We start from the raw sequence: 72089 nt of genomic DNA on the forward strand, positions 1-72089 counted from the left end.
TAAACTGTAGACAACGACGAGCACAGGACACTGCGCGAGCGCACATTAAATAGACAGACCACATAATCCCCACGTGATTATGAGACGAGCCACAGGTGAGATGGATTATCGCAAGACACAACCGCAGCCACGGAGTTCCACAGACGCAGACGATGCACGTGGACAACGTAAACACACGCCCAAAAGGGAGGGGCCGGGGTCCTCAACGTGACAGTTTGATTCCCTGTGGCAGCTATTTTGTAAAATAGATTTGTTATGACAGTTGTCACTGGTGTTAGAATCCTGATGGGTAACGGTACATGAAATGTTCAAATAAATGTACAAAAAAGGCAAAAAGCCATTTAGGTGTACTCCTAAAAAAAGAAATCTATGTAGGAAAAATTTCCACCTGTCAAAAGTGGACATTTTTGTAGAATGGATGCCTATCAGATGCCTGATAGAATGGTCTTAAAACAGTCAGGCACTGGTTGACTGCTTCATCCTCATCAGTAGGGAAAGGCACTATGTCAGTACTAAGTGATGCCAGGGCTGCCCCTAAAGGTTCTCTCTGCTCATAAAGCCTATTGAGCAAGTGTTGTTCCATCTGGTTTTCATCTCTTGAACCAGTTTTTTTGGGGGAGGCATACCCATATTAGCTTGAATGGAGCACAACTTTTCCTTTGCTTTTGAACTGAACTTGAAGTGTGCCACTATTCTGCAGGCCTTACCGCACGTTTTCCAGCTCAGAAGTCTGACAGAGTGATTTTTGACAATCTGATTGAGCATGTGAGCAAAGCAATAAATGTGTGTAATGTTTAAATGAGAAACACTTGCCACAATATTGTGAGCTCCACCAGTAACCATCTCACAGACATTTTGAGCGATCCCCCACTTCATCATCAAATTTGTAATTGTGTCTGAAATATTAGCTGCTGTGTGGTTCTCTGGAAAATACTGCACACCTACTGCATACCTAAAAGCACAGTAGCCAGATCTAGGCTCTCTGACACATAATGGCAAGTGACACCAATGTATGCATCCATGTTGACTGAAGTCCACGTCGGCAGTCATATTAACAGCTGAAGTCTGCTTCATTTCTGCCAAGCCTTTCTCTTTGGTTTAATTCAAACGCTGTGAGCCAATGAAAGGTGAAGCACAAAGCGAAACAGCGAACACGTTCGAAGCTTCGAATGTCATCGGTCATGTGCAGTGGTGGACGAAGTACACCAATTATGTACTTGAGTAAAAGTACAGTTACCTTGCATTGAATATTACTCAAGTAAAAGTAAAAGTATTCACCTCAGTTTTTTACTTGAGTAGAAGTACAAAACACTGTAAAACATTACAGCCACATTATGTTATGTGAACTCACTTCTTCTTTTCAGTTCAAATTGCCATGGTAAGTTTAGGATATTCAACTCAAATTCCTTCGTCTTAAATAAAAATAACTTAAAATACCACGTTGTCTTAACTTCTGGTGAGTTTTTCAGAATTGCCCAAGTTTATTGAACTTATGTTTGTAAGTTATTGGTTAAAAAAAGAAAAGTGGGAAGATTTGAATATGCAGAGATGTAGGCACCATTTTAGAATTTAGAAAATGTTGGCATACTTTTTACAACTTTAAAACCATGGGAGCATTGGGCTAACCACTTTTTTACAGTGGCATAGCAATTAATATTAACAAGGAGCAACAAAAAATCAACTATAGGGAAGTACTTTCAGCGGCGGAGGGACTCAGGACGACACACATTATGATGGACTCAGGACGATACACTCGATGATGGACTCAGGGCGACACACTCGATGATGGACTCAGGGCGACACACTCGATGATGGACTCAGGGCGACACACTCGATGATGGACTCAGGACGACACACATTATGATGGACTCAGGACGACACACATTATGATGGACTCAAGAAGATGCTTTTCAAAACCTGTCTGCTTATCTTAGTACTGTCTATATAAGTAATACAGATATATGAAAATGAATGTATATATATCCCTACATTCCTATGCACTGTGGAGCAGGTCGTTCTTGCTAGTTAGCTAGGACAGCTAGCTAGATAAGCTAACTACAAATTTGGCTTAACATCAGCATTGCATTGAAATACCTGTATTTAATGTAGTGTTTCCTCGTTTATCGCGTGTGTTACGTTCCAGAACCACCCGCGATAAACGAAAATCCGCGAAGTAGGGACGCACCACTATATTTATTTAACCATTTATGCACCATTCACTGTAAATCGTAATATTTTATGTATTATAATATTCCTTTATTGTTCAAATTAATATTCTAAATATATTTTATACATTTTTGTAGTGTAAAAATTGTAAATGTAAATGCAAGAGATTAATATAATTGTGCTTACCTGAGGCTTTGGCAGAAGTCAGTTACCTTAGTTCATTTGAATTTCTTCAGAAAATTAAACGGGCTCATTTTGATGATGTCATAGACATTAAGTGCTTTTGATTGGCTGGTGTGTATGTTGGCCCTGGGACATCATCAAAATTGTTGCCCTCAGGACACTTTTGACTTGGCAAAATCAGGAGGTGCGCGGAGGCACACGCCTGACTCCGGACGGCAATCTGAATGCAGCGTGATTAACCAAGTGGAGTTTGGCTAGCTGGAGTAGCATTTACAACGTAACCACAGCAGCGACAGCGGGTTTTCATTGTTCAAAACATAACATATGTCGTGCATTGTAACACCATATTTATCTGTTGGTGTTGAAGAATTTGTCTTTACTCTTTAGACTCTTTTAAATAATTAAACTATCACTTGTGTATAGGGGTGGAGCATGGAGTACGCTACCTCCCATGAGCACTTGCGGCACGAAGCGGTATGCTAAAAGAGTAAATGTTTGGTTAAATGTGATAGATTATGTTATTATGTGGTTTGTTTTGGTCATACGTGTTTGTTCCGTACAGTCACTTGTATTTATTTTAGCACTGTTAGGCTCACCGTGTTCATGTCATGTTGGAAGAGTAATGACCTGGTTTGAACTTAAAAACATAAGCATGGTTAACTTAAAATAATAAGTTATGTGAATATTGCTGAAGTTTTATTAACTTGAAAGTATGTGTTAAACCAGTCAGGAATTGCAAGTTTATTTAACTAAATAGATAATTTTTAAAATGGATAAATTAAACACAGTAAGTTGTTTTAATTCAGTGCATCAAGTTGAAACAATGAATAATCAGTATTTGAACAACTTGTTTAACTTAACATCTTGAGTTGTAACAAAGGTTTCCTTCAAGTTGAGTTTACTCAGCTTTTTAAGGCTAAAAAAAGTAAAAAACCTTTTTTTTCTTAGCGTCACATCAAAACCACTAGGCCTACTCGATCAACAGTTGAACAACGAAACAGTGCCTTACATTTGCCTAGCAAACACAAAATACTCAAAACTATATTATATTTAAGTAAGACCAAGTGCTTTTGAAGCAACAACACAAAAAGCACTAATTCAAGTTTCAATATTTTATTTTTCATTTATTTCAGTTGTCAAAAAACGAATAACAAATAACAAACACCATCACAACTGATGAAAATCAATAAAAACACAACTGATAAATTATTCACTATAAACATTACATTTGATTTTTCATTTCATTTCATTTGATGAATCATTACCCAAGTTTTGAAGAGGCGATACACTATATGAAGAGGTTATACGTTGTCCACCTAGCTCTAGCACCTAGGACTAGAACTGTGTGCAGCCCAACCAACTGAACTCATAATATTAAACTTGGCCAAATAATTAATATTATACCACAGTTAGTTCCGACCCTACAATGTGATTGGCTGAGAGGCGATCTAGGCGTGTTGTAGCACTGTAACCGAAGCTCTCCATGTATTACTCCGCCACATACAGGTAACCTAGCAACGAAGCAGCGTTTACAAGCCAAACAGCGCAACTACAAACAAGCAGCAACATTATCAAAATGAATTACAGGGAGTTCGTTAAATCTATTGGCTTCGAAAGCATTTGTTTCTGAAACTGGATGATTAAGCTATAAATGACCAGCCTGATTCCTCCAATGAGCCAAGGTTTATCACGCTTACAATGATTTGGATGAGCTGGAAATGCAGAGAAACGTAAAACAAACGTCCTGGGCTCTTCATGTATTTACATCCTGGTTAAAGAGCACCGACATTGCAGTCGATTTTAGTAATCATCAACAAAAATGAAATGAATCAGCTTTTACGACGTTTTTATGGATCCGTCAGAAACGTGAAGGGAGAGTTATAAAGCATCAGCAGCTATATTATATATATAACTGTTGTACTTTATTTTTAATAAATACAATTTTATCAACAGTTGTGTGTATATTTACCGCTATAGGCTAATATTTATTGGGTAAGGCTGTCCCAGTGTTGTGTAAGTTTAGCAGCGAGCCATTGAATGAAACTATTTTAACTGGCGGAGTATTTTTAACCAAACAGGTCGTATTTTCTCGTCCTCTTTAACTCAAAATCTTTCAATAAACAGCGATAATTGAACTGTGGTATAATCGCAATAATACACTCGAGGTTCGTGCTATAACGTGTAATATTGGCACTGCTGTGCTGATCTACGGGACTCGGCCTGCGGCCTCGTGCCTACGACCGCAGCACAGCAATGCCAATATTACACGTTATAGCACGAACCTCGAGTGTATTATTGCGTAAATAATTAATATAATAATCATTTTTAATAATTTAGCTTCGCTTCGCTCATGTTTGTTTGCCTTTGCCTCCCTCATAGGAATGAATTGCGAAGTTCGCTTCGCTTGGCCAAATTCGCGTGTATGTGTCCCCGGCTTTAACGTTTGATGTGGGAGTCTCCTGTGTTAAACTGGCGTTTAGCATCTCCACAGATTGCAATTTGGGTACTAGCACACTGCTTTGGATAAAAGCATGTTAAATGTAGTGTATTTCAATGTTATATAAATAACCGGGGTATATAAACCACCCTGTTGGTAGTTCTCATCTAATGGCGAACTTACCTCGATGTTTTCAAGTTTGACGGCGAGTTCATAAATGATGACAGCGATGTGTTCTTCGGAATGCAGAGGAGACACTTTAAGCAATACGAATCATTTTTCTTTTCGAGGAATTCAAACAATTGTGCTAAATAAGGCCAGGGGTGTTGGGGGAAGACATCTGTTGCAGCCATGTCAGATCCTCAGCCATTTAGCGTACAAATCTTAATCTCTTACTGAGCGCTGATTGGTTATAGTCTGTGACACGGTACACTTTAACATTTCGGTATTTTATTAAGCGTTGATTTAAAAATAAAAAAACGAATAAAATTTACTTCGTTACTGTCCACCACTGGTCACGTGACACTGGTGTTTCAATACAAACTCCAACACAGCGTTTCTAATCACTGCGCAAACCTCATCAGCAACTACAAAAAAAAACGTCTGGTCTGACTGCTGTGCTTGCCAACAAAGGTTTTGCCACCTTGCTAGAGGGATCAAATACTTATTTCTCTCTGCAAAATGCAAATAAATGTATATATTTTATACAATGCAATTTTATGGATTTCCATTTAGATATTGTCTCACTGTTAAAATAAACATAGCCTTAAAATTATAGACTGTTCATGTTTGTCAGTGGGTAAACTTACAAAATCAGCAAGGGATCAAATAATTATTTCCTCCACTGTATATTATAAGTCACAAGGTCCGTAGTGCACTACACTTCCCAAAGAAAACATTTTTATAAAAGTCAAAATGGCTATAATGTTATTGTAAAATGTCAATGTTGAAAAATAAGGGATGCACTAGGCTACCTGTTTCAGCTGCATATATGCCCATTGAAAAGGAAAACATTTCAGTACAATGCAAATTTATTTAAACCATATTGTCACAGTGGCAAGGTGGGGCCAGTGAAGGAGTGGTGCACGACACATTTATTAACATGACAAGAAATACACAGATGACAAGACAAATAACAATTCAAAAACCTACCACGGGTGACTTTTGATATACAGTGCAGGGTCTTCCTGGCAACCAACTTCCTCACTGGTACTTAATTGAGACATTTTGTTTAATATCTCAAGTCTCTGCCATGAACATCTTCATACAAAGCTACATACATGTCTGCTATGTCATTGCTGGAGTGTGATTGGACATGTGTGATAGATCACGCACAAACGCAACAGGGTGTTGGAATGGTACATGTTAATACTTCTCATCCCAACAGTCAGATCACAATCTATCTGGATGGCACAATCTATCTGGATAGTTTTTCTTTTAAATGTGTCCTGCCAGATTGAACATCAAGCCAAAATAAAATAGGATTAACAAGGTAGAAAGTACAGATAAATGGGTAAAAATGTAAGATGTAGAAGTAAAAGGTTGGCTTTTTACTCCAGAAAAATGTCGATAGCCATAATTTCTACTTAAATAAGGGAGCAACGTACTTGTACTTTGTTACTTGACACCTCTGGCTGTGTGAATGCGCTGGTGCTGCTTAAGATTACAAAGATTAGAAAAACTTTTCCCACACTCTGAATGGTTATGGCTTCTCTCCTGTGTGAATGCGCTGGTGTCGCAGGAGATTACTGTGTTGAGTAAAACTCTTCTCACACTCTGAGCAGTGATATGGCTTCTCTCCTGTGTGAATTCGCTGGTGTCGCTGGAGATGACTGTGCTGAGTAAAAGTCTTCTCACACTCTGAGCAGTGATATGGCTTCTCTCCTGTGTGAATGCGCTGGTGCAGTTGAAGACTTCTCTGTTGACTAAAACGCTTCCCACACTCTGAACATTTATATGGCTTATCTCCTGTGTGAATGTGTTGGTGTTGCTTAAGATTAGTATGCCGAGAAAAATTCTTCCCACATTCTGAGCAGTAATATGGCTTTTCTCCAGTGTGAATTTGCTGGTGTCGCTGAAGAGTACACTGATGAGTAAAATTCTTCCCACACTCTGAGCAGTGATATGGCTTCTCTCCTGTGTGAATGCGCTGGTGTTGGTTGAGATTACCCTGTTGAGTAAAACTCTTCCCACACTCTAAGCAGTGATATGGTTTCTGTCCTGTGTGAATGCGCTGGTGTCCATAAAGACTACTCTTATGATTAAAACTCTTCCCACACACTGAGCAGTGATACGGCTTCTCTCCTGTGTGAATGAGCTGATGTTCATGGAAACTACTCTTATGAGCAAAACTCTTCCCACACTCTGAGCAGTGGTACGGCTTCTCTACTGTATGAATGAGCTGGTGTTCGTGGAGACTACTCTTACGAGCAAAACTCTTCCCACACTCTGAGCAGTGATACGGCTTCTCTCCTGTGTGAATGTGCTGGTGTTTGTGGAGACTACTCCTATTATTAAAACTCTTCCCACACTCTGAGCAGTGATATGGCTTCTCTCCTGTGTGAATGTGCTGGTGTTGCTTGAGAGAACTGTGCTGATAAAATTTTTTCCCACACTCTGAGCAGTGATACAGCTTCTCTCCTGTGTGAATGTGCTGGTGTTGCTTGAGATGACTGTGCTGAGTAAAACTCTTCCCACACTCTGAGCAGTGATAATGCTTCTCTCCTGTGTGAATGCGCTGGTGTTTGTGGAGACTACTCTTAATATTAAAACTCTTCCCACACTCTGAGCAGTGATACGGCTTCTCTCCTGTGTGAATGCGCTGGTGTTTGTGGAGACTACTCTTATTATTAAAACTCTTCCCACACTCTGAGCAGTCATACGGCTTCTCTCCTGTGTGAATGCATTGGTGTTGCTTAAGAGAACTGTGCTGAGTAAAATTCTTCCCACACTCTGAGCAGTGATATGGCTTCTCTCCTGTGTGAATGCGTTGGTGTCGCTGGAGATGACTGTATTTAGTAAAACTCTTCCCACACTCTGAGCAGTGATACGGCTTCTCTCCTGTGTGAATGCGCTGGTGTTGCTTGAGATTACTCTGATGAGTAAAACTCTTCCCACACTCTGAGCAGTAATAATGCTTCTCTCCTGTGTGAATGCGCTGGTGTTGCTTGAGATTACTCTGATGAGTAAAACTCTTCCCACACTCTGAGCAGTGGTAGCTTTTCTCTTTTTCCATGCTTCCTGATTTCAACTGTCTGACATACTCCTCAGATAAATGTTTTTATGTGGGTAAATTTGACGTACTTAGGAAAGAGGACACAGCAGTAGATGATGTGGCAATGGACACTATTGATTTCTAAAGGGAAAAAATATGAAACAATTATGAGAAATGTTTGGGCTCTGCACAATACTAAAGACATTCATACTAAAAACCATCAGGAGAAGAGCTAGGCTTCATTCCTTCACTAAAATGAAAACACTTGTCCAATTTGTGATACATGTCGCTCTCTGTTTGATCCAGTGCCATTGTTTACAGTCTATAGGGACTTTTATTTTGTAGGGCTCATCAACTTTATATTCAAAGTTGTTTTCCCTCCTCTCTCTCTCATGGTGCTACAGAGCTGCGTTGGTCTGTTGAAGCTCCTTATGAGTTCCAGCAGTGTGATTTGATCTTTTAAATTATTGTGCCTCTTTGTATCAGATAATTAATCTATGGGCAGCACCAAGATATCACAGAAAATGTCATATTTAATGGGGAAAATGTTCTTTTCATGGTTCGTGATGTGATTTTCACTGCTGTGAATTTGGCAGGGTCCTATTCCTGTTTGAGGATGAACCAAAAAGTTTAGCAGTCATAAAAATGTAATCTTTTCATGGTACTTTAAAATGGTTTTACAGATAACTGTATAATACGATGATTACTGTGCATAAGGAGTGTCACCATACCTTTATCATTTCACTCAACAGCTATATAACAAATGCATTACTAGCTAGTTCAGGGAAGTTAGAAAACCTGTGTGTGTATAATGAGATTCAGAGATACTGTGCTAGTACTGTGTAAAATGATGTATACCTCAGCCTTTGTGTGTAATGAGACTGGAAGACTGTTCAATGACCCCAAAACACCCAAAACTACCAAAGCCGCATTATGCGGTAAAACTGGGCCTGTTGGTTGTGTGTGTTTTAAATGGTTGCTGATTTATCTGGATACTGAGGAAATTGTCACAGTTTAAAAAAATAATTTACCTCTTCCGAAGTTCTCATCAACTGTCTCACTGTTAAGCCAACTTCTTCAACATTCACGTAGGACTGCAAGTGATTAGAATAAAATATTAAAATTTTCACATATCCATATTAAAAAAAAAAAAAAAAAAGATATAAAAACTAAAAAATGCAGGTAAAACATGCACATGTGATGTTTATCCAACACATCCACTTTATTCCAACTGTTCCTCAACCAGGGGTGGAGAGTAACGAATTACATTTACTCACGTTACTGTAATTGAGTATTTTTTATGAGTAATTTGTAATTTTCTGAGTAGTCAGGGCATCTGCACATTTTTAAATCTCAAATTCAATGACTTTTAAGACCTTTTTAATACCTCTCACAAGAAAAAATAATACCAGGGTTGCCAACTTTTTAAGATCACTTGGAGTGAGATTTGAACCTGGAGGGGGTGGCGAGTGTAAATTGTTGAGGGGGGGTGGGGGGGTGGCGACCGCAAGTTGTTAATGGGGGGGGGGGGGGGGGGGCCCACGACCTCACTTCACGGGGATTACGTCATTGTCGGCACGCGGAACCTCGCATCGGTCGCGACGCATCAAGTATGAACCAAGTTTGACGCGGCTCAGGGATTACGGTACATGCAGCGCCGTGCCTGTACATTTAAATTGTAATGGTCCAATGAACGTAATTTAAAAACCAGGACATTTCCTCACTTAAAAAAAAAACCCGGGACAGGACGTGAAATACGTCCTGGGAAATACGGACGTTTGGTCGCACTACACAGTAGACAAATCATTTTTGGCACTTACAGTTAAACTGCAGTTAGCAGCGAATGACTCGATATGCATATTACTATTACGAGTGCTATCATATCGCTTGTGTTTTTCAGATTTCATATGAGAATCCAGCGCTTTACAGCCCATTGTACCAAGTTTGAATGTTTTTCGGCAAGTTCACATTGCGCCTAATACGAATCACTGGAAGGTTTCAGCCAGCCACAATATTTTTCATCCTCCAGCCACTTCGCTGAATGGACATTTACCCATGTCTGCATCGGAGCCTTGTGTTGTTGTTGTTCCCGCCGCAGCCCTCAAATAAGAAAAGGAGCTTGTTGGGCAGCTAAAGCATCGTCTGCTGTTTCCACCTTTTAGGTGACGTACTACTGGAGCATACGGCCATTGCGAAAATGATCATTATTGTGGGATATACATCAGTAAAATAAAACAGACAAACTGAGCAACACAATTATTTAATGCCTCCCCTCCTAAAATTCCAGACATTTTAAGACAATTTTAGACCTTGAATATGTAAAACTAAATTTAAGATATTTAAAGACTTTTTAAGGACCCGCGGGTACCCTGGTAGTATTTGAAATATGTCATTTTTACTTTTACTCGAGTAAAAATAGAGTATGTAGTAAGTAGTTTTACTTCGCTACATTTGAATCCCCTCATGTTACTAAGTAAAAAAATATTGATGTTCAAAATTTTTATGCGGGCGGAAATTTAAACTCTTGAGTCCCAAAACTGAAAGTCAATTGCGTGGCTCTGCCTTGCGTGCACCCTTTCCATTGTCTCAATCAGGTCGTAATCTGGTGGATCTAATAAGCTACTAGGGGTGGGCGATATGGGGAAAAAAATTTAGCACAATTTTTTTTGCATAAAATCACGATTTTGATTTTTTATCACGATATTCCATCCAAAAAAAAATGGGGGGCTACAACGCTTTCTTTCTAAGCAGATTTTAATGAGTGACACTGATAAAGTGCACTATTGCACTAAATATACAATATTTCCCAGCACGTTAAATTTAATTAAGTTAAATATTTATACATATAGTAGAAATGATTTGAAATAATTAGCTTTTTTTATTACATTATTTAATGGTTGTTTATTTTCAAAACGCCCAATCTTAACGTCTTCACGTTCTCTCATGTTTCGTCCTGGAATTACAAGAGAACTGTTCAGTCAGACAGATATTTGTTGTGAAACAAAGTAGTTACAATTTCAAGCATGTTCAAGTACTTTAGCCTAAATTCCAGCACTTTTCAAACCTGGAACACAATGCAACATTAAAATTCATCAGGTAATTGTTCATTCCCTTGTTTTTGAGGGGTGTTTCTTTATACTACCACATTGTTTCGGAGACCACTGCAAAGAACGTGACGCGCCAAGTAGCCTCCACGTTCGCGCAGGTTTGCGCGAGGTGTGCGGAGTCGCGCACTACGGTCATTAGCGAAAGTATAAGATCCAGCCAGACAGGAGGGAGGTAACTTATCTACATAATGTCCGAAAATCTGAAGGTGGGATGACCCGCAAGTCAATCAAATGACACCGCCGTCATCCATCCAGCGCTGATGAGCGCCAGTGAGAGGATCATATTTCGGCCACAAAACGGATAGCACGCGCATGTGTGTGGTTTATTATGATTAGACGGATTCGACTGGATATTCGTCGTAGTGACGGAGAACTTGAACCCATGATCTGACGCATCACCTTGACCAGATGGCCAAGGCTGAGGTGGAACAGGGTGCGCTCAGACAGAATTCGTCAGACGAAGAGCGTGCTCGCTCTCTGCGCGTGGAGGGCAATACTGAAAGTGGTTTTGGATTTTAACTTCAACAGTAAACAGCTCTCACTATGATTCCCTCTACTGATGCGAAGCGGAATGGGTGGATTACAGCCTATTTGAAAGAAATAAACACAAACACAAATACATTTAAACGGCTCCCAGAGTGCGACTTGGTTCATTTAGTTCATTTTAAAGATCCGTTCAATAGAATCAGATCGTTGGCGAATTACCCATCACTACAGTGTATTGATACTGTGGGCAACAGTGCTGGCGGGCCTCATATTGTCCCCGGCCTGGACCACAGACACAAACATAGACCAAGAGATTAGAGAGAGCATAGAAGAGAGAGCCAAAGGAGAAAGTGTAGAAACACAAGAGCAGTGGTATAAACACTGACCGGCATAAAAAGGGAAACTAATCAGACTATGAGACCAGAGACAGCTGGAAACAATAAACGGAGCGAACAAACCGAAAAAAAATGGCAGCAACGACAAAGGTGGGGCGGGGTAGGGGTGGAGCCAGACAGGACATCTACCTAACAAGCTTCAGTTTAATTTCCTTCATATTTTAGGCAGGACCATAGATATAACCTCAACCTTTTAGAATAGTTTGATATAAAGAGAATTATCAAGCTACATAAATGACCAAATAGATTATCGCTAGATTGAAGACTTAACTGACTTGTGCTCATGGTGATATAAGGACTCGTTTTCCCACCCTAAATTTAAACAATAAGGGTAAAGCCAAAAGTATGTTGGACAGACTTGACTCACTAAACTCACTTGCTCTCTTCACTGGCTTCCAGTAGCGGCACGCATCAGATATAAAACCTTGATCCTTGCTTACAAAGCCAAAAATGGACTGGCCCCTCACTACATGATGTCCATGGTCAAAAGCCGATCTGTACAGCGAACACTCAGAACCTCAAGCTTGGCTCGAATCGAAACTCCATGCTTAAAGTTTCACGGAAGACAAAGCTCCAGACTATTCTCCGTCCTGGCTCCAAGATTGTGCAACGACCTTCCATTAGCTACTAGGACTGCAGAGTCTATTGCCATCTTCAAGCGTAGACTGAAGACCCACCTGTTTTTTGAGTTCTTACCAGAACATTAACTCAGCAGATAGCTGTTGTTCTTAAATTGTATGTCTGTCTATGGATATTTGTGCTTCTTGGTAAACGTTTAATTTGCAAAACACTAGGTAATGACATTGACTCCTGTAGTTTAGTAGTAGTCTGACTCAATTGTATCTTGAATTCTAGCCTATCCGTACTATTACCTAAGATGAATTCTGTGATCAGATGCAAAGCACTTTGTAAGTCGCTCTGGATAAGAGCGTCTGCTAAATGCAGTAAATGTAAACGTTTTAGTAAAATTCATATTTGATTTTATTTTCGCTGTCACTGATAAAAAACAAACAATTGGACAAAACAGATGGGTCTAAGACTCAAAATGCTGATCCCACAGATATCTATGACCAAGACTACATGCACTCAGGGTGACAACATTAACATGCAAACGTGAAATAACACGCGTTTGTCATTTATTTTGTATTTATTTTATTTTTGCACCGAAACAGGAATGGATGGTAAGAATACATTAGATGACTCTGAAAGACTAAAGTCTGAAAGTTACAAGGTTGCTGGTGTAGGTCCACCATGTTATATCAAGTCAGAGGGGTCGTCTACCTGGACATTTTAGAGCACTTCATGCTTCCCTCTGTCGACAAGCAGGACTTGGCACCAGTCCACACTGCCAAAAGAACCAATACCTGGTTCAATACCTGGATTTTTCCATGAAACATATCTGCCTACAAATGGGGAAAGTTTGAAGGGATTCTGAGATGGTCTATCAAAATTTTGGTTGATTTGACATGGAATGACCCCTGGTTTAATAACCATAGTAGAGGTGTATTCAACTAAGGATTTTCATAGTCGAATCTGATTCGTCAGATTTTCCCTTTAGTCGACTAATAGTTGAATCAGGGTATTTATTTTATCTAGAGCACCTTAAACAGTATCCCGTTCTCATTCATTTTTTCCACTTCAAAGTAAAAACCTAAAACACTCAGATAAATGAATAAACATGGTAGGTCGGCTTTATTCAGCTTTTATTTATTTATTTATTTTTTATGAAACGCTAGAGAACATTAACCGTCAGTGTGCAAATCGAACAGGCACTGTGCAAAATGTCACAAATATTTTAAATAAAATGTGCCTGCCTGAAAATATAAACTGCCACACAACAGAAAAAAATTATAAGTAAAGGTTCAAGTAACGGGGTTTAAAAAGCAAACAACAACAAAAAATGTTTATAGGCCTACTTGCCGAGACGCACCGCAACGACACGACCGAAACGACAAACGGCTGAACTGTTTTTTTTCGACTTACGTGTTTTAAATGGTATGCCATGTTGGTTGTTGTCGTGTGAAATGAAAGACGTTGATGACAAATTGCACTTTATTTTGTTTGATTCATCTTTATCAAGATACTTTTGAAGTTTTTTGTAGCCATTATAATCTTGGAAGATGCAAATACTGTACCGTGTTCAGCTCCGCTAATTTGGATTGTGCAACTGCAGGGTGTGATTTATTAATGTGTAGTAAGGAAGATGCCTATTGTTAATGCGCACACATTTTAAAATATTTATTAACAGAAATTAGAATTATTTTATTTGACAAAGGGCTATATATAACGAAAACAAAGACATTTCATGTAACAACTAATTCTTAGCAGCATCCTTGGGCACCCCCATGCAGTTAGAATGGTACATTCGAATATGACGTTCATAGTCGACTAGGGGGTTTAGTCGACTATAGTCGAATCAGCGACTATTGCAGGTCACCCCTAAACCATAGTGCTTGATTGGTCAGCAACCTCACCTGACCTATGGGATATTGTCAAGAGCAAGATGAGAGTCACCAGACCCAACAATGCAGACAAGCTGAAGGCTGCTATCAAAGCAACCTGGACTTCCACAACACCTCAGAAGTGATACAGGCTGATGCAGTAATTTAAGTAAAGAGCCCCGACCAAGTATTGAGTGCATTTACTCTACATACTTTTCAGTAGACCAACATTTCTGAATTAAAAATATTTTATTTCAGTTGGTCTTATATAATATTCATATTTTCTGGGATAATAAATTTGGGTTTCATTGGTTGTAAGCCATAATCATCAACATTAACAGAAATAAACACTTGAAATAGATTGCTCTTTTTGTTATGAATCTATATATGGGTTTCACTTTTCATATTGAATTTCTGAAGTAAATTAACTTATTGATGATATTCAATTTTTTTTTGATGCACCTGTATATGTAGTCTACAGGATTTAATATGTTCAGCCAGTAATATCAAGAATGGCCTGTAGATGGGCACTATATATATGGGTGTACTTGTCCTAAGAACAAGGAGAATGGCGTGATCTCACCTAAAAATAATCTTAACATGAAGACGATTTCAGTATGAATTACTGTAGTCATTAAAATGGGATTGTCACAGTCCCCTCGGCAACCCCTCGTTTTGGTTTGTTTCCTGCTTTCTTCTTGGAGCTTTTATTTTGAAATGCCCTTTTGTGTCCCCACCCTGTGAATTGGTCTCACCTGAGTCCTCGTTTTGTCTATTTTAACCCTGTGTCTTACCAGTTCATGTTGCTGGTTATCGCTTGTGTCTCTTGTGTGTAACTTTCCCAGTCAGTGGTTCTGTCCGTGTTCACCGAGATGTTTGTTACTGTAGTATCACCTGGTTGTTTTCAGTAGCCTTGTTTGATTTGTCTGTGTGTGGTTTGTCAGTAGTGTTGTTTGGTTTGTCTGTGTTTCATGTCTTCTTTGTTGTAGTCTTCCTTGCATGTTTGTTAATAAATTATTGTAAATATAAGATCTCCTGCATTTGCGTCAAGCCTGCTTCACCGAGTCGTTACAAGGATATTAATCTCAGAATCTTCTGCGTAAGCCTTTAAAGAAAATATTTATATTTATGAGTTTTATGTAGTTAAAGCTAATGTACTGTATAATAAAGCTATATAAACTGTTTAACCAGTTATGTCCGTGTTCAGTGAGTTATTCCTTTTCGCTGGTGTATTATCAGAAGCGCACGTCAATAACTATAATAAAACTACTAGCATACTTCCAACTAGCTTTTTTCTTAGTCACTGAGCTACAAAACAAAAGTAATATATTAATGTTTGTATATTAACAAATAAGATATCTGGCGGTAGAACATCTATTATAAAAACAGTTTAAAACATTGAATTTTCGACCAACTTAAGCTGGGCGTACGCTGTACGATATTTTAAATCGTGTACTCCGCTCCAGCTCAAACTGTACGACTAAATCGCAGGGAGAGTCGGCTCGTGGAGCTGCTTCAACAGTGCGATACTCTCACGAGGAGCGATTTCAATTTCAAACATGTTTGATATTCTTGCGACGCTGCGATTTCTGATCGGGAGTTGGTCGTGAGGTGTGAATCGCTCCTCGTTTACCTGTGTAAACTATACGATGCACGACACGCGATTGAGCCGAAACTCGGCCCGATCGCAAAAACAGTTGCACGAGTGAAAAATCGGCTGAAAATGGACCAAAAATCGCACAGTGTAGCCTACGCCCCATGACACGAGATTCAATCGTGAGGTACCGGAACGAACAAAATAATCTGGTTAAAAATGTTACGTGTTCGTGTTACGTACTACTAAGTTAAGTACTTACATAAGGTCAACCAGTAGTCCAACACGTCCAGACACAAACACAGTAGACTAATAGATGCAACACAACTAAACGACGGATGCTGATATTAAGGTTAAGAAACCTGTGATCTGAAATGCTCGATGGTGACGGTACGACAGTGGACCAAACCACTGTGTGGTTTATAAAGGGGGGTCACGTAATCCTTCAAAACTTAAAAACAAATATTAAGCGTCTATAATCAGTATAAATTCGTTCAGTGCATATTACTATATATCATTTAAAATAAAAAGTACATAAACTAATTTAAAAAAGAAATGTAATATGTCCCCAGTGCATTCAGCACTACCCACTCAGTCCGTAGAGCTCTGGAATCCACAAGTTCTCCTTTTGAAACTATAAAGATAACAGCAAACCTGTCCCAAAAAAGCCCACACCATAGGCATGTCCTACATTTGAGACCTAAAAAAACGTCCGGGGGGAATTTCAAAATCGTCCGGGATTTTGCGAAGGAAGTGTGGGTAGATCGCATGACATTAAAAAGTAGTGGATGAATGACAGGCTATCGTCAATCTGCACTGACGGTTGTATTTTGATTGACATACATGGTAGCCAATCTGACGTCTAGGGTTCTGTCTTATCTGCTTCTATGTATGAATACAAGGTAAACTTTTCATCAATTTTTGTCTGTTGTCCAGTCCCTTTTACATTCAGCTGCTATAAAAACATGCACCTCTACTTTACTGTTCCTCTAGCCTAGACGAAGACGTAACACATACCAAATATTGATTATATTGTCTTTACAATAAAATATGCAGATGCTCTCTCCCATATCTAACACATTCCAGATTAACCCATTGAATAAATTATACTAAAGGTTAAATGTTGGTTAAGAGTTTATATATAGCTTTGAACTTTATTTTTAAATTATACAGGATTACAGATCCTTCCTACTTTGCAAAAGGCCGTGGTGATTGAATTTCAAAACACTTTTTTGTGTATGTGAAATGTTTTTACGGAAAACCTTTATAAAAGATATTGGTTTGTAATTTGGGGTCTTGTATGTCTGATTTGGATACTTTATAATACTATATTATTAATATATACTTTATAATAATATATTATTAAAATATACTTTTTTCTACAGTAACTTCAGTCAGCTCCTCTTCTGGCTGATCAGCTCCCCAACTTTGGAAAATATCCTTTCGAAAGGAACAGATGATGCTGGGATGCAGATGTGCATGTGCAGTGGTGCTTCGGCACCTCTACGCGTGCTGCAGTCACACTGCGTCGTTGTTGACGTCATCACACTGTTTTGTCGTCCCACGTTGGTGATGGGCTTTAAATTCAGTGCGCCCAGTCACGGTATATATAATTACGCAATAATACACGAGAGGGAGTGCTATAACGTGTAATATTGGCACTGCTGTGCTGCGGTCGTAGGCACGAGGCCGCAGGCCGAGTGTATTATTGCGGGCCACAGGCCGAGGCCGTTACAATTTCAAGCATTTTCAAGTATTTAGCCTAAATTCCAGCACTTTTCAAACCTGAAACACAAAGCAACATTAAAATTCATCAGGTAGGCCTAAATGTTCCTTCCCCTGTTTTTGATGGGTGTTTCGTCGGTCGCGGAGGTTCGCGCAAGGTGTGCAGAGTCGCGCGCTACGGTCAGTCTCGAAAGTATAAACAAATAAATACTTTTAATGTCTTTTTTTAGGTTGTACAGACAAACAGCATTTTACAGATTATACCTAACTTTTAGAAAAAAACTTCAAATTTTTGTGCTTTTATGTTGGCTATGTTGCTTCTGTGATGTTGAGGTCTAGCTATAATAAGTTTGTGCTATTATCAGAAAAGAGCTTTTGTTTGTATTTTTTTCATCTATTTTTAACCTTATTTTTCTATTATTTACTTATGTATTTATTCATTTGTTTTATTATATTTTTTATTATTGCTAAATGTTGAGAGAACACAGCCTTGCACCGCACAAAATGTTTGCACTATTATTACTTGTACACGTGTTATCTTTCTGTATGGCATCATCAGCCTTTCCAGAATTATCTATCCCCCCCAACAAGTGATGCCCTCCACCAGCACTGCAAAAGGGCTAAAATAATGAGGTCATGTCTAAAGCAAAAGATTGGCACTCCATCTCCCACTGGACATGGTTGGCATCTGGAAGATGGAAATCTTCAAGTGACATGGATGACAAGAAATCCAGCCCTGATTCTGTTCTACATGTCATACACTGTGGTTGCAGAGTGAGTGTGTGTGTGTGTGGTTGCAGAGGGAGTGCCTGTGAGACAAACAGATGCTCCTGTTTCTCTGCAGGACTCTGTTGTACAGACTTGTGCAGGTGTTCCAGCTGTGCAAACACAAAGGAAACAGAGGATAAAGAAGATGATAGCTGCCCTGACACTGACAGTGAGGAATAGCATGTGTGTGTGTGTGAGAGAGAGAGAGAGATATTTTACCTCTATTCTATTTGTATCATTGTCATTCCTTTTATTATGGTTATGTATATAAGTTTATGCCGGTTGATGTAAATGCCAGTTGATGTGTATGCCCTCATTGTTTTGATAGCTGTTTTTATGTGTTGTTAGTGAATAAATGAATACCTGAAGGGTCCTTATTGATAATTACAATCATTTCCATTTATTTATAAAAATGACAACATGAAAAGGTAACCTTATCATCCACTTGCACAATAGTTGTTTGTTCTATAAATAAAGCACTGCTTGGAATTCATTTAGACCCTGTTACAAACACATGGATGGCTATCAATAATTATTGGAATTTTCCATTAATTGATCAAACTGACAACATGAAATGTCACTTGCATAATTGTGATTTGTGCTGTAAATAAAGAACTTAGTATTAATTTATTTAGTATTAATTTGGCCCAATTCAGAAATGCATGAATGAGCATTATGATAATGCTCATTCATGTATTTCTGAGTGCCAAATAAATACTAAATAGTGCATTATTGTATATAAAGTGGGCATAAAATAATATTAATCAATGATATTGTTTAATTATTATTTTATGCCCACTATAAAATTATATTTTGGGAGATTCCTTTCTGTAGGTTATATTTGACAGCACAAGGCAGGTTGTCAGTTTGTTGTCGTAAATCGGCTACGTGATTGGTTTAGCAGTCACGCGGTGTCTCGTGATGTCAAAATCGTCATTCTGCCTGAGGAAATATTTCTTCAGAAAACGTCTCGGTTTAAACAAAATACAGGATTCTGTAACTTTTTTGTTAAGTGCAATATAACTTGATCATTTTATCAGCTAACGGGCATGTAGTACAGAGAGCGCAGAGCGTATCAGAATGAAAACGGGGTTCACCTTACGGCCTATACGTAGTATAATAATGATTTTCAGCTGCAACATAATTACAGGAGTTTTTCTTTCAACAGTAATTTAGGTTTATAGCATACTATCATCAAAATATAGAAACTCAAACGAATCGCAGTCCGTGTCCATTATTGCTGTCGAATCTGGTTGATCTTTGTCGCATCCTTCCGCTGCACTGGTCACCATCTGGAACTCTTTGAACCTGCACAGAGAATTTACAGCTCGCGCTGCCTCAGCTCTGAAAAGGGCTAGGAAGCAGGGCACACAACAGTATCAAGTTCAGCTCTACACGAATAGAGATAGATGTCCTGCTTCCCTGCAGCTACATCTCTAGGAGCTGTGCGATTTCTAAGTTGTTGGCCATAAGCAAGTAGATTCCACATGTCTGTCAGCGGTATATGTGCACTTGTGACATTTAGTGGAACTGTGCTCCATCTTCAAGAGAGAGCTTGACAGATCCAACAAGATCCTTCAACCTCTAAAGTCTGTTTCTGAAACAAAAGGCCACATTGCCTTGACACTGTGTATTTGCTTTGTGAACGTCTGTAGGGGTAGCCACACTAAAATCATTAGTTGCTCTTCGTTTCAAAGGTCCTCTTTATCGTCTGTGTCCTTCAAAGTATCTGTTGCTGTCCTGGGAACTTGTACCGTTATCATCACTGATGAACAATGGTCCCTGCCTGACTGTTCTACACCACCAAATTTCTCAGAACCTTTTCGTGTACCCCGTAGCCATGAGACGCTTAAACTTAATGACTCCCCGATTCCTATAACTTGTATCTCGTTGTATCCATAACCTACGCTTCCTCCAAGGTTTCCCATAACCCATCCCCATGTGGTACAAGAATCCTTGCAAATGTAGAAGTTGTACCCTCTGAACTTATGTTTTCTGTACTGTGCATACGAGGAGTATACATCGGGCCCCTGTTCAAATACTGGGCATTCAAACTTGTTATCTGCACCTTCTTCTAGAGTTATTATCCCCATTCTCCTTGACTCATTCCTTTCTGGTGGGAGGATTAGTGCTCCCCACAAAATAAGTGGAAGTGCCATCTTCATCCTTACCTCCTTTATGCCTAGGTGGAATTATGATTCTGGGGGTGACCGTTGACCCTTCTTGACAGTTATTGTGCTTGGAGTGCGGGCAGGCCCAATCTGCACTCCTCCCACTTAACTGAGGCGCTCAGACACCCTCCTTTTACTCTATAATAAGCTGGACTGTGCCTAGTATGCTCTATTGGAACCAATCTCCAATCAATCATTGGGACGGTTCGTGTGAGTGTGTTTGGTTCGGTTCTGGAACCGTGACAGTGACTGGCATGTACCCAAGTTGCTGTTGTCATTTGAAAATCATTGCAGTCTACTTTATCGCACGTTAGGGTCTTTGTTTTACCTTTTGCTGTTTGCATGCCTCAGTCAGGGCGACTAGTTCAGCAGCCTGTGCTAAATAGTATTCTGGCAATGGCCCAGATTTGATTGTGTTGTTCAGTGAAACAACCAGTCCCACCAGGATTTCGCGGGCCTTTTTTGTGATTGTTGCGGGCTAAAATGTTTGATGTTGCAGGTGTTTTTCAAAAAAATTGCAATGGAAGTTGCGGTGTGTTTTTGCTTTTTTGTGAGTACATTACAATAGGGAGTAAATGTTGTATGGTTTCCTCTATTTAGTAGTCCATTTTAATTATCTATTTACCTATTTATTCAGGGTTGGCAACTTTTCAAGATCGCTTGAAGTGAGATTTGAACCTGGAGGGGGTGGCGAACATTAATTGTTGAGGGGGGGGGGGGTTAGCGAACGTAAGTTGTTACCGGGCGGCCTGTAAAATGGACACAAATTAAGTATTATATCGTGATCGATCGCCAGTGGTTGGCGCCAGAGCGAACTAGTAACTCATAGATATGGATCAGAGATAAATAAACTTTATCTCTGACTTTAAACTTTATCTCAGTTTAAAGTTTAAACTTATAAACTTTATCTCAGACCCTCGCCGCTTGCGTGCGCTGCAGTGACTTGCATTGTGGGGAATGTAGTGTTTGTGCGTGCAAAACACCATCGGGCGGCTGTGGCCTGCGGGCCGGTTCTAATAGTAATTAAATATCATCCAGGGGGCCATAGATAATCAATTCGCGGGTCGGATCTGGACAGTTTATCCCCGCTTTCATGTAGTGTACCGGGATACTGCTTTTCCCGATCTTTTTGCCGTTATTTTCATCGCTCATGTTGCTTTCAGTCTGCTCCTCTTGAACGTATATACGGAAGGCGGGAGTTTGTCGACGTCACATCAAGACGACATCAGTGATTGGTCAAATTTGCGGGAAAGTTGCGGTGATTGGCTGAAGTTGCAACACCGCCCTGAATTCGCGGGGTTTGCTTGAAGTTGCGTTGAAGTTGCAAATCGCAACATTGCGACTTTCTGGAGGGTCTGAACAACTGCACACCTCATGCAATTTTTCCCTGTTGCTGTGTCTCGCGATGCCGATCTGTCCACAAATAGCTCCAGGTCAGGGTTATCTAAAGGAGTTTCCTTCAGATCTGGTCTGGGTGAACAAATTTCGGTTACAGCAGCCACACAACAATGAGGATCACCATCCTGCTCTGTTGGCAGAAGAGTAGCAGGGTTAAGAACTGTACATCTCTTGACTGTGACATTTGGCATTCCTAATAAAACGGTGTGATATCCCATCCATCGGGCTGCTGTCATGTGTGCAGTTTTTTGTTCTAGTAGTAATTGTGCAATTGCGTGAGGGACCAGTAGTGTAAGATTATTGTAACCCACATCATCACGTGAAACATTTACTGCCTTTTCAGCTGCTGCTACTGCCCGGGTGCAGAGGGGGAGGCAAGTTGCCACAGGATCTAATTTAGCAGAGTTGGAGCACGTGACATCAATTGTTTCTTTGTTTTGGGTTTAGGAATATTTTGAATAGCAGCAACTCTGCTCAGTCTTTTCTACTTAAGTAAGGGAGCATGTATTTGTACTTTGTTACTTGACACCTCTGCCTGTGTGAATGCACTGATGTCGCAGGAGACTACTGTGCCGAGTAAAACTCTTCCCACACTCTGAGCAGTGATACGGCTTCTCTCCTGTGTGAATGCGCTGGTGATGCTTGAGATTACTCTGATAAGTAAAACTCTTCCCACACTCTGAGCAGTGATACGGCTTCTCTCCTGTGTGAATGCGCTGATGATGGTTGAGATTACTCTGATTAGTAAAACTCTTCCCACACACTGAGCAGTGATACGGTTTCTCTCCTGTGTGAATGTGCTGGTGTTGCTTGAGATTACTGTGATTAGTAAAACTCTTCCCACACTCTGAGCAGGGATACGGCTTCTCTCCTGTGTGAATGCGCTGGTGTTGCTTGAGATGTCTGTGCTGATTAAAACGCTTCCCACACTCTGAGCAGTGATACGACTTCTCTCCTGTGTGAATGAGCTGGTGTTGCTTGAGATTACTCTGATTAGTACAACCCTTCCCACACTCTGAGCAGTGATACAGCTTCACTCCTGTGTGAATGCGCTGGTGTTGCTTGAGATGTCTGTGCTGATTAAAACTCTTCCCACACTCTGAGCAGTGATATAGCTTCTCTCCTGTGTGAATGAGCTGATGTTGTTTGAGATGACTCTGTGTAGTAAAACTCTTCCCACACTCTGAGCAGCGATACGGCTTCTCTCCTGTGTGAAAGTGCTGGTGTTGCTTGAGAGAACTGTGCTGATTAAAACTCTTCCCACACTCTGAGCAGTGATATGGCTTCTCTCCTGTGTGAATGAGCTGGTGTTGCTTGAGATTACTCCGTGTAGTAAAACTCTTCCCGCACACTGAGCAGTAATATGGCTTCTCTCCTGTGTGAATGCGCTGGTGTCGCTGGAGATGACTCTGATTAGTAAAACTCTTCCCACACTCTGAGCAGTGATACGGCTTCTCTCCTGTGTGAATGCACTGGTGTTGGTTGAGATTACTCTGTCGAGTAAAACTCTTTCCACACTCTGAGCAGTGATATGGCTTCTCTCCTCTGTGAATGCGCTGGTGTTGATTGAGATTACTCTGTCGAGTAAAACTCTTCCCACACTCTGAGCAGTTGTAGCTTTTCTCCTTTTCCATGCTTCCTGATTTCAGCTGTCTGACATACTCCTCATAGATAAATGCGTTTATGTGGGTAAATTTGACATATTTAGGAAAGCGGACACAGCAGTAGATGATGTGGCAATGGACAGCATTGATTTCTAAAGGGAAAAAAGATGAAACAATTATGAGAAGTGTTTGGGCTCTGCACAATACTAAAGACATTCATACTAAAACCATCAGGAGAAGAGCTAGGCTTCATTCCTTCACTAAAATGAAAACAGACAATTTGTGATACATGTCGCTCTCTGTTTGGTCCAGTGCCACTGTTCAGGCTATAGGGACTTTTATTTTGTAGGGCTCATCAACTTCATATTCAAAGTTGTTTTCCTTCCTCTCTCACTCATGGTGCTGCAGAGCTGCTTTGATCTGTTGAAGCTCCTTATGAGTTCCAGCAGTGTGATTTGATCTTTTAAATTATTGTGTCTCTTTGCATCAGAGAATTAATCTATGGGCAGCACCAAGATATCAGATATTAAAGTTATTTAATGGGGAAAATGTTCTTTTCATGGTTCGTGATGTGATTTTCACTACTGTGAATTTGGTAGTGTCCTATTCCTACTGTTTGAGGATGAACAAAAAAATGTTAGCAGTCATAAAAATGGTTTTACAGATAACTGTGTATAATACAGTGATTACTGTGCATAACAGTGTCACCATTCCTTTATCATTATAATTTCATTTCAACAGTTATATAACCAATGCATTACTAGCTAGTTCAGGGGAGTTAGAAAATAAAACTACCTGTCTGTGTATAATGAGATTCAGAGATACTGTGTTAGTACTGCATAAAAGGATGTATAACCCAGCCTGTGTGTGTAATGAGACTGGGAGCCTGTTCAAAGACCCCAAAACAACCAAGGCCGCATTACGTATCCAAATCCAAAGGGTAAAACTGGGCCTGTTGGTCATGTTTGTGTTTTAAATGGTTGCTGATTTATCTGGATACGGAGTTGTACACAGTTGTAAAAAAATAACTCACCTCTTCAGAAGATTTCATCAGCTGTCTCACTGTTAAGCCAACTTCAACATTCATGTAGGACTGCAAATTATTAGAATAAAATATTTTTTAATTTTCACACTTCATACTTCACACTTCCATATTTATTAAAAAAATATTTTTTATAAATCATTATAAAAAACACAGCCACTTTATTTCAACTGTTCCTTAACATAGATCTCCATATCATTTCTTATTAAACGCCATGTCATCTGTAAAAGCTGTAAAAGGTGTTTGAGATCTGCAGTATAGGCCAGGTCTACTGCCATCTTCTGGTGAAACATAAAATAGCTTGGAGTGCGAGCGTATTAATGATGGGAATTATGGCTCTTTTTGAAGGGAGCCAGATCTTTTGATGGTGTAATTACGGTGCTGCTCAATGTTAACTGCTCAATGTTAACTTACTCAATGTTGCTATTAACTGATCAACTGCTCAATGTTACCGCGGCAAGAGATTGCCACACAGACTGAAACAAAGGTGATCAATTCCCTGTTAAACCTTGAAAGAGACTCACATTCCTGGACTTCATATCCAGAAGGACGATTCCCAGCACACCTGGACGACGTCGCTTTTTATCAACGAGGAGCCTGCGGTGGAAATTCCCTCCTAATTCAGGGAAGACAACGAAACCAAAGAATTCATAGTTAAATCCTTCCGATACCAAACCATTAATTACCTTTAGTTGATAACTAAACACTGTGGTTCTGGTATAATTAGAATATGAGACTGATTCTAAATTAATGAGACTGATTAATAATTAAGGTAAAACAAATTATATCTACTTTAAAGGATTAGTAGGTGAAACCCCTACAATGGGAATTATGGGTCTATGAAAAGGAGCCGTTCAAAAATGTCTCTCTGTTCTTTTTATTGATTTTTCTTAAGGTAGCAGGAGGCGCTACTGGGTAAACTATAAGACTTATCGATATTAATCTATTAAAACCATTTTATTAATATCGTTGATGAAGGATTATGCAACAAATATTTTAATAATAATAAATTTGTTGGCAAATATATTTTGATAATAATAGTTATTAGTTAAACAATTTGATAAAAATAACTGCAAGTACATAAAATTTGTATAATCTGTTGTATAACCAAACTGGGCCAACATTTCAAGCATTAAAAACAAAACAAAAAAAATTCTAAACATTTACTAAATTCCATTTTCTAGCACTGCTCATTTGCTGACCTTTCTCTGTAGCTCAACTACGGCTCGCTAGCGTGCACGTGCTCGCACGCACGTGCTCGCTCTCCGCGCGCAGAGAGCAGTACTGAAAGTGGGTTTCTGATTTTAACTTCAACAGTAAACAGCTCTCACTATGATTCCCTCTACTGATGCGAAGCGGAATGGGTGGATTACAGCCGATATGAAAGAAATAAACACAAATAAATAAAATAGGGAGTGAACAAACCGAAGAAAAACGGTAGCAAAGACAACAAAGGCGGGGCTAAAGGAACACAAATGCTAGGCTGACAGGTAGGGGCGGAGCTAGACAGGACATCTAGCTAACAAGCTTTCCTTCATATTTTAGGCAGGACCATAGATATAACCTCAACCTTTTAGAATAGTTTGATGTAAAGAGAATTATCAAGCTACATAAATGACCAAATAGATTATCGCTAGATTGAAGACTTAACTGACTTGTGCTCATGGTGAAACAAGAACTCGTTTTCCCACCCTAAATTTAAACGATAACGATAAAGCCAAAAATATGTTGGACAGACTTGACTCACTAAACATTTTAGTAAAACTCATATTTGATCTTATTTACATTGTCGCTGATAAATAACATATAAACAATTGGACAAAACTAGAAATGCTGATCCCACAGATGTCTATGACCAAGACCAAGACAACATGCACTCAGGGTGACAACATTAACAAGCAAACGTTAAATAATACATGTTAGTCATTTATTTTGTTTGCACTGAAACAAGAATGGATGGTAAGAATTAGTGTTGTCAAAAAAAAAAAAAATCGATATATTGATACGTATTGATACTGAACATTCTGAAACGGTACAATACTCGTTTACCTTAATAGGCCATAAGGTGAAGACGTTTTTCGTTTAATCCCGTTCCCATATATGGGGCACTAAATAATTCTTTCTTTAATAAAATGAACTATCGGTGCAGAGCGCAATAGTAAAAGTTCTCCATGTATAATCCTGCAGTTTTTTTTTTATTCGTATTTTAAATCGGCTATAGTTCCTTCTTCGCGTAGTAGTCTTTTCTTCATGAGTGATACGGATTCACGGACTTACTTCCCTCTAGACCAATCAGGTGGCTGCATTTTGGAGCTGAAATCCAACATGTCTGCGCCCGTTTTGTCAACACAGAGTAGTGGAGATGAATAATTTACGACAACAAAGTCTTCAAAAGTGCTTAAAAAGGGTGCAAAACAATGTTATATGCATCTTAAATCTTTAAAGAAAGAAGAGACCATTGCATTTTCACGAACGCGGTGGGATACATTCAGGATTAGCGTCAAACGGTGGCTTGGCTTAAAGGGTGAGAGCCAGAGGATAGCAGAAACATATAAACATTGCATAGAAATAGAGTTTGAGAATATTCCCGAAGATGCTGGGTATCACCCCACTTGCTACCGCCGTTTTATAGACAAAAAGCGAGTCACCCATTCTCCTGAAGCTCAGGATATGGACAGATGCGAGTCTCTGCCATCCCCTGGTCCTTCTATATCTTCCCCAACAAAGAAACTTAGATCCAGGACGGGCTCGCCAGTCCCTTGTATTGGTCCTGTGCTTCCTGCATTATGCATAATATGCAAGAAAAAGGACAAGTATCTAACTGTTGGAGGCAAACGCCAGAAGGACCATCTTTCACAGGCAGAAACGTTTTCAGCAGGTAAGTTAAAAAAAAATACAAAGTTATAAAAATGTATTCATTGCATTAATAACATGTGGAAGGCTAAGAAGTAAAATAATTGATACAAATTAGGCAAAATTATATATATATATATATATATATATATATATATATATATATATATATATATATATATATATATGTGTGTGTGTGCATGTATAAAAGAGAGAGATCTGAAAGGTAGCATATTAAAGAGCACCATTTGCCACTGTTTGTCCCTGTTGTGGAAATGAAATATCTTCTTTCTTTTATTTTTTAAAGGCCAATTGCTGAAAGCTGCCACGATGAAGGAAGACACTAGCATACTTGTTCATATTCAGGACAAAGACTGTGTGTCCCTGGAGGTGCGATACCATAAGCAGGTAAAGAAGTGATTCTGCGTGCTGACAAAAAGCTATTCTCCAGACTACTCATCATCGGTCAAAGTAGAAAGATAGATCTGAGAGAAATTCTGTCCTACTCCTTGGGAATGGTTTCATACCCTCATACCCTTTAGCCAGTTCTGATGGTTCACTTGCTAAAACAAACAAATCTGCTCTTCTGGATTTATTGGAGACCAAAGGGGACTGCTTAGTTGACAAAGTTCCAGCAAATGGAGCTATTCTCTTTGACGGCATGGCAGTCATTCAAGCCATTCGGTCTGTACCGAGTACATTTGGAGAGCTTGGTGAGACCATAATACAGTATATGATCAAGCTTGCTCTGAAGCACAAGTGTACACGGATTGACTTTGTGATTGACCGGTATCCTGAAATTAGTATAAAAAATCTGGAAAGATCACGTAGAGCTGGTGGTGGTACACAACAGGTGCAAATTTATGGACGGGACCAGAGAACACCAACACAGTGGAAGAAATTTCTGTCGGATGGAACAAACAAAGAGCCACTGGCAGAATTTCTCTGTGTCGTATGGCAAGATGCTGATCTCACCAAGGTGGTCAGACTTAACCTTGTACATAGCTCATGGAGAACTGTGTCACTGCATGACTGTAACAAACTGTATGGAAACGTTTAATGCTGTTGAGGATCTGACATGTGATCATGAGGAGTGTGACACCAGCTTGTTTTTACATGCACAACATGCTGCACAGGAACATAAGACTGTAGTCATCAAGAGCCCTGATACTGATGTGGCAGTAATTGCTGTAGGTTTGCAGAGAGCTTTACCTTGTAAGTTCACTGGATTTACCAACAGAACAAGAATCATTGACATAGCCAAGGTGTCATCAGCTCTTGGCCCCTGTGTGTGTTCAGCGCTTATTGGGATCCACACATTCTCAGGATGTGACTCTACAAGTGCCTTTCAGGACAAGGGCAAAAGAAAGACATTTTCTCTTGCCTCAGAGAAAAAGGAATACCTGACTGCATTTACAGATTTGGGCAGTAGTTTTAACCTGGATCAGTCGACCTTTGAACTGCTTTGCAAATATGTGTGCCAACTGTATGGTCAGATATCTGCCAAGAATCTGAATGATGCCAGATACAGAGCATTCTGCATGTCAACCTCAGCTTTGCCAGAACTATCCATGCCACCAACAAGTGATGCCCTGTATCAGCACTGCAAAAGGGCAAACTACCAAGCAGCAATAATGAGACACTCTGAAAAGTAATATGTGTGCCCCTTCACCCATTGGCAATGGATGGCACCTTGAGGATGGAGAGTTAACAGTGACCTGGATGACTAAAACCCCTGCCCCTGAAAGTGTGTTGCAGGTAGTTCACTGCAGTTGTAAGCAGGGCAAATGTGAGACAGGGAGATGTTCCTGTATGTCTGCCAGCCTGTGTCGTACAGATTTATGTAGATGCCAAAATTGTGCAAATACTTTAAAAGAAACAGAGCACATTGCTCCATGGGATGATGACTCTGATGACAGTGAAATGGATGAATAATAGTAATGAGTAGGAAAAGAACTTTGGACTTTTTTTGGGGTGGTTAAAAGTGTTGGATTTGGGATTGAGGGACAGTAATGTATTCAATGCTAGAATGAACCATGCTGTGACCTTAAGAGACCGTTCTGTACTGTGTATAAACATGTGTGTAGCTGTATATTGCATTTATTGTAGTGTTTTTATTATTTTATTCATTATTTAAAACGAAAGGGGTGCAGTAACGTTTTGATTTATTTCAGCCACCTTGGACCAAAGTCTGTACTTTTTTTTTCCGGCTCCGATTACACAGTATCTACTGAAAATTTTGATATATAAAACACCAGTGTATACAACATCATATTGTGTTTATGCTTTATTTTGTGTGGTGTCAATTTCTGAAGTTTAAGGAAAAAATCTGCAAATTTGCAATATTCCATAGTGTAAATTCACACTTGAGTGTACTAAAGCATTAATACTTTTCTTATATGTTTAGGTACATGTATAGGTCAGTTTGACATATATTTTAGGTTGTGAAAATGGAGATTAATTAAGTTACAAGCAAAACCAGCAGCATAGAAATTTCGTTTTTTTTTTATTCACATATATATACATTTATGCACTGTGACAAAAAACTGCAGGATATTTTACGGAGAACTTTTAACTCAAGGTCAATAAGGATATTGTCTATTCAAAAACACTTTTAAAAAGTAGTGCCCAGACGTGGGAACGAAAATCACTTTCTAAGCACTTTTTGCTGGTTCACCTTACGGCCTACTTGCATGTTGGATACTTGTATATTGTGGCTCAATGTTCATAATACCACTTAAAAATATGTTTATGAACATAGTTCTTGAAACACTTGCTAAACACTGAACCAGAGCTGCTCGTTGTATCTATTTGCTCAGGTGACTGATATTGTTGCCAATCGGGAAAGAACAGTACTTGAGGGGTTGCCAGAAGTCACAAACATTGCAATTATCCTGGAGGAGGCCGTTGTTCTTCGGGACATTGTTGATCTGCCAACAGCATTTGCATACTTGTTTGGCCTTCTTTATGCCATTAATATGGAATACCCCCAAGAGCTTAAGTACACCTTTGAGGCGATACAGAAGATTTTCATGGACCTTGGTGGATCTTGCTCTGCGAGAGTACAGTCTCTTAAGATTAAACTGTGCTAAGTGGACAGGTCTTTGCATGGCTTAATCCTCCACTCTACCCTTGGTCACTGAACCCTTCCGTTTCCTGAACACAACAAATGGTTCTGCATTACACCCGGTTGCATTATACAGCTACCAAGTTTTTTCAGTTAACATTTCCTGACATTAGAAAAATTTTTTTGGTTGCATTACACAGTTTTCAGTAATTATTAACATAACATTTAGTAAAGACATGTTGTAATACTTTTAAATAAATGTTTTATTAATGTTCATCTTGTTGGATTGTGTTCTTACTACACAAATACTACATTTATTGCTTTTGTCTTAAAATATTAAGTGGACCATCTGGACTCATTTTTATAAGTTGTGAAAGCTTTTGTTCTCCCAACTAACACTGCTTTGTCCTGTAATCAATTATATGGACAAAATATTTTAAGTTAAGTGAACTCGTAATGCAACTTTATATTTTGAGTTGGGCTGATTTTTGAGAGAAAAGTTAAATTTACTCAAAAAATCACTTGTAATAAGTTAACTTTTTTTTTTTTACAGTGCATAAGCAAGTAGATTCCGCATGTCTGTCAGCGGTATATGTGCACTTGTGACATTTAGTGGAACTGTGCTCCATCTTCAAGAGAGAGCCTGACAGATTCAACAAGATCCTTCAACCTCTAAAGTCTGTTTCTGAAACAAAAGGCCACATTGCCTTGACACTGTGTATTTGCTTTGTGAACGTCTGTAGGGGTAGCCACACTAAAATCATTAGTTGCTCTTCGTTTCAAAGGTCCTCTTTATCGTCTGTGTCCTTCAAAGTATCTGTTGCTGTCCTGGGAACTTGTACCGTTATCATCACTGATGAACAATGGTCCCTGCCTGACTGTTCTACACCACCAAATTTCTCAGAACCTTTTCGTGTACCCCGTAGCCATGAGACGCTTAAACTTAATGACTCCCCGATTCCTATAACTTGTATCTCGTTGTATCCATAACCTACGCTTCCTCCAAGGTTTCCCATAACCCATCCCCATGTGGTACAAGAATCCTTGCAAATGTAGAAGTTGTACCCTCTGAACTTATGTTTTCTGTACTGTGCATACGAGGAGTATACATCGGGCCCCTGTTCAAATACTGGGCATTCAAACTTGTTATCTGCACCTTCTTCTAGAGTTATTATCCCCATTCTCCTTGACTCATTCCTTTCTGGTGGGAGGATTAGTGCTCCCCACAAAATAAGTGGAAGTGCCATCTTCATCCTTACCTCCTTTATGCCTAGGTGGAATTATGATTCTGGGGGTGACCGTTGACCCTTCTTGACAGTTATTGTGCTTGGAGTGCGGGCAGGCCCAATCTGCACTCCTCCCACTTAACTGAGGCGCTCAGACACCCTCCTTTTACTCTATAATAAGCTGGACTGTGCCTAGTATGCTCTATTGGAACCAATCTCCAATCAATCATTGGGACGGTTCGTGTGAGTGTGTTTGGTTCGGTTCTGGAACCGTGACAGTGACTGGCATGTACCCAAGTTGCTGTTGTCATTTGAAAATCATTGCAGTCTACTTTATCGCACGTTAGGGTCTTTGTTTTACCTTTTGCTGTTTGCATGCCTCAGTCAGGGCGACTAGTTCAGCAGCCTGTGCTGAATAGTGTTCTGGCAATGGCCCAGATTTGATTGTGTCGTTCAGTGAAACAACTGCACACCTCATGCAATTTTTCTCTGTTGCTGTGTCTCACGATGCCGATCTGTCCACAAATAGCTCCAGGTCTGGGTTATCTAAAGGAGTTTCCTTCAGATCTGGTCTGGGTGAACAAATTTCGGTTACTGCAGCCACACAACAATGAGGATCACCATCCTGCTCTGTTGGCAGAAGAGTAGCAGGGTTAAGAACTGTACATCTCTTGACTGTGACATTTGGCATTCCTAATAAAACGGTGTGATATCCCATCCATCGGGCTGCTGTCATGTGTGCAGTTTTTTGTTCTAGTAGTAATTGTGCAATTGCGTGAGGGACCAGTAGTGTAAGATTATTGTAACCCACATCATCACGTGAAACATTTACTGCCTTTTCAGCTGCTGCTACTGCCCGGGTGCAGAGGGGGAAGCCAGCTGCCACAGGATCTAATTTAGCAGAGTAGTAGGCTACTGGACGCAGTTTTCCCCCATGTGGTTGTAATAACACTGAAGTCATACATCCCTGTTTTTCATCAGCTGTCTGAATAAATGGGAGATCAGGATTAGGTAATCCTAATGTTGGGGTCTGTTGTAGCGGCCTTTTTAGTTGCTCAAAGGCCTTTTCTGCCTCCTGTGTCCAGCTAAGTGTGCTGTGGGCTAATAGTCAAAATCAAATTTATTTATATAGCGCTTTTCACAACACACGTTGTCACAAAGCAGCTTTACAATCGTATGGGTCCAGATCCCTAATGAGCAAGCCAAAGGTGACATATACAATAACCCCCTCCTGTGAGCTATCGCGCTCAACGGGGCCTCGAGGCATGCATAGTCACAGATGAACGCTCTGCAGTTGGAGCACGTGACATCAATTGTTTCTTTGTTTTGGGTTTAGGAATGTTTTGAATAGCAGCAACTCTGCTCAGTCTTTTCTACTTAAGTAAGGGAGCAAAGTATTTGTACTTTGCTACTTGACACCTCTGCCTGTGTGAATGCACTGATGTCGCAGGAGACTACTGTGCTGAGTAAAACTCTTCCCACACTCTGAGCAGTGATACGGCTTCTCTCCTGTGTGAATGCGCTGGTGATCCTTGAGATGACTCTGATAAGTAAAACTCTTCCCACACTCTGAGCAGTGATACGGCTTCTCTCCTGTGTGAATGCGCTGGTGATGGTTGAGATTACTCTGATTAGTAAAACTCTTCCCACACACTGAGCAGTGATACGGTTTCTCTCCTGTGTGAATGTGCTGGTGTTGCCTGAGATTACTGTGATTAGTAAAACTCTTCCCACACTCTGAGCAGTGATAGGGCTTCTCTCCTGTGTGAATGCGCTGGTGTTGCTTGAGATGTCTGTGCTGATTAAAACGCTTCCCACACTCTGAGCAGTGATAGGACTTCTCTCCTGTGTGAATGAGCTGGTGTTGCTTGAGATTACTCTGATTAGTACAACCCATCCCACACTCTGAGCAGTGATACAGCTTCTCTCCTGTGTGAATGCGCTGGTGTTGCTTGAGATGTCTGTGCTGATTAAAACTCTTCCCACACTCTGAGCAGTGATATAGCTTCTCTCCTGTGTGAATGAGCTGGTGATGGTTGAGATTACTCTGATTAGTAAAACTCTTCCCACACACTGAGCAGTGATACGGTTTCTCTCCTGTGTGAATGTGCTGGTGTTGCTTGAGATTACTGTGATTAGTAAAACTCTTCCCACACTCTGAGCAGTGATATAGCTTCTCTCCTGTGTGAATGAGCTGGTGATGGTTGAGATTACTCTGATTATTAAAACTCTTCCCACACACTGAGCAGTGATACGGTTTCTCTCCTGTGTGAATGAGCTGGTGTTGCTTGAGATTACTCTGTCGAGTAAAACTCTTCCCACACTCTGAGCAGTTGTAGCTTTTCTCCTTTTCCATGCTTCCTGATTTCAGCTGTCTGACATACTCCTCATAGATAAATGCGTTTATGTGGGTAAATGTGACATATTTAGGAAAGCGGACACAGCAGTAGATGATGTGGCAATGGACAGTATTGATTTCTAAAGGGAAAAAAGATGAAACAATTATGAGAAGTGTTTGGGCTCTGCACAATACTAAAGACATTCATACTAAAACCATCAGGAGAAGAGCTAGGCTTCATTCCTTCACTAAAATGAAAACAGACAATTTGTGATACATGTCGCTCTCTGTTTGGTCCTGTTCAGGCTATAGGGACTTTTATTTTGTAGGGCTCATCAACTTCATATTCAAAGTTGTTTTCCTTCCTCTCTCACTCATGGTGCTGCAGAGCTGCTTTGATCTGTTGAAGCTCCTTATGAGTTCCAGCAGTGTGATTTGATCTTTTAAATTATTGTGTCTCTTTGCATCAGAGAATTAATCTATGGGCAGCACCAAGATATCAGATATTAAAGTTATTTAATGGGGAAAATGTTCTTTTCATGGTTCGTGATGTGATTTTCACTACTGTGAATTTGGTAGTGTCCTATTCCTACTGTTTGAGGATGAACAAAAAAATGTTAGCAGTCATAAAAATGGTTTTACAGATAACTGTGTATAATACAGTGATTACTGTGCATAACAGTGTCACCATTCCTTTATCATTATCATTTCATTTCAACAGTTATATAACCAATGCATTACTAGCTAGTTCAGGGGAGTTAGAAAATAAAACTACCTGTGTGTGTATAATGAGATTCAGAGATACTGTGTTAGTACTGCATAAAAGGATGTATAACCCAGCCTGTGTGTGTAATGAGACTGGGAGCCTGTTCAAAGACCCCAAAACAACCAAGGCCGCATTACGTATCCAAATCCAAAGGGTAAAACTGGGCCTGTTGGTCATGTTTGTGTTTTAAATGGTTGCTGATTTATCTGGATACGGAGTTGTACACAGTTGTAAAAAAATAACTCACCTCTTCAGAAGATTTCATCAGCTGTCTCACTGTTAAGCCAACTTCAACATTCATGTAGGACTGCAAATTATTAGAATAAAATATTTTTTAATTTTCACACTTCATACTTCCATATTTATTAAAAATAAGATTTTTTATAAATCATTATAAAAAACACAGCCACTTTATTTCAACTGTTCCTTAACATAGATCTCCATATCATTTCTTATTAAACGCCATGTCATCTGTAAAAGCTGTAAAAGGTGTTTGAGATCTGCAGTATAGGCCAGGTCTACTGCCATCTTCTGGTGAAACATAAAATAGCTTGGAGTGCGAGCGTATTAATGATGGGAATTATGGCTCTTTTTGAAGGGAGCCAGATCTTTTGATGGTGTAATTACGGTGCTGCTCAATGTTAACTGCTCAATGTTAACTTACTCAATGTTGCTATTAACTGATCAACTGCTCAATGTTACCGCGGCAAGAGATTGCCACACAGACTGAAACAAAGGTGATCAATTCCCTGTTAAACCTTGAGAGACTCACATTCCTGGACTTCATATCCAGAAGGACGATTCCCAGCACACCTGGACGACGTCGCTTTTTATCAACGAGGAGCCTGCGGTGGAAATTCCCTCCTAATACAGGGAAGACAACGAAACCAAAGAATTCATAGTTAAATCCTTCAGATACCAAACCATTAATTACCTTTAGTTGATAACTAAACACTGTGGTTCTGGTATAATTAGAATATGAGACTGATTCTAAATTAATGAGACTGATTAATAATTAAGGTAAAACAAATTATATCTACTTTAAAGGATTAGTAGGTGAAACCCCTACAATGGGAATTATGGGTCTATGAAAAGGAGCCGTTCAAAAATGTCTCTGTTCTTTTTATTGATTTTTCTTAAGGTAGCAGGAGGCGCTACTGGGTAAACTATAAGACTTATCGATATTAATCTATTAAAACCATTTTATTAATATCGTTGATGAAGGATTATGCAACAAATATTTTAATAATAATAATATATTTGTTGGCAAATATATTTTGATAATAATAGTTATTAGTTAAACAATTTGATAAAAATAACTGCAAGTACATAAAATTTGTATAATCTGTTGTATAACCAAACTGGGCCAACATTTCAAGCATTAAAAACAAAACAAAAAAAATTCTAAACATTTACTAAATTACATTTTCTAGCACTGCTCATTTGCTGACCTTTCTCTGTAGCTCAACTACGGCTCACTAGCGTGCACGTGCTCGCACGCACGTGCTCGCTCTCCGCGCGCAGAGAGCAATACTGAAAGTGGGTTTCTGATTTTAACTTCAACAGTAAACAGCTCTCACTATGATTCCCTCTACTGATGCGAAGCGGAATGGGTGGATTACAGCCGATATGAAAGAAATAAACACAAATAAATAAAATAGGGAGTGAACAAACCGAAGAAAAACGGTAGCAATGACAACAAAGGCGGGGCTAAAGGAACACAAATGCTAGGCTGACAGGTAGGGGCGGAGCTAGACAGGACATCTAGCTAACAAGCTTTCCTTCATATTTTAGGCAGGACCATAGATATAACCTCAACCTTTTAGAATAGTTTGATATAAAGAGAATTATCAAGCTACATAAATGACCAAATAGATTATCGCTAGATTGAAGACTTAACTGACTTGTGCTCATGGTGAAACAAGGACTCGTTTTCCCACCCTAAATTTAAACAATAACGATAAAGCCAAAAATATGTTGGACAGACTTGACTCACTAAACATTTTAGTAAAACTCATATTTGATCTTATTTACATTGTCGCTGATAAATAACATATAAACAATTGGACAAAACTAAAAATGCTGATCCCACAGATGTCTATGACCAAGACCAAGACAACATGCACTCAGGGTGACAACATTAACAAGCAAACGTTAAATAATACATGTTAGTCATTTATTTTGTTTGCACTGAAACAAGAATGGATGGTAAGAATACATTAGAAGACTCTGAAAGACTAAAGTCTGAAAATTACAAGGTTGCTGGTGTAGGTTTACCGTGTTATATCAAGTCAGTGCGGTCATCTACCTGGACATTTTAGAGCAGTTCATGCTTCCCTCTGTCGACAAGCAGGACTTGGCACCAGTCCACACTGCCAAATAGTACCAATACCTGGTTTAACAACCACAGTGCTTGATTGGTCAGCAAACTCACCTGACCTAACCGCCAGAGGTGGGTAGAGTATTCAACAATTTTACTCAAGTAAAAGTATGCATTAGGCCTGTGTTGAAAAAATTGATTTTCCGATTCAGAATCGATTCGCATATGATGTTCTGATTATCGATTCGTACGTCCAAAGATCGATTTTTTAGTGAACTTTTACCCCCGCCTCGTCACTGAATTCACGCAGGCGTGCTCGGTCTAACTAACTGTAAAACAACATGGCGACGGACAGTGACGGTAACGACGATAGTCAAATCGGCAATCTAAAAACAGAAGGACAGTTTATCCAGTGTCAGTGACTATTTACATTATTCCATGTCACTGACAGTTTACCCAGTGTTTTTACAGTTTAAAAAAGTTAAAAACGCTCTTGTAACGTCGGGCGCAAGGCGATGGACGAGACAGAATCCTTTGCACTTTCCAAATCGTTACGTTTATTACATTTACCGAAGCGCAGACAGCGCACATAAAACACGTTTACATAGAACATGTGTGACTCAAACAACGACGAGCACAGGACGCTGCGCGAACGCACATTAAATGGACAAACCACACAAACCCCACGTGATGACGAGACGAGCCACAGGTGAGGATTATCACAAGACGCACCCGCACCCGCGGAGATACGCAGACGAGTAGACGCAGACAACGTTAACACACGCCCAACAGGGAGGGGTCGGGGACCGTAACGTGACAGTTCTGTTATTATATTCTTACTTTAAAGAAAAACACACGTTTACATTTTATACTTTCAGTTTATTAAGTGTGAGCACTTTTAAAATAAAAATGCATTTGGTAGCAACAGCTTTTGGGTGACTTCTTAATTATTTCAATCATAATAATAATGCACTGGTTAGTGTCCCAGTAGGAGTCCACTGTTGCAGATATAGACACCTCAAAGATGTCCTCTGTTTATTGTCCTGGATTACCTTTCTTGAAGGTAGATTTATGATTACCCTTTTCACCAGTCTTCCAGCCATCAGTAACTACCAACTACCAGTAACTATTTGCTGATTAATATTGATATAATACTAGTTTTAACATGTTGCTTCTGTACATAGTCAGGAAACAGCTCAAATAAATACATTTTTAATAACACTAAACCCCGAATTGGATCGAATCGGATCGAATCGATTAAATCGGATTAAATCGAAATAAATCGATTCTTAATCTTCAGAATCGGATCGATTCTTGGAATTTGAATCGATACCCAGCCCTAGTATGCATCCAAAAATGTACTTGAGTAAAAGTAAAAAAGTACTTTGATTAAAAGCTACTCAAGTAGTGAGTATATGCATGAGTACTGTCTCGTGTCAATAATTTACATCATGGGAAATTGAATTACTGGAAACAATGACTTTTAATGATAACAAAAATAATTTATTATAAATATAATATATAAATAATATGTATTTTTGTTTGTTCCTAATTATTAGGCCTGTGTAACTTTAATGTGTTCCACAAAGGCACTAACTGATTGTCAGCCAATACGTGTAGCTACAAATTGACGCCAACTGAATCAATTTATAGCAAACTTAATCATCATATATTGCTAGTGTGTACACTCAGAGTGTGAACTGGTTTTTAGTATTGCACTGCGTTACATTTAATAATTACATCATACAAACGTTATGCCTAAGAGATATAGCATTACACAAAATTATACATACGGCAAACTTATCGCATCACAGGGTTGCCAACTCTCACGCATTGAGCGTGAGACACACGCATTTGACCGTCTTCACACGCTCTCACGCCACACATCCGATTTCTCACGCCGAAAAAAATAATCTAGTTTATTTACCTCTGATCCACATCTATGATTCAATGAGTTACCAGTTCGCTCTGGCGCCAACCACCGGTGATCGATAGATCGCGATATAATACTTAATTTGTGTCCATTTTACACCCCGCCCGGTAACAACTTACGTTGCCCCCCCTTGCCTACCCCCGCCCCCCGCGCATCATGTTTCCTCAAATTTGATGTTGAGTTCTTGTAGGCTGAAATGTCCACACGTTTGGCAGACAACTGACAGCGCATTATATAACTGTCTTTTTTTTTACACGTTTGTAATATAAACATTGGCTGTGAGGCCAGGGGGGTATTCCAAGAAGCAGGTTAAGCGAGAAAACCGGGTAAGTTAACTCAGAATTCACGGAAACTCGAGGTTTTCCGTTCCAGAAACCAATCTTAAAGAGAACCTGAGTCAGTTACTATAGCAACTTATGCTCTGAAGCTAACCTGCTCGCTGGCAGGTTAACTTGACTCGTCATCATGACGTGTCCTTTCCTCAAGGATCCTGTGGATATTGAAGCTCAGTCTACTTGAGTAAATGTAACGGAGTAAATGTAACGCGTTCCTACCCACCTCTGCTAACCGCCTTAGAGAATCTATGGGGTATTGTCAAGAGCAAGATGAGAGTCACCAGACCCAACAATGCAGACAAGCTGAAGGCTGCTATCAAAGCAACCTGGACTTCCACAACACCTCAGAAGTGATACAGGCTGACGCAGTAATTTAAGTAAAGAGCCCTGACCAAGTATTGAGTGCATTTATTCTACATAATTTTCAGTAGACAAACATTTCTGAATTAAAAATATTTTATTTCAGTTGGTCTTATATAATATTCATATTTTCTGGGATAGTTAATTTGGGTTTCATTGGTTGTAAGTAGGGCTGCACGATTAATCGTATTTTTATCGTTATCGCGATGTGAAGTTTCACGATAAACACATCGAAAGAGCCACGATAACTCCTTGAATAACAGCAAACTCTAATTGCGTTATCCTCGTCCAGCAATAGAGGGAGCTATTCGCGCTGCAGACTATGATCACGTGACGTAAGTAGGCAAGAGGCAGAGTGAGGCAGAGTTGCCAGGTTCGCGGTTTTCATGCCAAATTGGGCTTGTTTGAAAATCCAGCCGCGGGTAAAAATTGTGGGGCCGCGGGGTGCGGTTTTTTGGGCTACTTTTGAGTTGGGCTACTGCGGAAGTTACAAGTCAACACTAAGAATCGATCGCGATATAATACTTAATTTGTCTCCAGTTCACACTCGCAACACCCCCCCCCCCCCCCCCCGCCGACAACTTACACTCGCAGATTTTGTGCGGAAAACTTTTGTAGGGCCTGGCAACCCTGGAGTGGGGTGAACACGCTCATCAGACACGCGATTTGGTTTAAGCCTGGTTTACACTTGATGCGGCGCGAGGGTCCGGGAGGCGAAAATAACGTAATCGCGGTGGCTTCGCCCGTGTGCAATTGCCTCGCGCGCTGTCGATTCACGAGGTCGTGCACCTCTCGAATTTTGTACGTTCGCGCGCGCCGCGTCTCGGCGCAATGAGAACAGTCATGTTTGCAGGGTTCATACACCTATACAAGGTGGAATTCAAGCACTTGTATGTCACTTTCAAGGTCCATTTCAATAATTCCCAGCACGTTATTGAATTAAATATTTATACATATACTCTAATGATTCGAAATAATTCGCTTTTTTATCACATTATTTAATGTTATTATTTATTTAAAGTTCGCGCGCGCCGCGTCTCGGCGCAATGAGAACAGTCATGTTTGCAGGGTTCACACCTATACAAGGTGGAATTCAAGCACTTGTATGTCACTTTCAAGGTCCATTTCAATAATTCCCAGCACGTTATTGAATTAAATATTTATACATATACTCTAATGATTCGAAATAATTAGCTTTTATCACATTATTTAATGTTATTATTTATTTAAAGTTCGCGCGCGCTGCGTCTCGGCGCTATGAGAACAGTCATGTTTGCAGGGTTCATACACCTATACAAGGTGGAATTCAAGCACTTGTATGTCACTTTCAAGGTCCATTTCAATAATTCCCAGCACGTTATTGAATTAAATATTTATACATATACTCTAAATGATTCGAAATAATTTGCTTTTTTTAATCACATTATTTAATGGATGTTTATTTTCAAAACGCCCAATCACGTTCTCTCATGTTTCGTCCTGGAATTACAAGAGGCTCGTATTTGTTAACGTAATACAAGAGAATTGTTCAGTCAGACAGATATTTGTTGTGAAACGAAGTAGTTACAATTTCAAGCCTTTTCAAATACTTTAGCCTAAATTCCAGCACTTTTCAAACCTGAAACACAAAGCAACATTAAAATTGGTCAGGTAAAAGTTCATTCCCCTGTATTTGAGGGGTGTTTTTTTATACTACTAGGCCTACATATCGTTTCGGACAACACTGCAAAGAATGTGACACGGCAAGATTAAACGCTTCCGCCGTTCGCGGAGGTTAACGAGGTGTGCGGAGTCGCTCACTCGTGAAAGTATAAACCTAGATTGAATCTATTGTTGAATAAACCTGCAAAATATTTGGAATTATTCTGGATTCATTACACAGTAAAAAACAAAACAAATTAACGTGCTGCTGTTCAGAGAGACACTACATTTCTGTATTTTAATCTTAATTTATCGTGGTTCACATCGATATCGGGATATCCAACAACGTTATCGCACATCGCAATTCTAGTCCATATCGTGCACCCCTAGTTGTAAGCCATAATCATAAACATTAACAGAAATAAACACTTGAAATAGATCGCTCTGTTTGTTATGAATCTATATATGTCAAATATATATATAAATCAAGTTTCATTATTGTCAAGACCCCTTCACACTGCCTTGAAGCATGTCAAGTCATGTCAAACTGTCATTGAATGGTCACTGAATAAGAAGCTGAATAAAATACGTTTTCCAATAAATAATCCTCAAACTAAATATCAGGGTTACACGCATACGCAGCCACAGCAACTACAACAAAACCCACTTGCTGTTTCATCATCTGTCACCAAACCAAAATTGTGCTACTCAGTAAAATTAGCTTGCAGTTCTGTTGTATGAAAAGGCACTTTTCCTTTCGTGCATTCCTTCAGAACTAGAGTGACCACTGGTCTCTTTACTGTTGTTTAATAAAGGGGAAACATGAAACTAGTCAAATGGCTTGTTGTTTTCACATAAGTGAAATCACACCCTTGGCCAAATTCACTCAATTTAATCAGTGTCAAAGATAGCATTCATCAGACAAATTGCTTGTCTTAAATTTAAATAATTGCAAAATTGCTAAATTAATTTGTGTCTCTGCGCTTAAGAGAAATTGAACATAATTTTGAAACAATACAAATTCAGAAGCATTAAGTAAGGGCCTGAGTTTGTAGGTCCCTAAAAAGTCAAGGAGCCATGGTAAACGACTTCTATGGAAGTCAAGGGCCCCGTAGCAGGGGCCCTCGTGATCAAGGGCCCTCTAATGGTATGCCCTGCTCTTCTCTAGGGCCCCCTGGTAGGGGCTCTCATAACCAGGGCACTCTAAAAATATGCCCCCCTCTTTCCTAGGACCCCTAATAGCCATAAGTCGAAGTCAGAGCAGTGCCACAACGCCTCATCCATTTTCCTAAGGGGCCCAAAAGCATGGTTAGGGCACAAAAGCATGACTAGGGCCCTCCAAAGCATGGCTAGGGCCCAAAAGCATGGCTAGGGCCCCCAAGAGGCCCTGGGGTCAAAGTCCCTAATAGTCAGAGGATCCTTAAAATGGAGGGCCCTCGGAAATAAAAATATATTGTACCATAAATGTTGATAGGCATCGCAAAAAGTTTTCGGCCAGGGCCCCCCTGACCTCAAGGGCCCCTGGGCACTGGCCCCACTGGCCCGGTCAGTAATCCAGCCATGGTTCCTACAGTGTTTTCTTGAAATCGATACTGATACCAGTGTTGTGTAGTTTAATCTCATTGTTTTCTGATATAACTTGTTGTTAAATGGTAATATAGTTAACATCACTTCGAATTAGATTATGATTAATTATTAATTATGATTAATTAGAATTAGATTATGTGAATTTCAGTCAGACGACTTCTATTGTAATTAATTTATTATATTTTAATGTGATACATGATATTATAAATATCATAACTATCAATTCTCAACCAATTTTCAAAATCCAGGTATCATTTTAAAGGTCTGTTTCAGCTCTGTCTAGATGTGTGATTCTTTTTAAGCTTGGGGCTGTTTGAAAATTGTCATCATACCTAGTAAATGTTCCGCCGTTCGCGGAGGTTCGTGCGAGGGGTGCGGAGTCGCGCGCTACGTTCACTCGCGAAAGTATAAATTTTGCCTTAACTTGTCGCTGATCACCTACAGTGTTTCTTGCACAGCTCACACACAAGCACGTACATCCACACGGAATTAACAAAAACGTAGCGCTTTCAAAATAAAAGCGTCACAGTTGTATTGCACGCACGACATAGATATTTGTTAAATTTATGACTGGCCTCTCGCGGGCCGGATGTGGCCCATGGGCCGTAGATTGCCCAGGTCTGACTGTACGATATTTTAAATCGTGTACTCCGCTCCAGCTCAAACTGTACGACTAAATCGCAGGGAGAGTCGGCTTGTGGAGCTGCTTCAACAGTGCTATACTCTCACGAGGAGCGATTTCAATTTCAAACATAACAAAACTACTAGCACACTACTACTAACTAGCTTTTTTCTTAGTCACTGAGCTACTAAACAAAACAACCAAATATAGGAATATTTGTATATTAACAAGTTATCTGGCTGGGTTAGTTAGCGGTAGATCATCTATTATAAAAACATTGAATTTTCGGCCAACTTAGCCATGACACGAGATTCAATCGCGAGGTACCGGAACGAACAAAATAATCTGGTTAAAAATGTTACGTGTTCGTGTTACGTACTACTAAGTTAAGTACTTACATAAGGTCAACCAGTAGTCCAACACGTCCAGACACCAACACAGTAGACTAATAGATGCAACACAACTAAACGACGGATGCTGATATTAAGGTTAAGAAACCTGTGGTCTGAAATGCACGATGGTGACGGTAGGACAGTGGACCAAACCACTGTGGGGTTTATAAAGGGGGGTCACGTAATCCTTCAAAACTTAAAAACAAATATTAAGCGTCTATAATCAGTATACATTCGTTCAGTGCATATTACTATGTATCATTTAAAATAAAAAGTACATAAACTTATTTTAAAAAATAAATGTAATATGACCTCAGTGCATTCAGCACTGCCCACTCAGTCCGTACACTGCTCAAAGAGCTCTTGAATCCACAAGTTCTCCTTTTGAAAATATAAAGATTTTGTAACAGGTTTGTTGCAAACCTGTTACAAAAAAGTCAGTCCAGACTAGTGATGGGATTTTCGGCTCTATTTTGAGATGCGGCTCTAACGGCTCTTCTTACTGTGGAGAGCCGGCTCTTTCGGCTCCCAAATGGCTCCCCATATATATTTTTTACATTATTAATTAATAGCTTAAACCTAATTTTATAACATTTTGTTTCATTATTGACATTGTTAAGCACTTGTGATGAGTAAAAATGCGGCATAACAATGCTTTATAAATAAAACTTTTATTATAACCAATTATTAAATTATCACAAAATAGCACCAAAAAGAACGCAATACAGCTTGGCCAATTGTCTGCCTGTTTCCACAAAAAAAGTGGAGATAACATGTTTTTTCAGTGTTTTCCCACCACGTTATTAACTGAAAGCTGCGTGTGATTGGTCAGATGTGTGGAACACACGCATGACATGCGGGCAGTGGAGACATTCTTTGCAGTGTTGTCCGAAATGATATGTGGTAGTATAAAGAAACACCCCTCAAAAACAGGGGAAGGAATTTACCTGATGTTGCATTGTGTTCCAGGTTTGAAAAGTGCTAAAGTAGGCTAAAGTACTTGAAAATGCTTTAAAATGTAACTGTATTTTGTTTCACAACAAATAGCTGTCTGACTGAATCGATGTGATAAAAAAGCGAATAATTTCGAGTATATGTATAAATATTTAACTTAAGTTTAAGGTGCTGGGAAATATTGAAAATGGACCTTGAAAGTGACGTACAAGTGCTTGAATTCCACCTTGTAAAGGTGTATGAACCCGGCATACATAACTTTGTTCATTGCGCTGAAGGTGCACGACCTCGCTTCTCACGGGGGTCCTCACGCAGGGGCGGAGCCACCGCGATTGCGTCATTTTCGGCGCCAAGGACTGACTGAGGAAATAAACTCTCCGCTCTCTACCACTGGCAGAAGCAGAGCAATACGCGCAAGGAGAGGGAGAGACAGCGAGGCACCGAAGGACAAATAAAAACAATGTTGGGAAAAAAACTGTGGCACTTGCAGAGCACAAGCGCAATACTGAAGGGAAAAAGCGGCTCCCAAATAGGATCCTAAAACGGCTCCCATTGTGGAGCCGGTTCCAATCGTTCACTACAAAGAGCCGGCTCTTAGAGCCGGATCGTTCGCGAACGACACATCACTAGTCCAGACCATATGCATGTGTGGACCCATTCAGAGGTGTTCAAGTACCCCTAAAAATGAGTGAAGTCATGTTTAAACCGACGTTTGTCTCTGATAAGCTGAATAAATGTTAAACCATAACCAGACAGCACAAGTAGGCTACATCCCAGAGACGTCGTATTTGCGTCAGTATATCGTAAAAACATCGCGCTCCATTTTCGAACGTCGCATATACATCATCTGCACGTCTAACGTACGGTTTAAAACGGGAACATCATATTCCTCGCCGTTTCATCGCTGCGGCGTCAAAACAACCTTACCCATCATGACGACCCTTTGCCCTGTGCATTTTTGTGAGATAATACACAAATGAGATGAGATAATGCACAAAAATCCTTACGTATAGTAGTTTGTTTTTGTTGCCTGTGTTAAAGTGGACAATTTTGTTTCTTTAATTGTAAGCGTCTTTGTGTTGTTGAAAGTGTTGTTAAAATTTGAAGTATTCATCTTATGTTGTCTTTGTTTCTGAAATGTAATTTCCTGTTATATGAAGCAATGTTACCATACATGTGAATACTACAAGAGATTCATCTTAAAGATACAGAGAAACTAGTAATGAATACACTGGACTTCCAAATAAATATAATTTAATTTGACCCTTTAAGCTATTTCCAGACAGAACAATGCTGACTTGTTAGCTAGCAAAACCTTTTTATATATTTATCCATGTGAAGTTGCATCCTCAATACACTGTAGGTCCCACAGATCCTGCCTGGCTGGAGGTTCACTTCACTTGAAACTGCCACTTACCAAACATGAGGGGGAAAAAAAGGGAAAAAAGAAGACAGACAGGGTAGCCAGAAAGATGGCCATGCTCAGTGAGAGATTATTTTATATACAGTTAGTTAATTAAGCATCCTAACAAAATATAACGGTGAGCTGCATGATTCATGGTTGTAGTGACAACAGAAATAAACAGCAAAACAGTGTAAGCTTGATCCAACATTGCGACAGCAACGAGGCTGAAGAATCTAACCACAAAGGGCCAGTTGAGCACAACAGATTCCATAACAAACTGGTTTAAAACAACCAGTCATAAGATCTTCTGTCTTGATGGAATGAAAACCTACAGCCACAACAGCCCATGTGCCAATACAATTAAGCAATGTATAATCATCCTTCTCTAATACATTTGTCCTGGCAAATTACTGGGGATCAATACACTCACCATGACATTCTAGAATGTTGACGTCTAATGGAAAGGACCAATGAGCGTCCAACAGTCCTGTACCTGTGGGTGAGCAACAGAAGGACTTCTTCAGGGAAACACAGGTAGGTAGTTATAACTCTACTGAGGTAAAATAAATAATGAAGAAATGTTTAATAACTGGTTGTTTAAAAGAATCTAACACTATCTATGAAAGAGAAGGAACATACACGGGCAATCTTAGCTATCCATTTTACTACAACGGCCCTGACAATCACGCGAGACAACACCACGAATTCAAACCAGCTTGTTTGTAACTATGGTTAGTGTTAGCATCTACTACAACGGACCTGACTGCAATCGCGCGAGACAACACCACAAATTCAAACCAGCTTGTCCGTTAGCTGTAGCCTAGGTTAGCTAGCTAGTTCACGTTAGCTTAGCTTCTTTGTAACTAAAAAATTGACAAAAAAGGTAAAGGGAATACAATCGCTAGTGTTGCATCCAATATTGTTTCCCCGTAAGTTCACGTACCCATTCACAAAAGGGCTAACCTGCAAAAAAGCACCTCACAAAAACTAGAATAAAAAAAAAAAAAAACTAGATATGAATCGTTAGATTAAGCAGGGTTAAGATCTTTTTATCTAGGTATTTGCATTAGACTTAATGTATAAAAACTAGCAAGAAAATATGTAAATTAAGCATTTTAAGCTTAATATAAGCCTTTATAATTATGTTTTCGTGTGTATAGTATCATGTATCTTCTAGTGGAATTTATCCAAGAGGGAATGACAAGTCCTTTACCCAAAGATTGGGTCAACATGGCCTCGCATGGTGTCCCCCATATAAGGGCTGGACCAAGTTCCTGAAAAGTATAAAAAACAGAGAGGCTCCAAGGCCAGAAGAAGGATGGACACAGCACCCGATACGGGTTCTTTAGGAATCAGGTAAATTGAAAATCCAATACATTTTCTAAACTTTCTTATAAGCCCAGACTTAAAATATCAAAATAAGGTAAACATTCAAAGGCAACTTATATCATTTTATATTGGCTAACTTATTTCCTTACTTTTTAGATACACTAGACAATGTCAACAGGAAATGGAAGACATCCTGTGACACATCCGACCTTAATTCCGATGCAGAAAACGGACCTAAATCAAGGTACATTCATCTTCCACTGAGGTAATCTCAGTAAGTATATATTAAGTACATAAGTATATATTGTGATTTAGATTACTTCAACTATAACTTACTTGCAGGTCAAAAAAGAGACCATGTTGGTGGTCAGATGAAGAGGTCTCAACCAAAACAAAGAGGCCCAAGAACAAATTACCTCGGCCACCACCACCACCAAAAGTACACAGTAAGCACAAAAACACCCAAATATTGTGTAGGAGCAGCAGGATTGAGAAACCCTGATATACAAAATGTTCTCTACAAATATATTAAACTCCAAATAATATATACATACATAATTAAAATGCACTGTCCTAAAATGCACTTCTTAGCTCCAATATCAAAACCACAGCTTACAGCCAAGGGGAAACCAGTAAACCCTCCAAACACCATGTAGGTACCTGCATTGAAATACAAAAAAAGAATGACTTAAAATGTATTTATATTTATAGGTATATGCCATTTATGTATTCACAGCTCCAAGTCTACCCAGAGTAAGGCAGCATTGGAAGGAGGTCAACTTCAGGACACTGCCTTCATGTCAGAGTAAGATTTCACTAAACAATGCTAAAAGAAAAATATCAGCAATGTTAACATTCAATAAATCCCCTAGCAGAACTACTCGCACACAGAATAGGGGCCAAAAATCCAGTTGACACTTCTGAAAATGAGGGGGAAAAGCGTAAAACAAAGAAAACCTGCATACTTCCAAATTATACCAACTAAATTACTACAACACAACATTTCAACCCATTTAGAAACGTAGATAAATAGATCACTTTATTAATCCCAGAGGGAGTCATGTATTGCAGCATTGTTATAGTATTCATGATGCTAAAAACACACTTGATGTGAACATTACACTTTGCTCTGCTGACACCACTCAGTGGTCAAATTCTAATGGATACTTTTCAAAGTAAGAAAGCACTGCTGATCTAAACCATGTCATTAAAATCTGATCAATTAAGTCTGATTAAACCTATTGTGTCAATGACCCCCCAGCATCAAACCCACCAATACACAGTCAGAATGTGGATTTTTAGAACAATGTCCTCCTATCAAAGTAAGGTTATAGGGTACAGTAAAACAGATACTTCATGTAAACTTAGCTTGTTCACTAAAATGCAGACAGTATCTGCAGTGTACCTTTATAAAGAAATTACAAACAGATATGCTGAAAACATGAAACTTCATAACTGGTTAATGCAATTAACATTTAATTTACACTGTATCTCAATTAGTGGTAAGCTTAGTCTAAAACAGGGGTGGCCAACCCTCTTTGCCTGGTTTCATGCGGCTCCCCAGCTGGTCCGCGGGCTCACCTGCACTAACGGGATGACACACTGCTACATTTTCGTGGTGCACGGTTTGTTTACAAGCCTAGCGAGCTGCTAATACTTTTAAAACCGGCGTAGTGGAAAACACGCATTTGACTGTCTTCACAGCTAATAATTTACACTCGGTCTCCCTGAACTGGTGTGGCAGAGGAGAAAAAAAAGGAATTTGGCACGCTCGAATCAAGGACAGGGTGGCCGCGGGTTCTTAAAAAGTCTTAAATTGTATTAAATTTCATTTTTGTCAAATAAGGCTTTGAAAAGTCTTATTTTGTCTTAAATTTTCAACCAAAATGTCTTAAATTTGCGGAGCTAAATTTAGGGAGGAATAATTCCATCAGCCATGTGTTGAACTTCGGGAGCGGAAATCGGTAGCCACGCAGTGTACAACCTTCGCAGTATTGCTCGCAAGTATTTCGGGCTTAACGAACACCCGTAGTTATTGGACTGGTGGTATCGTAATTTCATGCGGGCTGTATGTACGTTAACGTCTGTTCGGAGAGATGGGGAAATGCAAATTTAGCCAGAAATGGTTGGAAGATCCGAAATATTCTTGGTGGCTCAGAGCAGTCACAGATACCAGCGAGGCTCATCAGCAGCAGCCTGCAATATCAACGTTTTGCCCTGCTGCTGGCGCTACTGCAACGGCCAGCAGTACAACAAGAGAACCCATTCAGTCGAGCTCTGCTCAACATCGCATTCACGCTGTATGCAGCTCTACCAATACTTTGAAGGCTGAGGTAACATGGGCGCTAAAAAGAGTTACGAGTCACCAGGCATACAGATCCAACGAAGGAATTGACTCATTGTTTAAAACCATGTTCCCTGATTTCGCCTGGTTTATACTTTCGCGAGTGACCGTAGCGCGCGACTCCGCACACCTCGCGCGAACAACCAAAGCGTTGTAGTGTTGTCCAAAACGATATGTGGTAGTATAAAGAAACACCCCTCAACAACAGGGGAAGGAACATTTATGACAAATTTTTATGTTTCTTTGTGTTTCAGGTTTGAAAAGTGATGGAATTTAGGCTAAAGTACTTGAAAATGCTTGAAATTGTAACTACTTCGTTTCACAACAAATAGCTGTCTGACTGAACAGTTTTCATGTATTACGTTAACAAATACGAGCCTCTTGTAATTCCAGGACGAAACATGAGAGAACGTGAAGACGTTACAATTGTAACGTGGGGTGTACACCAGGCACACACCGCGTCAGAAAACATAGGTAGAGGCAGACCCAAGTGCCGTATAAAGCAGGCGGGAAATAAAGCCAGCAAAGCCAAACTGTGTGCACACGAAAACATGCACACAGGCAAACAAAAACAAAACTCAAACGCGGAATAAACTCAAGGCGTGAAAACGAAACTAGAAGGACGTGGAAAACTCGACGAGTAAAAATAAACAAAACCGTGAACACACGGGAGAGAAAATAACAAAGACAACAGAAAGAACGCGGAATAACTTCAACGCGTGACAAAGGAACTAAGGACCCCAGGGGAAGACTGGCAGCAGGCGAACGCCGCAACAAAACAAAACCCTTCCCAAAATAAAAGAGTAACGGATAGGAAGAGAGATAGCTGGAGGAAAACTTGAGATGGGCCAGTAAGCGGCGCAGGAGATAGAGACTCGAATAAGTATAGGTAAGCGAGAGATTAAGGTGGCGAGACACCTTACAACAAAACGCAACACCAGAGAAAACAGAGAAGGGCTGACAGCGTACCAGCATGACCAAAACGAATCAGCAATGATCCGTCTCTACAAGCTTCCTTAAGAAGCCATGGCAACAGGTGAAACGGATCATTGCTGATTGCGCCGATTCAGTCTAGGACTGACTCGGGTGCCTCTTGTGGAGGTAGAAGGCACGGCATCCGAGCCAGCCCTGACAACAATTGGGCGTTTTGAAAATAAACAACCATTAAATAATGTGATAAAAAAGCGAATTATTTTGAATCATTTCGAGTATATGTATAAATATTTACAGTTTTTGATGACTGCTAACATGCGTTTCCCAATACCTGTGATACATTGCCAAAACTCTAAACACAGCAACACATTGACCTTACACAAATAGCCAAATAGTTAATATCGTGTTCAAAAGCACATTTTCTTAACTAAATAACAACTCTGCATTTCACAACGCAAACAAAGTTTTCTCTTTATTCACCAACTTTGTTAAAACACAGCAAACCTGGTTCAGTATCCAATCATTCTTTCAAACACTAGCACAGATTCTCTATTCGAAATGAACAGTCAATCACTGCACAATGACTGTAAACATTTGATGGCAGTACAGAAACACCATTACATGTAATATTTTACTCTCTCCCAGCAAACAACAGATATTTTACAGTAACATCTGTTGTTTTCTTAGTCAGTTCATTTTTACTGAAATCCGCTTCATTTGGATTTTTTTTTTCAAATGTGTGCATTTTTGGCAACATACTGTCTACACAATGAGTGATATTTACTGTTAGGTACTATATGGAATGTAGATTAGACAAAAAAGGAGTCAGTAAAAAAAAATAATAATTACCGTAATTGTAAACATAATTAGCCATGGTCCCATATGTGTCAAAATACACATATACAAAAAAAGCCACAAAAGGGTGTAAAGAACTTGACGCAGCAGCCCGCTGGAAGTTTCTGTAACCTTCTTTATTGACGTACTCAAGGAACTGACATGCTTACACTCCCGCTCTCAGTTCCCGCTCTGTCTGACCACACCCCCAACACCGGTTAACTCCCCTTCAAACCCCATGACTCACACTGACTCCAAACATACACTGTGATATCAGTACAAAGGGGGAAAAACAGGATACAAAACTGAACAGTCTTGTTATGTGTAATGCATGGGTTAAAGCAAGAAATTTTCATTTGACTGAAAGTTTTTCCTGGCAAAAGACAATGCCAGCAATTACTGACAATGTGGTGTAGTTGGGACAAGGCCTCTTTTGCCTAATTCTACACAATAAACACATTTATAAAGTATATTTATCTAAACAGTCTGTGTAAGGAGAGAAGAGAGAATCTATGAAGCGGCAAAATGCAACACCTGAGCAATAAATGTATGTAAATGTTTATATAATGGAGTTATCTGGGTGTCCGTACAGTACGTTATTCGCGTACAGTATGTACCTTTGTTCCTACTCAATCCATACTTGACGCGTCGCGAGCTGATGATGATGTAAACGCGGTGGCTCCACCCGTGCACGAGAGCTTCGTGTGCTGGCGATTCGCGAGGTCATTAGTGATGGGATTTTCGGCTCTATTTTGAGATGCGGCATATATATTTTTTACATTATTAATTAATTAATAGCTTAAACCTAATTTTATAACATTTTGTTTCATTATTGACATTGTTAAGCACTTGTGATGAGTAAAAATGCTGCATAACAATGCTTTATAAATAAAACTTTTATTATAACCAATTATTAAATTATCACAAAATAGAACGCAATACAGCTTGGCCAATTGCCTGCCATTTCCACAAAAAAGTGGAGACTTTTTTTTCAGTGTTTTCCCACCACATTATTAACTGAAAGCTGCATGTGATTGGTCAGATATGTGGAGCACACGCTTGCAGGTTACCCGCGGGTCCTTAAAAAGTCTTAAAATGTCTTAAATTTAGTTTTCCATATTCAAGGCCTAAAAATGTCTTAAAATGTCTGGAATTTTATGAGGGGAGGCATTAAATTATTATAAGTGTGTGTTGTTCAGTTGTTCTGACGCGATGTGAACTTTGCCGAATCTAGCGCTAGGACTAGGCCTGTGTTGAAAAAATCGATTTTCTGATTCAGAATCGATTCGCATATGATGATCTGATTATCGATTCTTACGTCCAAAGATCGATTTTTTAGTGAACTTTTACCCCCGCCTGTGACGGGCAGGTGTGAGCAACAAAAAGGAAGCGATCACGCCAAGTCTCAGGGAAAAAGGGTGGTTTAATATAAAGTGTGCAAACCTAAAACCCGTGCAATAGATCCAAATTAAGGATATAATGACCAGCGGTCAACTGGTACAAAGACAAGACATATATAGGCAAACAAACGACCCTCAGGTGAGACGGATCACGGGCTCCGCCCACCTGAGGGACGCACATGACGTCACCAGACAATAACAACAACAGCCGCTGTGGACAGAGACGGCCGGTAGAGGGCCGCCTCACCGTGACACCGCCTCGTCACTGAATTCACGCAGGCGTGCTCGGTCTAACTAACTGTAAAACGACTTGGCGTCGGACAGTGACGATAGTCAAATCGGAAATCTAAAAACAAAGACAGTTTATCCAGTGTCAGTGACTATTTACAGTTAGTCCGTGTCACTGACCGTTTACCCAGTGTTTTTACAGTTTAAAAAAAGTTTAAAATGTTCTTGTAACGTTGGGCGCAAGGCGATGGACGAGACAGAATACTTTGCACTTTCCAAATCGTTATGTTTATTACATTTACCGAAGCGCAGACAGCGCACATAGAACATGTGTGACTCAAACAACGAGCACAGGACGCTGCGCGAGCGCAAATTAAATAGACAAACCACATCAACCCCACGTGATTACGAGACGAGCCACAGGTGAGGATTATCACAAGACGCACCCGCACCCACGGAGATACACCGACGTAGACGATTAGACGCAGACGTTAACGCGCCCAAAACAGAGGGATCGGGGACCGTAACGTGAGAATTCTGTTCTTATATTCTCACTTTAAAGAAAAATACACGTTTACATTTTATACTTTCAGTTTATTAAGTGTGAGCACTTTTAAAATAAAAATGCATTTGGTAGCAACAGCTTATGGGTGAATTCTTAATTATTTCAATCATAATAATAATGCACTGGTTAGTGTCGCAGTAGGAGCCCACTGTTGCAGATATAGACACCTCAAATATGTCCTCTGTTTATTGTCCTGGATTACCTTTCTTGAAGGTAGATTTATGATGACCCTTTTCACCAGTCTTCCAGCCATCAGTAACTACCAGTAACTATTTGCTGATTAATATCGATATAATACTAGTTTTAACATGTTGCTTCTGTACACAGTCAGGAAACAGCTCAAATACATTTTTAATAACACTAAACCCCGAATTGGATCAAATCGGATCGAATCGATTAAATCGGATTAAATTGAAAAAAATCGATTTTTAATCTTCAGAATCGGAATCGGATCGATTCTTGGAATTTGAATCAATACCCAGCCCTAGCTAGGACCATGCAGAAAATAACCGCTCCAGGGTCCTAGTGCTAGATTCCTAGCGTTGGAGTATATGGCCTCAACAACGTCAACAATTTTCGTTCAACGCCCCCCCCCCGTCAACGATGTGGAACACACCTGCATCCCCAGTATAATAGTATTATTTTTTCTTGTGAGAGGTATTAAAAAGGTCTTAAAAGTCATTGAATTTGAGATTTAAAAATGTGCAGATACCCTGGCTTGACATGCGGGCAGTGGAGACATTATTTTGAATAATTTCGAGTGTATGTATAAATATTTAAGTTTAAGGTGCTGGGAAATATTGAAAATGGCCTTTTTCAATATTGAAAAGTGACCTACAAGTGCTTGAATTCCACCTTGTAAAGGTGTATGAACCCGGCACACACAACTTTGTTCACTGCGCTGAAGAGGTGCACGAATTCGCTTCGCACGGGGGTCCTCACGCAGGGGCGGAGCCACCGCGATTGCGTCATTTTCGGGGCACGGACCCTCGCGCTGGTCGCGACGCGCCAAGTATGCTCTACCACTGGCAGAAACAGAGCAATACGCCCAAGGAGAGGGAGAGACAGCGAAGCACCGAAGGACAAATAAAAACGATGTTGGAAAAAAACTGTGGCACTGTGGCACTTGCAGAGCACAAGCGCAATACTGAAGGAAAAAACGGCTCCCAAATAGGATCCTAAAACTGCTCCCATTGTGGAGCCGGTTCCAATCGTTCACTTCAAAGAGCCGGCTCTTAGAGCCGGATCGTTTGCAAACGACACATCACTAGAGGTCATGCACCTCTCGAATTTTGTAACTTCGCGCGCACCGTGCTTCAGCACAATGATTGCCGAGTTCATACATCTTTACAAGGTGGAATTCAAGCACTTGTACGTCACATTCAAGGTCCATTTCAATATTTCCCAGCACGTTAAACTTAATTAAAAACTTAAAAAACAACACTGCTGGTTCGTCGTTCGTCGGCGGGCCAAATTATTTATCAACCGGCGGGCCGCAACGGAGGTGCTTGTATGCCCCGTAGGTGGGCCGTATGTTGTGCACCCCTGTGCTACCACATATCGTTTCGGAGAACACTGCAAAGAATGTGACGGTTTTGGCCGAGGTATGCGGAGTCGCGCTACGGTCACTCGCGAAAGTATAATCCAGCCAGGCAGGACTTACTTTTTTACGTAAGGTCCGAAAATCAGAAGGCGGGATGACCCGCAAGTCAATCAAATGACACCGCCGTCATCCATCCAGCGCTGATGATCCAGAGAATCATATTTCAGCCACAAAACAGATAGCACGCGTGTGTGTGGTTTAATATGATTTGACGGATTTTTTCCCCCAAAAAATCAAATGACGGAAATCCGTCGTAGTGACGGAGAACTTTAACCCATGGTGTAATGTAAGTGGTCTTACATGTTGGCCCTTGCCATGCACCTGAGATAGAAAAGCTTGGTATGCCTTATTCACCCCTGGTAGTCTTCAGCTGAAATGTCTCTGCAGTCAGGATCCATTGCATCCAGTAGGGACATTTGGTCATGGGGCCGATGATCATACACCTTCAACCTCCAGACTGAAAAAAGTTCCTTAGTGGTGTTGAGGAAAGGCAAGATGGGCAGGAGGAAAAGGGACATCACTCTTGGATGGTCTATAAATCAGTTTGTGATGACATGAGAATGACAAAATTCTACATTGTCCCATCACAAATGTCCTCGTGTTTCCTCCCAACTGTTCCATTTCTGCTTCTGGAACCAGTTGTTGGTAGAGTTCATTCAAAAACGAAAGAAGGAGGTTATAGGGACCAATCTGGCATTTGTGAAGGACCAAACCAGCACTTGAGACGTTACCGGGTCAAGCGATCAGGCTGTCTTATGAGAAAACTGCGCATGCTCTGGTCATGTCTCGTTTACTCTGCTGCTGCCTTCACTGAACACTTGAGCTTTGTAATCTAGGTTCATTTGACACGTCGTGACTGGCGCAAGAGTCTGCGCGGCAAAAATTACGCAATCGCAGTGGTTCCGCCCATGCGCGGTGACCACGCGCGGTCGCGTCACGAGGTCGTGCCAGATCGTACATTTACCATTACATTTACCAGATCGTACATTTACCATTACATTTACCAGATCGTACATTTACCAGTGGATTTAATTGGGTTATTAATGGTTTCAATTGTTTTCATATTTTGCGGTAAAACAAAGTTACTGCCGTTCGCTACAGCGTTGAACACAGTGGTGCAAAAAGGGGGTATGCAGCGTATGCGACGCATAGGGGCGCTGCACTAGAGGGGGCGCCAAATCGATGAGATATAATACTGAATTTGTGTCCATCTTACGTTCGGGTGGACTGCGGGGGGCGCCGATAGTATGTTTGCATACACCTCAGAAAGTAAGTAATTGCAACCCTGGTTGAACTAGCCACAAGCTCTTGTGATAAATAGGTAGATAGATAGGCCTATTAAGTTCGCGTCAACCCGTGTAGTTAACGGTGACATCAAATAAGAAACAAGATTTTTTTTTTTCTAGTGTGTCTGCAGTTGTAACTGGTGAATCCAGGGACGGGTGAGGACATTCGCGCCAGGGCTAAAAAGGTTGAAGATGAAGTTGTAAACGCTTGTCGTTTGAGTCTACCCTGTGCTTTAGTCCATGTTAGAAAATAAAAACACGTGAACCTGGTATTTTTACACTCATTTTCGCCGCTGATGTATTTATTGGTTCATTAAGACGTAATGGTTTTGACTGAGCCATCTGGAATAGCGAAAGCGGCCTCTCGCGTTTACGGATCTGGCTCCATACATTAAATCCATTGACATGACAGTCAAAAAAATTTTTTAATGGATTTTACTATAGTTTACGGAGCCCGTAAGGTGACATCATGTAAAAAAAATTTATAACGCGTGGGAACAAGATACTAATGTCGCCTTTCACACACGAACAAAGTTTATTTTTTCACAGCAAAGCAAGCAGATCCCAGGGATGTTCGCGAACTGACTGCCCAAGGAAGGTAAACCTGGCTTTATATAAAGTAATACTTAATTATCTTGTTCGCACGCGTTAATTATCTCGTTCGCACCCGTTAGTAAGTCGTTCGCACGCGTTAGTAAGTCGTGGCCATGCGTTATTATATTTTTTACATGATGTCACCTTATGGGCTCCGTAATATTTGGCATCACCTGTCGCTGTATCTGCGTACACCAGCAGCCACCCCCCCCCCCCCCGTATACCCATGACGTCACATGCCCCGCCCCCCGGTCTTCTCACCTTTTTAACCCCTGACCCATTTTCATGCCTGATTTATACAAATACACATATATTCGAAATTATTCCAAATAATTCGCTTTTTATCTCATTAAGAGAGATGGTACCGTGTTTGGTAACAGCAGAAGAGCGCAGTAAGCACTAGTTAGGTTAGATATCTTAGCTAACTAACCTAATTATGTTCATGGCGTGCTGCAGAATTTACTTAACATTAGCTGGCAATAAAGGCAACATGCTGACTAATGTGTCCATTTTTATAGTGTAGTGTTTTTATAGGGTAAGGGCATTTATTGAGGGTAAACGCAGGGCAGTAGGCTCACCCTTAGAATTCGACGGACGGATTTTACGTCCAAAATACACCTCGTTTGCTCAGCTAAATGAAGGCGAATTTGTACTTCTGCGTCAAACCTACAACGTAGCGGGACATAGGTTATCTGTTTTTTGTGTACGAAGTGTTAACCCCAGTTTTTAAAGTACATATAGAACACTTGTATTTGTGATCTTTGACATCTTTGATTTGTAAGTGATATATAAAAACAATTGATAATCAAACTTTGATGGCTTTCTTTAATTAATTCAAAACACAATACTTGTACTTTTACTTTCAGTACTTGAGTAATAAATTTTAGACTAAACTACTTGCAATACTTAAGTACAAAAAATGCTGAATACTTCTGTACTTCTACTTGAGTAAAGTTTTTTTTTTTAAAAAGCACACATAAATGCCAGTTCCTAAATTTAAAAAAAATTATTTTAGAATTCACAAATAAATTAGTAAATTTTGTTAACTAGCTTTTCTAGCAAGTTATACAAGCGATCTGACCGCTCCTGCTCTGCCCTCTCTCTCCTCTCTTCTCTCTCCCTGTCCTTTCACAGGAGGTCAAGAAGTGTTCCCTGCTGCTTTCTTCCTCTCTCCTCAGACAACAGGGAAGCCACAACAGAAGATGGCCCTGGTTCCTCCTCATTAGATGAGGCTACTAGCAAAGGTGGTGTGACCGATGGTCGATTGACAAGAGACTCATTCATAAGGCTGAACCAGGGCCACGCCCTGAAGGTGGACACTTAAGCTCCTAAAATAAATTTAAACCTGTAATTCAACCTCAATCTGCTATCCTCTATAACTGAATTTTTACAACAAACAATTATTTACATATCTGAACTACACTTAAATCAATACATAAAAATCTAGAAAATACACACATTATTCATTATTCTACACATTTTCAGGTTAATGTTTGAACTTACTTTGTACTTTTTTAAGTTGTCCCACTTTTTTCTGGCTTGTTGGGGCGTTACTTTGACCGCAAGCCCCAAGTCCAGAACAATAGTCCTGTCAAAAAACAAAAACAAATTATGGCATTAAGATGCTTTATAATTCAGGAAAATACAACATTTAACCTCAGTGTTTTACACAAACACTTCGAGTGTAATCAAACATTTTGCAATATCTACCTAATTTTAAATAGTTTAGAAAGATGCCTAAATATTAAGCAATTATTAGCTTAATATTAGCTTATACTGTAACTGACAATGCATTAGTTACGTATTAACTATTTAGTTTTCTAAAGCAGGTTTTCTATCAACTTATTTGCCACAAACCTATCATTTTATTATTGTAAGCTAGCTAGCTGGTTTAGTGTATCAAAGTGTAACAGCTGCATCATTTAAGATGGAATAGAATAAGAATATATTATCGTTAAGTAACTAACTAGTTTGGCTAAAATAAGCTCTAAGCTGAGAGAGCAGAGTTTTTCTGCCCGGTGAAGAGCCTCTCTTTTTCTATTCGAGCCTTTATAAAGTCTTCGATTGCTGATCTGGTCCCTAAAAGAGTGGAAATCATTTGTATATCTGAACACTGGCTATCACGTTAAAAAGCCCACATACATGTCTTATTAACCCAGCAGGGCTGACAAACTATACAAGAAAGGAATAACTAAGATAACTAATAAAATATTACAGTGGCTGATAAAAAACGCTTTTAGATGGGCTGTTAGCATCAGCCCATCTAAAACAGTGCTCTGACGCTTCAAAACCCGCTAGCATAAATGCTAACACATCAATATATAAAAAACTGGAAAAAAGCCACCAACTAACCAAATAAATCGCTAATTTGTGTTCTGTTATGCCAAGAAAACCCATAAAATACCACACTTACGCTATAAAAACTTAAATAACTTGCATTTGCGTCCTTCTTCCATCCGCCATGATGAAAAAAGTTGAGCTGTGCCGTGCTGCCCCGCGTTGCATCATGGGATTGCCTTACCGGGATTGCATTACTTATCTAATGCTGACTTATTACAGGGTCAGATTAAGGTATCTTATGGCGCATTTCCACTAGGGCCTGCTTGGCGCGGTACGGTTCGATACGGGTCGATTCGCAACGGAACGGTACGGTCGCGTTGTTTCCATTACAATGGTGGACCACCCCAATGTGGGTGGAGTTGCTGTTGGCGTGCGGGTTGTAGTGTCGTGACATCATTTGTATGCGACCACAACACCAGTCGATGCCCCTTAACACATACCATTATTGTATCTTATTTATCTTTATCTTCATTAATGTATGTGGTTGCTCTAATTATTGATAATTTGGTATTACTCAAACAGGCTGAACACACCCTGCATAAAAAGCATCAGTCATACAATCAAATGAAATCAAACTTTATTATGAAATATAGATATTTAAAGTACAAAATATGTAAATATAGTTATAGTTAAAAAAAGTGCAAAAAGCAAATTACCTAAAAATAATGTATAGCTTTATATGAAATAAATATTTATAGTACTACAAGCAACATTTTGTGTGCTTTTACTGGCGTCTGTCTCGCATGGTGTTCACAAGTTCGCCAAGCACCCCGAGGAAAGCCCGGGTGAAGGAACCATTTTCCGCCAACTCCGCTCGCCTCGTCAGTGGAAGGGGAATCTTGAACGTAAAAAATAACAAATATTAAACACAAGCATTCCCGTGAAAGCAACAACAATATAGCGTAACTGCACAAAATGTGTAGCACGTCATCGCTGCTCATGCTTTGTTTATGGCTACAGCTAACTAGCAACTAGCAAGGCTAAGAGCTAGCTATTGTACAGTAGTGACTGTGGTGGTAACATTAACTACAAACACAGCTCTAAATTCCTGTGTTTACAATAGATGCGTTCATATTACGTTCATATTACATCTTTTACGAGCCTAGTAGTAAAACTGTGAAATCACAATACACTCACCATTCTCCGTGGCCTCCAGCACAGACATTGTCGTGTCCAGCACGTTTTCTCTGCCGTTACTGGCTGGCCGGTGACCGTATATGGCATCCATTTACTGGAACCATTTCCAGTCTTTGCGGTTTGCTCCGCGGCGTCCGTTATGGTCCTTCACCGCCCGGTAATCGCTTTTAAGCTTTTTTAGCTTGGACTGACCGGCACTGCTGAACGGACCGCTGGTAGCCATGAGTGGCCATTAGCGCGGAAACCTCGCTAAAAACTTTTACATTTCTAGTGGCCCCGTCCAGTTCGCCCTGGATTTTTTGATCGCTGATTATTAACAGAAAGGTTTGTACCTCGGCGTTTGACCAGGGAACAGACTTCGCTCCTTGGGTTTTAAAAATGGCTGAGGAGTCCATAGCGGAGGAGTCGCTCTCCTGTCGCAACCTGTGACGACACTCCCTGGCCAATCAGTGTCATGCTGTTCTTCCACGTCACAGAACTGTACCGCTTCGGAACGGTTAGAACCTCGAGCGAGTAGGTACGAAAAAAGTACTCGAAGGGACCGGCAAACTGGGACCTGGTACTAATGGAAACACTCACAAACCGTCGCGAATCGAACCATACCGCGCCAAGCAGGCCCTAGTGGAAATGGGCCATTAGTAGACAGCATTTATAAGGTATCTCAAGAATTGGGACAGCCTACTTCTCAGGAACGCGCATCCCATGACGTAAGATGCTGTCTATGTAGAGAGCTCACTAGGTTTTCGGACAGACCCAATAAGTAGCAAGACAGCAAATGATCTCACTCATGTAATTTATCATCTCATCTCTCCCTCCAAACACACACACACACACACACACACACACACACACACACACACACACACACAGATAGATTACATCTCAAGACATGCCTTCCCTATACATAAGGTAGTAATAATGAGTGCAACAGATATACAAATTCATTCATGACTACATTCATTAGCATATAGATTTACTTTTGGGTGAGTTTATAGCATTTTCCCCCACAGTACATCACAGCGGCGCATGGACACCTTCATCCGGACAGATCCCTCATGCACTGTGGAGGAAGTTGCAGTTTTTGCCAACAGCATTTTGAATATGCTCATCACAGACATGCGCCCACTCTCCATGGTGGAGGACACAGGATTTAAGAATATGATTAAAGCTTTCAATCCCAAGTACACCATTCCCTCAAGAACACATTTCACAAATATGATGGCACAAAAGTACTCAGAAAGAACTGATAAATTAAAGAGTGTTTTTAAGAAGACAGAATGTGTTGCACTAACAACAGACATTTGGACAAGTGTGGCCACAGAGGCTTATCTGGGGGTCACTTGCCATTTTCTGGGAGATGATTGGGAAATGAAGTCCCTCTCCCTTACTACAATGCCTCTGGATGAGAGGCATACAGCCACAAACATTGCAGATTGGCTGGAGGATGCTGCTACGAATTTTCACATTCCTTTTGAAAAGGTGAAGGCAGTTGTCCATGATAGTGGGGCCAATGTTGTGGCAGCTGCCAAAATTCTCAAAGAGAGACACGGATGGGCCTCTGTAAGATGTGCAGGGCACACACTGAATTTAGTTGTGCAGAATACATTGAAAAATAACAAAACCATCTCAAGTTGTGTGGCCTCTGCGAGATACCTTGTGGAGCACTTTAAAAAGAGTGAATTGGCTTGCACAAAACTTAAAGAAAAGCAGCAACAAATGGGAGTGAAACAGCACATGTTGGTACAGGATGTCAGCACTCGGTGGAACAGTACATATGCTATCCAGTCTTCTTGAACAGAGATGGCCAGTGACTGCAGCTCTTTCCGATCCTGCAGTCAACCCACGAGGAAAGAATCACTATTTGGATCTGAAGCCGGAGCAGTGGATCATGACAGAAGAGCTGACTCAGGTTCTTGAACCTTTTGAAGGGGCTACAGTGTTCCTGAGTGGGGAACAATACAGTTGTGATCAAATTTATTCAACCCCCAATGCTGCGAAGGGTTTTATGGAATTCAGTGCACATTTGTAATTGTGTTCATAATGAAATCTTACAAGGACTTGTTAAAGAACTAAATGCAACTAAGATAGCATCAATTTTTTTTTGTCATAAAGTATTAAATGGCCTTTTTGTGATTTCTTCATTGACACAATTATTCAACCCCTTTACGACTACCACTCCTAAGAACAGAGGTTCATTCCAGTGTTTTCCATCAGGTATTGAAAACATCTGTGGATGTCAACGAGCAGCAATCAAGCATGATAAGCACCAATTAGGCAGATTTAAAAGGACTGTGATACTCAGCTCCTTCTAGACATCTACTGGTGTGTTTCCAAGCATGGTGAAGGCAAGAGAATGGTCCCAGAAGACAAAAGAAGAGGTTATTGCTCTTCACAAGAATGGCAATGGATATAAAAAGATTGCGAAGTTGTTAAATATTCCAAGAGACACTATCGGAAGTATCATTCGCAAGTTCAAGTTAAAGGGCACAGTGGAAACGTTACCTGGTCGTGGCAGAAAGAAGATCCTGACCGCGACTGCTGTGCGCTACCTGAAGCGTAATGTGGAGAAAAATCCCCGCGTGACTGCTAAGGAACTGAAAAAAGACCTGTCAAATGTGGGCACTGAAGTTTCAGCTCAGACAATAAGGCGCGCACTGCATAACGAAGACCTCCATGCCAGAACGCCCAGACGCACCCCCTTGCTGACTCCAAAGAACAAGAAAAGTCGACTGCAGTATGCCAAAAGTCATGTGGACAAGCCACAAAGGTTTTGGAACAGTGTACTGTGGTCAGATGAAACTAAATTAGAACTGTTTGGGACAATGGACCAGCGCTATGTTTGGAGAAGGAAGAACCAGGCTTATGAACAAAAGAACACCTTGCCTACTGTGAAGCATGGCGGGGGGTCAATTATGCTTTGGGGCTGTTTTGCTTCTAATGGTACAGGAAAGCTTCAACGTGTGCAGGGTACCATGAATTCCCTTCAGTACCAGGAGATCTTGGAGGAAAATGTGATGGAGTCAGTCACAAACCTGCGGCTTGGGAGACGTTGGACCTTCCAACAGGACAATGATCCGAAGCACACATCCAAGTCCACTAGAGCATGGTTGAACATGAAAGGCTGGAACATTCTAGACTGGCCATCGCAATCACCAGACTTAAATCCAATTGAGAACCTCTGGCGGGACCTAAAGAAGGCAGTTGCAGTGCGCAAGCCTAAGAATGTGATTGAACTGGAGGCTTTTGCCCATGAAGAATGGGCTAAGATACCCATAGGTCGCTGCAAGACACTTGTGTCAAGCTATGCTTCACGCTTGAAAGCTGTCATAACTGGAAAAGGATGTTGTACTAAGTACTAAAAAATAATGTCACTAGGGGGTTGAATAAAACTGATAATGATGTGAGCACAGTAAAGACATTTGTGGTTATTCCATCATAAATATTATGTTATGTTTGTCTAATTTATAAGTGCCTCTTTGATATAATTGTAAATAAGATGACTGAAATGATCAAAATCAATGTCAAACTGGCCAAAACACTTTATTTCAGTGGGGGTTGAATAAATTTGATCACAACTGTATGTGACCCTGTCTGCGCTTCCACTGCTGGTACAGACCCTCAAGAAATCCACCCTGAGTTCAGCTTTTGAAAGTGCACCAGTGAGAGCATTTCAGGGTCTTGCAGCTGAACAAATCACAGAGAGGTGGGAATACCTGTTTGTATTTAAACCTGACAACCCTAATGGGTGATTCTCATGAAAACCAGATTTAAAACGGTTCACACTTGAAAAAATTCAAAAGGCATTTGAATACAAAATTTCTTTTTGTTATGCAAGATTAGGGTTTGAACTTCTTAGAAACACTTTTTTTTTAAATTATTATTATTATTTTTTGTATATTTTGCACCATTTTAGTCAGTCAGAGCACACAAATTCTCAGTACCGCAACATGATAACGCAGAACAGATATGGTTTAAAAGTGACACATTTGTTACTTTTTAAATAGATATTATTAACAGTTGTGCTAATATGTGTATATAACCCAGAAAATATTATGTTTATAAATTTCCCATTTTTTTCAATTTTATGATTTGTCTCATTACCGCAACAGATTTCACGATTCATGTCCTGTCTTTTCAGGATATTTAACTGAAAAATTACATGTATAATTACTTATTTAGTACAAATGACGTATGAAGAAATACAATTCATCCAAATACCATTATAAACTAGAATTTGTTTTATAACAGTAAAATAATGAGTAAATAAATGTGTGTTGCGGTAAAGAGAATGGTGTTTCGGAAAAGAGAGTCAATGTTTCGGTAATGAGAGTTTTGTATGTAGTAGTAATATTGAACAAAATGTGGCATTTGCTATTGAAAATTCTTAGTAAGTTTTTTTTTTTGTGTCCCACCTCCACCCCCCATCTTTGGAGGACAACTTTGTTTTTATGTACAGATCAAATGACAACAATTCTGTATAATACAGTGCAATAGTGATAACAATAATTGGGGTTAGGTGGACCATAAGAAGATAGAATATAGAAAAGAGGAGAAGAGAAAATAAATAGGGAAAAGACAGAAGGGTAGGCAAAATAACAAAACAACCAGCTCAAATGACCACTGCAAAGAAGAGCAGAAAGTATACCCAAGACATATAGCACAAATGACTGTGATGTATGTGCATGTGTGAGTGTGTGTGTTTGTTAGTGCAACATAGGATAAATGTACGGAATGCACTTAATAGCGAGGGTAGAAAGCTGCGACAACATTCCCCCAGAGGCCAGAGGTAGGCAGAGAAAGACCTGGGAATCCCACCCACCCACGGCCCTTCCAGGATCAGTGGAGTTCCAGGGCCACACTTCCCAGTGACCCCCGCATGCCCCGCACACTGGGACGGGAGGGGGAGACCCCGGAGAGCAACCCCCCAACCAAGGAGCGCAGGCCCAAGGGAAGCAGAGGAAACAGAGCCTCCCCCCCCCCCTCCCAGGATGCCCCCCTCCCCACCATGGGCCAGTAGCAAGGCCCCAGCGCCACACACCCCTGAGAGCCACCCATCACCCGGCAGGGCCCCCCACCCACCGAGGAGCCCCGAGCCGCCCCGGACCACAACCGCCCAGGGGAGCGGGCCAACCGCCACACCGGAGCACCAAGCCAGGCCCCGAAACCCCAAGGCGTCCCCCATCTGGGTGGGACAGGGTTCTTGCAGGTTTCAGTGAGTTAAATTTAAGACTTTTTAAGACCTTTTAAGACCATTCTCAGTGAAATTTAAGACCAACACAACATATTACCACAAACAATCCAATGATCCCAGAAACTCTTAAAACATTTTATTTTGATTAATTTAGTTACAGGATTACATTAATTCAATATTAAAACATAATCAAAATAGTAACATTCTAAACCCAAGCAACCTTACCAACACAACACTAGCATATCTACATACAACCTCACCCTACATATCTCTGAGTTCTTCCTTTTCAGTACCAATCTCAGCATTTGACTTGGAAAGGAGCTGAGCCATCTTGGATCCAGCCTTGCCCTCAGCTTCTTCTGCAAGAGAATTTGCCACTCTAGCAAGACAAGTGGATACGTCTTCCAAGCTTTTCTTCCTTTTCTTAAGGTCCTCTAAAGACTGCTCAGTCAGCTTTCTTTTCTGGCTCTGGGATTCCTTTTCTTTCCTGATTCATTCCTGATCCAGAAAGAGTCAGTATTTTGACCGTGCTGCACCCACAGATGCTAAGAGTTCCTTGGTGAGGGGAACCTGTGACACCTCCATGCATTGTGACAGTCACATATGAGTCTGTGTGTGCCAGTTGTGTCCTCTTGCATGTTTTCTGCCTCCACCTCCTTGTTGGAAAATAAGAAATAAAAAGATAGACGTACACCATCAAATTAAATAATCATACACACATTATACATTTAACAACATGTAGACTCAGCCTATCTTCAAGTATGTCTAAGGCATGGTTTGACCAAAATCCTCACACCCTGCAGCTGATAAAATTTATTAAATGTTACATTTTGGTTAAATTACTGAAATAAATGAAATTATAAAATTAACTAATTAAATAAAGGCTCAGAATTTTATTTCCCCAGGCCATCTGTATCTTAAAACACACAAAACTTTTTTAACCCCCTACCTTCTTTTCTATTTATTATCCCGATGAAACCAACTTACTTTGTCTAGCCATGCTGAATATGAATTTGAATGTTAACATTGAAAACGTTGGGACACACTACCTGTTTTTACCCTATGCCCACTAAAAGGCAATACATCAGTACAATGTAAATAAAACCATGTGCAATCCATGAAACAGAGCATGGGACAGTGGAACATGTTTCAAAACATGACATAACCCATCTACAGGGCATAGTTGTTTTTTTTTACATTTTACATGATTTAACACAGTAAATATATTTTTATTTCCTCTAGCTGGGATTTAGCATGCATTGAAACATTTCTCTAACTCAATGCCATGGACAGTACATGGTTCTGAGATGTTTTTGTATTGTAGCCTAATTGTATAAAATGGTTAACACATTGAAAAGAAGACTGTGGAGCATAAGTAAGGATCACTTACTTTGATAAGTTTTGGTAGATCCTGCGCTGTTTCATGGCCCATGAAATGAGAGCCCATGTACCTCGATTGCACATATCCATTGCTCCAGAACCGAACATGAAGATCCAGCTGTTTGGATTTTGTGGTTGAATTAAAGCTTTCATCGAACATTAACACATACGGCCCGGTAAGAGCGTATCAACTCTCTCTTGATGAAGTCTGCCAAGCCAAATCTAGCTATATATGCGATTTGTTTAGTCCACACGAAAACTTTTTCGCGATATTCGAACCAGGGAACATTGCCGTCACTCTATCCTAATGTAGCCCGAATATCATTAGCCGAAGCACTAGTGATACTGCGGTGGAGTCCGGCGGGACCCGGCACTGACGATAGCGAAAACGGCGGGGATGAGGCACAAAATTGCGTGAAGGCTTTTCGTGACAAGGGCCGTTTCCTGCCTGCGGTTATTATGGGTTTTGTAGTTTAATTAATTAACACGTACCAACACCTGTAGCCCCGCACAAACACAGACAACACAGAACTGACTTCCGGACGTTTCGATTAAACTACACTTTTCTAAAATTAACTAAGGTAAAATTTTAAGACCTGACTAAATTAAATTTAAGACCTTGGATGAAAATCTGGCTGTTTTTTAAGTCTTTTAAGGCCTTAAATTTAAAGTTTTGAATTTCAGACATTTTAAGACTTTTTAAGACCCCGCGGGAACCCTGTGGGAGAAGTAACCACATGGGAGCAGCCGGGAGAGGACCAGGCATGACAAGCCCCAACCCAGAACCAGCCGTCCTCACTCATACACTCAAACTCATTTACATTCACCCCCATATATACACCCTTACATACATATACACACCCCCTTATATACACCCTCATTATATATTCACATACACACAACCAGATACACACACATACACACACACACCCTCATATATAGACCCTCACACATATATACACCTACACGCACATGTACATCCATACATGTACACCCCCCCCCCCCCAACACTCATTCTCATTCATCTACCTATACAAAAAGAGACAAGGACAAAGACACACATTCATCCAAACTAACACACCCTCCGTGGGGCAAATGGCTGGACCAGTTAAATATGGTGCAGTTAAAATTTAGGGGACATGTGCTGGGAAAAACGTGGACAAAGCCCCGGGCCACTGGCCAGTGTTTGTCCACACCGTCCCCTCAAAAGCCTTGGAGTTCATTATATGTGTGCATGTGTGAGCGCACATCTGCCTCAGCCTCATGTACACGCCTGTCTTTCACAGTTGTCTCCACCTGTGTGTGTGTTTTCCTATTATCTCCCCGTCACCGAACCTCTCTCTCTCTTTCCGTCTGTACTCCTCAAGTAGCTCAGGATTGTTGTAGATTTTCTCTCTGAACTTAGCCAGCCTAGTTTTTGCGAGTGCAGTTTTATAATGAATAGATTCTTTTCTGGAAGGAAATAACATTGCAGGGTTGCCAACTCTCACGCAATGAGCATGAGACACACGCATTTGACTGTCTTTACACGCTCTCACGCCACACATCCGATTTCTCACGCTGAAAAAAAAATCTAGTTTATTTACCTCTGATCCATATCTATGATTCAATGAGCTACTAGTTCGCTCTGGCGCCAACCACTGGCGATCGATTGATCGCGATATAATACCCCCCCCCCCCCCCCCTTAACAATTTACACTCGCCACCTACACTCCAGGTTCAAATCTCACTCCAAGTGATCTTGAAAAGTTGGCAACCCTGACATTGCATCTTATAAGTAATAGATAAGTTTTATATATATATATATATATATATATATATATATATATATATATATATATGTAAATAAAGGCTTTTTGTGAAACAATATTATATATATTACTTAAAACATTCATTTCTCATTACCGCAATAGTGAATCTCTCCACCGCAACAGGCCTTAAATTGTTGCGGTGTATGAGAAGGCTGTTGCGGAGTATGAGTGACCTTAACCTTCTTTGATCTCTGTGGGGCCACTATGATGCCTAGCTAAACTTTTGTTAGCTTTTTGTATTTAGACTTCAAAAACCTTTAAAATTCCCAAAACTCAACAAAAATAAAAAAATTTAAACATAGAAAACTTGCTGTTTCGGTAATGAGAAACAAAAAGTTGTGTATGCTTGCTGACAACCAAGTTTTTAACATTTATCTGGAGAGGTATAAAATGAAGGGCTTACTTGGTAGTCATCTTGGGTGTTACAGTAAAAGGTGTTCCCCTCCTCAAAATGGCTGTTTTTTTTCTGTTCCTTGTGGTCTTAAATGGTGCTTGAAAATTGTTGCGGAGGCTGAGAACATTGGCTGTGACCAAAGTTCTTTTTCTAAATATTTTCTTTTCTTTTACCAATGAATTCCAAGTAATACATTTTTATTGACTGTAACAATTTGCTTTATGAGATACATTTAAGTTTTTTATTATTTATTTATTTTAAATATAAAAATCGTATAGTTGAAGAGCCGAGATTCAGCAATGGACGCGTTGCGGTACTGAGAATTTCACACTAAATTATAAAAAATATATAATTTAAAATATTACAATGTCTTCTTTTAATCACTTCCAATATAGCCTATGATGAGATGTTTATGAACCAGTGTTTCCCAAATTGATAGGATTTACCTGTTCATCACAATCCTTAATGCCACCTCATATGTCTGATTTCATGAGAATCACCCTAATACTGCCCTCCTTGCTGCTGCCTTGGACCCTCGGTTTAGAAAACTTAAGTTCTTTCCTTCTGAAGAATCATTTAAGGTCCAAAGTACAATTCAAACAATGGCACTAACTGTCAAAAAGCAAGCTAGACAGTCCAATAAAAGAGTAAATGAATCCACCACCAAAATAGAAGACGACCGCCCAACTACTACAGCCAAGGGATAATTTCTCAATGTTCTCGGATCATCATCATCAGACTCCAGTAGCAGTGATCAAGAGGATGAGGATGAGAAGCAAAATCAAGAGGTGCAGAAGGAGGTATTACAGTATTTTGGTGAACATCTTCTCTCCAAAAAAGAGAATCCACTGCAATGGTGGAGAGAAAATGCAGCAAGATACCCAAACCTGGCAAAGCTTGCAAAGTCTTTTCTGAGTATTCAGCCACCTCAACGCCCTCAGAGCGTTTGTTCTCTGCTGCTGGGAACATTGCCTCAAAGCGCAGGGCAAGCCTTACTTCTGATCATGTCAATATGCTGACCTTTTTGCATTGTAACCACCACTTGCTCATTTGAAGACTTGCAAATACATTGCACACACACATGCTAAGACAAATTCTCTCTCTCTCTCTCATACATACAAATATACACATTCTCTACCTACCTCATTTGTATACAATTGGAAACTGAACTGTATTGTTTAAGTTGAAGTGTTAGTAATATTTGAATGATGTATTTATATATACTTATTTGCAGTTTTGTACCTTTATACTTTTTGTTATTTATTTTTTCTTTTCAGATGGGCTATTGCAGGGGGTGCAACCCTTTTTCCTTTTTTTTAAATTTTATTCCTTAGTTTTATTGAAACTATGGACTGTGACGGGCGGGGGTGAGCAACAAAAAGGAAGCGATCACGCCAAGTCTCAGGGAAAAGGATGGTTTAATAGAAAGTGTGCAAACCTAAAACCCGTGCAATATCTCCAAATTCAGCGCGCGGGGCTGCGAGAAACGAGCGCGCTTAACAGCTCAATTCTTGATTCCCTGCTCTTGTTGTCACTGTTTTTGCTCGGTTTCCTTGATTTTGCGTGCTCAATGTGTCTGACTTGCTCGATTTAACATTATCTTTGCGCTCTCATATTAATAACCCTAATTTGCCACCCCTTTCAGAGTAGCTCGCCAAAGGGCCAATGAATTACATATAAATTTGTAAACCTAATTGGTCCCACCGAGAAATCTACTTAAATTTATGTCTAATCAAAATTCAGTTGTTCCTCCCCTTCTAACACTAAAAGATTATTCGCCAATTTTACAACAGTTAGTTCACAATCCGACTGGTTGAGAAGTGTTCTAACCCTGCAGATATGTGTGATAACAGCACGGTATTCTCATTCTCTGTATCACTCCGCGGACGCGTTGTCAAGTAACGGCATATACATATATTCACGATAGCACACTCCCTCTCGTGTTCTATTGCTCAACTAGCTGTCAATCAAAAAGTTAGGCTGCCGTCAATATTGAATAAACCAGGGGTCACCCACGTCATGAGTCGCCACGTCATGTTTTTGCTGCTATTATAGATTGTCCGTGGTTGCTAGCGGTCTTCCTGCTTAGCAATTAACACTCGCACACGCAACTTTCGTTCGCACCCCCCCCCCCCCGCTCAACAACTTTTGTTCGCCTTGCCCCCCCCCACCCCCCCACCGCTCAACAAC

The 72089-nt window shown here is 40.1% G+C and overlaps 1 protein-coding gene, 2 long non-coding RNA genes and 1 pseudogene across 8 annotated transcripts; 1 reads left to right on the plus strand and 3 right to left on the minus strand.

Annotated features, from left to right (window-relative positions):
- Positions 1–5216: 5216 nt before the first annotated feature.
- Positions 5217–16443, minus strand: LOC143473457 (uncharacterized; annotated as a pseudogene). Its single transcript, XR_013120533.1, has 3 exons — positions 16286–16443; positions 9032–9094; positions 5217–8141 (listed from the first exon to the last, which is right to left on the minus strand). The product of XR_013120533.1 is annotated as an uncharacterized LOC143473457 (transcript).
- Positions 16444–19379: 2936 nt separating this feature from the next.
- On the minus strand, positions 19380–44316 carry LOC143473464 (uncharacterized). 5 transcript variants are annotated; one of them, XM_076970472.1, is made up of 7 exons: positions 44178–44316; positions 35754–35845; positions 35229–35288; positions 32351–32507; positions 25256–25347; positions 24723–24782; positions 19380–23841 (listed from the first exon to the last, which is right to left on the minus strand). In XM_076970472.1, exon 7 carries the CDS (start codon positions 23717–23719, stop codon positions 22604–22606), a length of 1116 nt encoding a protein of 371 aa, XP_076826587.1. In that variant the 5' UTR covers positions 23720–23841; positions 24723–24782; positions 25256–25347; positions 32351–32507; positions 35229–35288; positions 35754–35845; positions 44178–44316; the 3' UTR covers positions 19380–22603. The 5 variants fall into 5 exon arrangements, with proteins under 5 accessions (XP_076826587.1, XP_076826586.1, XP_076826588.1 ...); XM_076970471.1 differs by having other exon boundaries at positions 32239–32507; XM_076970473.1 differs by lacking the exon at positions 32351–32507.
- Positions 27490–28008, plus strand: LOC143473468 (uncharacterized). The gene is made up of 2 exons (XR_013120535.1): positions 27490–27609; positions 27892–28008. It is a non-coding gene; the product is annotated as an uncharacterized LOC143473468 (long non-coding RNA).
- A 22119-nt stretch (positions 44317–66435) lies between the features above and the next one.
- Positions 66436–68409, minus strand: LOC143474157 (uncharacterized). Its single transcript, XR_013120691.1, has 2 exons — positions 67705–68409; positions 66436–66970 (listed from the first exon to the last, which is right to left on the minus strand). It is a non-coding gene; the product is annotated as an uncharacterized LOC143474157 (long non-coding RNA).
- Positions 68410–72089: the final 3680 nt, after the last annotated feature.

The sequence above is a fragment of the Brachyhypopomus gauderio genome, chromosome 13 (assembly GCF_052324685.1).
Source record: "Brachyhypopomus gauderio isolate BG-103 chromosome 13, BGAUD_0.2, whole genome shotgun sequence".
NCBI classification, from domain to species: domain Eukaryota; kingdom Metazoa; phylum Chordata; class Actinopteri; order Gymnotiformes; family Hypopomidae; genus Brachyhypopomus; species Brachyhypopomus gauderio.

Coding starts and splice junctions, on each gene's coding strand:
- LOC143473464 (XM_076970475.1), bottom strand. CDS start 34,233: ATGGAAAAGGAGAAAAGCTACAACTGCTCAGAGTGTGGGAAGAGTTTT. Junction 23,711..33,294: donor GCATTCACACAGGCAGAGGT/GTCAAGTAGCAA, acceptor AGCATGGAAAAG/GAGAAAAGCTACAACTGCTC.